The following is a 69073-nucleotide window of genomic DNA, read 5'->3' as shown; positions in this document are numbered from 1 at the left end:
TATGTGTGATAGTTTTTATAGATGATATTCTAGTTTATTCTAGATCAGAAGAGGACCATGCCAATCACTTATGACAGGCATTGCAGACTCTTCGTGATTGTAAGCTTTATGCAAAGTTCTCTAAATGTGAGTTTTGATTAAAGTCGATGGCATTTTTGGGTCATATTGTATCTAGTGAAGGGATAAAGGTTGATGCTCAAAAGATAGAAGCTGTGAAGAACTGGCCAAGGCCCACAACGCCTACGGAGATTCGTAGTTTTCTCGGGTCGGCCGGTTATTATAGAAGGTTTGTTGAAGGCTTTTCTTTCATTTCAGCACCCTTAACTAAGCTAACCCATAAAGCATCCAAATTCCAATGGAATGATACTTGTGAGAAGAGTTTTCAAGATTTAAAGAACAAATTGATTTCTACACCTGTGTTGGTACTTCCAGAAGGCACCGAAGGGTATACAGTATATTGTGATTGTCACGCCCCAAATCCTATTAAGGCGGACTGGCACCCGTTGCCGGTAAGGCTCGGGAGAACCAACCTGTAGCGATACATTACCTACAAACATTATAAGTTACTTTCATACTAAACATGCCCTCAAAAGATAAATAGGACTAGCAAGCCAAAAGATATTATATGACTAGGCCGTTGGAGCCACAATGTCTACGGTACGATACATGACCATACTATACTTTACGTAGTCTACAAAGCCTCTAGACAAGAAACGTTATCTTATAAGGGTCGGGACAGGCCCCGCCTCATGATAAGATACTATACAATGCAAAAAGATATGATAAGACTCAAAGCCCCGAAGCAACCTGGAGCTCAGTGACTGCGGTTGATATCCTGTACTCTTACTAGGGAGGTTTATTAGCTTCTGTACCTGCAGCATGGAATGCAGGTCCCCCAAGAGGGACGTCAGTACGAAATAATGTATTGAATATGTAAGGCAACATGTACTATATATGAGATAAAAACTCAAATGAAACCATGTACTGCTGTAGGGTAAAAGACCACCTTTATGAATATTGTGGAGTAATGTATCTTATAACAATTATGTTACTTTACTCTTATTACTTGAATAATCTGTGCACAACATGTAATACAAATGACCAGCTGATCAGTGGTAATTCTATATCAGGATCGACCCATGCTAGGCTTTCCTTTCACCCCTGGGATACCCCCTGTAATACTGGGATTGACCCATGCTAGGTGATTTTTCACCCCTGGGATACCACCCAACAGAAGCAACTGTATACATATATCTTCTTATTACTTTTGAGATGAATCTTTGGTGGTCGTAACATTTGAGCTATAAGACTATAAGCATGACAAATGACAAGTATGTGTCCATGTAACATCATATCATAATGAAAAGAGTGGGTTGTACAATTAGTGAAACATGTAGGACATAAACAACGTATGAACTTTATTTAGCTAAAAAAAGAAGACTCACATGTCATGGTACCCAATGTATGTATGCAGCAGTGGCAATGCTCGAATCTGGACACACAAGTACATGTTAAAGAGTGGAGTGGTTATGTCAAAGTTTGTAAAGATCTCTATGTGCCAATGAAGACTTTGGATTCCATGCCAAATAATAAGAGATCGAATAGCCTTACATACCTCGACATATCAACTTGTTTTTACGTCGAAATGACTTCTTTTCTTCCAACTATTTATCTACAATATCATGTTTTAAAGCTAGTATTAGCAGCTAATCAATGCATCTGGACAGCCCAATCTCACAAGACACAACACTTTGGCAACAAACGTATAACCATCAACTCAATGGTGTTATTCCGACTTTCTCAATTCTAACTGTATTCAACCAGCATAGATTATCATATACATGATGTATACAGCCTATATTAGTTCTATAACATGCTGGCAACAGTCCATAACTACAACACATAACCATTTTACAAAACGCTCAACTAAGAAGCACAACATCTCGTCGTCTCCCTACATTTCGTCGTTAACAATTCATACTTGTCCCAACTTTGAACCAGATGCTCCCAACATATATATACATCAAATAAACCTTAACATAGTCACAAAATATCTCAAAACGTAGGGGAAACGTGAAACAACATCCCCCTCAACAAAACAGTCCAATACCAGTTTGGAAGCACATAAGATCATATAAGGATACTTGTTTCCAAAGAACTAGCAAAACAGTCCAGCAACCTTGGCAACCATATACACACTATAACATGTTAATAACCTCAACTTTACATCATATTAAAGTGAAAAATCAGGGTAAAAATCGTTCCAAAGCCAAGAAAACCAAACAACAACTTTCAGGACACAAGCTGTCCAGAAATTCCTGCACAGTGAACCAGCCAACTTATCTTGTTTTCCATGGAAAATTCCTATCAAGTATATGGTTATTTTTACATACCTTAACTCCCAAGGTGTAGGTCTAATTCAAGAACTCAAAAAGTAGCCTTTGGTTGCCTTCCAAGGTGAAGAAATACCAAGAGAAACTTAGAGAGAAATTCTGAAATTTTTTGGTCTTTTCTTTGGTTAACCTAGAGCTCGGTTTTGGTCCCTTTTTAAGGAGACTTTAGACCGACTTTCTCCTAATATTTGTAGCTGATTAACTCAAGTTGGTCAATGACTAATTTTCCCCTTTCACTTGGGCCTTTTGGATCTCTAAATCAATGGGCTTTAGTGGCCCATTTCCTTACTCTTTCTTGCACTTTGTTTGGGCTCAATTTTGTTAGTAGTGAATGAATGTAGTTGGGCCTATTATATAAAAATCTTGGGCTGAACATCTTGGCCCAATATAATGTTAAACCATTGTCTTTAATAGCCTCCCTAACTTGGGCTTCGTTTGTCACAAGACTTGGAAAGTTTCGGCGTTAAGCCTTGCCTTCGTTCCCCTTTCTTTTTACTAACGTCTAGACTTCAAGTGAGTTCACTTATGAATGAATTCTTCTCCCTGATGTATATATAATTTTTAAGCTAAGCACACAGGTGACTCACCTGCTAGCTCCCTAAGTTCCATAAGCATGTCAATGTTTTTTTTTTTTTTTTCCGTTTAAGGCCACAGTCTCTAAATAGACTTCCATATAGTGCCCCAATCTAACACTTGAACACTTGAAAAATTTTGGTAGTAATTAAATCAAGTCGTATGTCATTTTATGTGAACATTACTAGTACATGTAAAATGTGGGGTGTTACAGTGATGCTTCCAGAATTGGTTTAGGATGTGTATTGATGTAGCAGGATAAGGCAATAGCATATGCTTCTAGACAATTACGGCTACATGAGAAAAATTATCCTACACACAATCTTGAGCTGGCAGCAGTTATTTTTGCTTTAAAGATTTGGCGCCACTACTTATATGGGGTTCATGTTGATATATATACTGACCATAAGAGCTTGCAATATATTTTTAATTAGAAGGATCTAAATTTAAGGCAACGGAGATGGCTTGAACTATTAAAGGACTACGATGTTGATATCTTGTACCATCCAGGAAAAGCAAATGTGGTAGCTGATGCGTTAAGTTGTAAGGCTATGATGGTGCCTATAGAAAGGCAAGGGATGATTAAAGATCTTCACTAGTTAGCTAGTTTGGGAGTTCGCCTTCTTGAAACTCCGGATAAAGAGCTTATCGTACATAATGTTGCGGAATCTTCATTAGTAGCTGAAGTGAAAGAGAAGCAATATGCAGATCCTATTTTATTACAGCTTAAGAAGAACGTTCAGAGTGGTGTGACCAAGGTATTTGAGCTTACGCGAGAAGAAGTACTTCAGTGCCAAAATCGATTGTGTGTGTCGGATGTAGACGGGCTGAGAAAGAAGATTATGATAGAGGCACATTGTTTAAGATATTCCATTCATCCAGGATCAACCAAAATGTATCAAGATTTGAAAGATATGTATTGGTGGAATGACATGAAGAAGAGCATTGCAGAATTTGTAACTGAATGTCCAAATTGTCAAAGAGTTAAAGTTGAGCACCAAAAACCCAGAGGTTACATGCAATGCATTGATCTTCCAAGATGGAAGTGGGACATGATCAACATGGATTCCGTTATTGGTTTGCCTCATACATCCTGGAAGTTTGATTCTATATGGGTGATTGTTGATAGTCTTACCAAATCTGCACTTTTCCTACCAGTTAGGACCACTTTTCCTCCCGACCAGAGTCGTCGATCGATCACTCTAAGCCTAACTGATTCTTACTACCTCATATGTTCAACTAATACCTTAATTGATTAATTTAGGACTAGAGGTGAGTTCTCATAATGTCAACTACAATAGATTACGATGCCTATTTGATAATTTACAACAGATGGGTAATCTGTCGCAACAGATGACTTAATTTGTTTGATAGTTTATAATGGATGGGTAATCTGTCACAATAGATGACTTAATCTATTTGATAGTTTACAACAGATTCGTGATCTGTCACAACAAATGACGTAATCTATTTGATAGTTTACAACAGATGTGTAATATGTTGCAACCGATTACATAATCTGTTTGATTTGATCCAACAGAAAATACATCTGTTGCAACAGGTTAAACATTTGCTTATATATAATTCAATTGAGTTCATATGCTAGAATAATACCTTAATCGAATGTAAGATCTCATAGGGTTAACCACAACTTCAATTGAGTCTTTTGTTAATTGCATGATGGATGGTACTGCGTTCCCCCCAACCAGAGTCATCGATCGATCACTCTGAGCCGAACCGATTCTTACTACCTCATATGTTCAACTAATACCTTAATTGATTAATTTAGGACTAAGGGTGAGTTCTCATAATGTCAACTACGATAGATGATAGCGCTTATTTGATAATTTATAACAGATGGGTAATCTGTCGCAATAGATGACTTAATCTGTTTGATAGTTTACAATAGATGGGTAATCTGTCGCAATAGATAACATAATCTGTTTGATAGTTTACAACAGATTAATGATCTGTTGTAAAAAATAATGTAATTTGTTTGATAGCTTACAACAGATGTGTAATATGTTTGCAACCGATAACATAATCTGTTTGATTTGATCCAACAAAAAATACATCTGTTGCAATAGATTGAACATCTGTTTATATATAATTTAATTGAGTTCATATATTAGACTAAGACCTTAATCGAATGCGAGTTCTCATAGGGTCAACCACTACTTCAATTGAGTCTTTCTCAATTACATGATGAGACGGTACTGCGTTCCTCTCGACCAGAGTCGTCAATCCATCACTCTGAGCCAAATAGATTCTTACTACCTTATATGTTCAACTAATACCTTAATTGATTAATCTAGGACTAGGGGTGAGTTTTCATAATGTCAACTACAATAGATGACAGCGCCTATTTGATAATTTACAATAGATGGGTAATCTGTCGTAACAGATGACTTAATCTATTTGATAGTTTACAACAGATGGGTAATCTATCACAACAGATGACTTAATCCATTTGATAGTTTACAACAGATTAATGATCTGTTGTAAAAAATAACGTAATTTGTTTGATAGCTTACAACAGATGTGTAATATGTTTGCAACCGATAACATAATCTGTTTGATTTGATCCAACAAAAAATACATCTGTTGCAATAGATTGAACATCTGTTTATATATAATTTAATTGAGTTCATATATTAGACTAAGACCTTAATCGAATGTGAGTTCTCATAGGTCAACCACAACTTCAATTGAGTCTTTTGTCAATTGCATGATGAGACAGTACTGGGTTCCTCCCGACCAGAGTCGTCGATCGATCACTCTGATCCGAACTAATTCTTACTACCTCATATTTTCAACTAATACCTTAATTGATTAATCTAGGATGGGTGAGTTCTCATAATGTCAACTATGATACATGACAGCACCTATTTGATAATTTACAATAGATGAGTAATCTGTTGCAACAGATGACTTAATTTGTTTGATAGTTTATAACAAATGGGTAATCTTTCAGAATAGATGACTTAATTCATTTGATAGTTTACAATAGATTCGTGATCTATCACAACAAATGATGTAATTTGTTTGATAGTTTACAACAGATGCGTAATATGTTGCAACCGATAACATAATTTATTTGATTTGATCCAACAGAAAATACATCTATTTTAACAGGTTGAACATTTGCCTATATATGATTCAATTGAGTTCATATGTTAGACTAATACCTTAATCGAATGTAAGTTCTCATAGGGTCAACCACAACTTCAATTGAGTCTTTTGTCAATTGCATGATGAGACGGTACTGCGTTTCTTCCGACTAGAGTCGTCGATCGATCACTCTGAGCCAAACCAATTCTTACTACCTCATATGTTCAACTAATACCTTAATTGATTAATCTAGGACAAGGGGTGAGTTCTCATAATGTCAACTATAATAAATGACAGCGCCTATTTGATAATTTACAACAGATGGATAATCTATCGCAGTAGATGACTTAATCTGTTTGATAGTTTACAATAGATGGGTAATCTTTCACAACAGATGACTTAATCCGTTTGATAATTTACAACAGATTCATGATCTATCGCAACAAATGACGTAATCTATTTGATAGTTTACAATAGATGCGTAATATGTTGCAACAGATAATATAATCTGTTTGATTTGATCCAACAGAAAATACATCTATTGCAATAGGTTGAACATTTGCTTATATATAATTCAATTGAGTTCATATGTTAGAATAATATGTTAATTGAATGTGAGTTCTCATAGGGTCAACCACAAATTTAATTGAGTTTTTTGTCAATTGCATGATGAGATGGTACTGCGTTTCTCCTGACCAGAGTCGCCGATCGATCACTCTAAGACGAATCGATTCTTACTACCTCATATGTTCAACTAATACCTTAATTCATTAATCTAAGACTAGGGTACTAATACATTGATTGAATAATCTGGGACTAGGGATGAGTTCTCATAGGATAAACTATCGATTAATATAGGACTAGGGGTGAGTTCTCATAGGGTCAGCCATAACAGATGGTAGCACCTATTTGATAACTTACAACATATGGGTAATTTGTTATGACATATGACTATCCATTTGATAATTTAAATAGATGGGTAATCTGTCGCAATAGATGACTTAACCTGTTTGATAATTTACATCAGATTCATAATCTGTTGTTGCCTAATCTGACTGATAATTTACAACAAATGAGAAATCTGACGCAACATGTTGAACATTTTTTTTTACAATTTCAACTAAGTTCATATGTTAGACAAATTGTACCTAAATTGATTAATCTAGGACCAGGGGTGAGTTTTCATAGGGTCACCTCCTAGAGTACTCGGTTAACTACAACTTCAAATATTTTTATACAATTTCGATCGAATTACCCTTTTGGCAATTGCATGATGAGAAGGTTAAAAATTATGCATATATTTTATGATTTTAAAAATAATTAAGATCAATTCAGACCAAATTAACATTTTCAAAACTACTTGTCATTCTTTTTCAAAATACAAATCAACCCATATAAAACGTTTCATCATTTCAAATCTTGAGGTCTCCCTCTTTTTCTCTCATTCTCACTCACTCAACAATACAGTACAAACAACAACTACTCAACAAATTTGCTTAACCCTCGATAATAGATCATTTTTCTTCTCTTTTTCAACTACATAGGTGTTATTTTCGACTTTATTCTTGCTTGTATCAGTCGTTTTATTTGTCTTCATAGGCAACAGAGTTCGAGAAGAGCTCTACATTTGTTTTTTTTTTCTAAAAAATAAGAGATTTTAAGTTAATGATGAAAAATAAAACTTTTAGTTGTATTATCTTCGAGAATGGGTTTACAATTTTGAGTTTTGATGGTAAAATCATAGGAAGAACTCGATAAATCTATAGTTTCCACCGCAGTGTTCCATTGACTGTCGTGTCCTGGTATTTTTAGATGATGTTTGTGGTGTTGGTGGTGGTGGTGGTGGTCATCGTTGTCGTCATCATAGTGGTGGCACTGCTGGTGGCATTGGTTGGTGGTGTTTGTGGTGGCTGTCGATATTCGTGGTGTTTGTTTATTTGTTGGCATTGGTTGGTGGTGTTTGTGGTGGTGGTTGTTGGTGTGTTGGTATTCGTGGTGTTTGTAGTGTATTTTTTAAAATATATGCATACATCAATTGTAATATAATTTTTATTTTTCTTTGTCTGTAGGTAAAACATGTCTCCCAAAAGAAAAAAGCAAAAGTAGATCAACGTCTGACCACTCAAAAAAAAGGCTACAGTACAGAGGGATTCGGAGGAGCTTTCTGAACAATCTCAGTCAGAAAAAAGTGAAACTGAGGAGAGATTTGAAAACAACATTGAGGGAGGTAGACAAGGGTCCGTAGATAGTGATGAAGAAAATGAAAGTGAGAAAGAGGAGGAATTGAAGAGTAAGAAAGAAAAAGAGGATAATCATCAACACGATGATAATGGATCACCGATGGGGCGTGAGTTAATACCGATATCCCAGCATGATCCTGTCAAAACTTTTAGTATTGATAGGTTTCAAGTTGTGATGTCGATAAATGAACCAGAAGGAAAACAACTAACTGGTCAAATTGTACTTAAATGTCAGATGGGGAAATTTTGGAACATTTTATGAAAATTATGAAGACCAAAAACATAGGCAGACTTTTTAAGAAGGGCTACTTTGGATGCTTTCTCGAGCTGCCTGAGGACCCCTCTGCCCGTATCCGTTTCCTTATGACGATGGCATATGGTCTTCTCAATTGTAGGATCAAGTACGCGGGGGATGATAAAAATCCAGAGGAGGGGGGCAAAAAGAAGATGGATAAAATCTGGATCAACAACTGTGGCATGCCTGTTTATTTTGGCTTGCAGGAGTTTGCCATAGTGACGGGCTTGAGATGTCATCGTCCAGAAGGACCACCACCTCACAAAAGATCCAAGGCAAGAAAATGCAAGGAAAAATAGATGGGTTGTTTGACACTGCTCGACGTGGCTACAAAGCATCAGATTTGTTGACAGATCTCAAGGATAAAACCATACCAGAGAAGTACAGGGAGAAATTGTGCTTAGGTTGGTTTGCCCATTCGGTTATATTGGCAAGAGACGTCAACAAAGTCATAGAAGATGATTTGTTAGCGTGTGCTGAGGATTTTTGATAAATTCAACAATTATCCCTGGGGATATGACAGCTTATGCTTGACTATCCAATATTTACTGACAAAGCTATTCTCAAGGACGACCACATTATACGACTTTCTTTGGGCTTTCATGGTAAAATTAATCACTAATTTTACTTATCCATTAATTTATATTGAATATAGTTATTATGATTTTTTTGCTTGCTTCCTGTTTATATTTTTTAGGTTTGGGCATTTGAAGCCATTCCTCCCCTCCGAAAGCAGTTAATGGATTACCCAGATAAGGTTTCTTATCCAAGGATGTTTAGGTGGTTGGCTGCAAAGAGCAACACCAATATTAAGGAGGCTGATCTCTTTAACCCTCCGGATGATGCAGTACGTCTTCTTTAAGTAAAATAATTTTACTCAAAGATAAGAAAGATATTGAACAGATGTTATATCTGGTGCAACAGATGTTATATCTGATGCACTAGATGGGACATCTGTTGCGACAGGATATATTTTGCATCAGATTACCTATCTGTTGCTTTGGTTCTCTCAACCCAACTCCTAAATGATTAACCATCTACTGCAACTTATGCAATAGATGTTTAATCTGATAACATATTGTTTATCTGTTGCGACGTATAGATCATCTGTTGCATAACAGATCACCCATCTTGTGCAACTGTTGTAATAGATGATTGATATTTTACATCAGATTATTCATGTGTTGCTCTATTTCTCTGAACCAGACTCAAACAGATTTTAACCATATACTGCAAACTATGCAACAGATGGGTCTTTTTTTAAAAACGTAGCCCAACTGTGAAAATTTTTATATTATATGATTTAAATGCATCTGTCTTTTTTTTTCTTTTTTATAGGTTGTGCATCCATGGATCGTGCCTACTAAGGAGGAGTCGGTGATGACTTCTTATATTACTCTAGGTCATGTTGATACTATAGCAGACTGATCGGTGGAGTTAATAAAGAAGGAATTGGCTGGAGCAACAATCATAAGAAGAGCAGTTAGGCAAGGTCAGCCTAATGTTGAGGCTCTTCATGACCAACCTTTTACTAAGGCAGATCCGGGTGCTTCTTCTGGTGGAGTTGTTGGTGTTGGTGGCAGGCATGCTGATGCTACTACCACTCATGATGATGAGCATTTTGATGCTCAAAAAAGAATAAATATGTCTGAAAACACCCCTTTTCGCCCTTACACAGGTCCCTCTCACCCCTTTCTACCCTCATGTTCTCATTGCGAATGCGATGAGTGCAAGGAAAAACAGGATAAAATTTTTGAAAAGTAGAGGCTATCTCTAAAGCTATCGAGGAATTTAAATCCAAGAGGTGTGTTATACCATCCAAGAAGGTGAGGGAGCCACACACTTCTACAGTGTTGGTTAGGAGAAAGAATATAACACCCTAATTTTTTAAACCGGAATGCTACACGGTGCTTATAACCCTGAAGGACCACAAGCTAACCCATGACTGATATCTGTACCTGTATACTACATAATATAACATGAAAATGCGAAAACATGTATTGAATGGCCATAAGGTTCAAATCTAAATAAACATCCGATAAAAGTTATGTCTGAAATAACTGTTTGACATGTTATAGTCTAGAAAGCCTCTAAACTGTCTGAATAAGGAGTTGATGGGACATGTCCCCAACTAACTCCAACTACTGAAATAAATTAAAAACTGAAATAGTAATGACATCATCATGTCCTCAAAAGATGAGGACTCACTTCTAACTCTGACTGTTGATACTGGAATCTACTACTGATCTGGAGCTCATACCTCTGAACTTATGGTGTAAAATAAGAGAAAGCACCATAGCGCAAATGCGTCAGTACGTCTAAATATATTGAGTATAAAAGTGAGGTAGGCTAAATGCAAAGGGTTATATGCATGAACAATGCTGACTAATATGAACGTGAGAATACATACATGCATAAGTAACTATAACTGAACTCATGGAGATATTGACTACTGAGTCTGAATACTGACGTCATGACTTTACTGATACTAAGATACTGAATAGATAAATGGCTATTTCTGACAGTTCAAATTATGATGAACTGGTCTGATTGACTGTGTCTAACAGTCCTGAAACTGAACACTGATATCGTAAGCTATGACGACTGATATAAATGATATAACTGTAATGATCGGCCTAACCGATGTAATTGATACTGAGTGACTGTATTTGACAGTCTAAATCTTTTAATAATGGTTAAGAGTGACTAAGCTTGAGATCAGGCCTAAATAACGGGTGATCTCTGGAATTGATAATGAGAATACTCAACTTAATCTGAGATTGATATCAAGCCTATCTGATGGGTGACCTCTATAAGTACTGATACTGAATAACTTAATGAGAGACCAAGCCTATATGACGGGTGGTCTTTAAATCTGTGGAACTATCTGAGTTCCTTACTGAGATCGATGACTGTATCTGACAGTCCTGATTTCTGATTTCTAATCTGAAGACTGATACTGAAACTATAACTGTCAGAGGTAATCACCTAACCCACATACCCCAATACTGAACTGGTGGGGTCTAATATTTTCCCTAATTGGAAGGGTATCAATACCGTGCCACGAGTAAAGACACTACTAACTAAACCGAGGATGCCATACCTAATATGATGGGTGACACCTGGTAGGAGCCAAGCCTGATATGACGGGTAACTCTGGGGAGGTAGTCAATCCTAATATGATGGGTGACACTTGGTGGAAGCCAAGCCTAATATGACGGGTGACACCTGGTGGGAGCCAAGCCTAATATGACGGGTGACTCCGGGTCCTGCGCTGGCTACGCAGTTCTGGAGTACAGGGATTGCTGCTAACGACTCCGCCTCTATAATAGGGAAGTCGCCATCCCAATACTCGCTCGGTGCTAGTTCTAACTCCCAACTAAAAGACTCTAAATTGATTAACTGAGTTGAACTGATTGACTAAACTGAACTGATTAGCTGAACTGAACGGGGCTGAGTTAACTGAACTGATACTAGGGGTATTATTTAGCGAAGTTAAACTAAGTTTACTGAGTTCCATTGACTGAAGAAACTTATTGAGTTAAGAGGACTGACTGAGAGTACTGAGATTACTAAGATCGCTAGGAATACTGTTGTTACTGAGATCACTGAGATTACTGAACTACTAAGACTACTGAGATTTCTGAGGTTTCCTGAGTCACATGACTGACTGAATTCTATAGATCATGGCTTGACTGAGAGTATCATGATAACGTGACATGGCTCTAGACACGCAGCTATATTTTTTGGGTACAAGCACCCCCAGGACTCGATGGAAGGAAACTGACACACATGACTGACTTGATCATACGAATAACATTCACAATTCATAATACCATAAGTAGGGGATTTCATGCTACACATGATTTCATATTCTTGATCATGAAAGATAATGCATATACCATGTACATAATTGCATGGTTCTAATTTCATGAGCATTCCATAGCATAACAACAATACATAATAATTTGCATGGAATTCATGTTGAGTCATAAGGGATAGTGCATGGACTTGTCATTTGGGTTTTAGTTAGCTATATTGCATGATTTCTAGTCTCTTATGTATTTTATCAAACACCTTGCATTCACACCTTATGGCATAGGTTTATTCGTGACTTCAACCACCCAAATCGCTCAAAGTTCATATATTTCAACTAGCATGCCATCCTAATTTCATACTATCACGCCTCAAATCCTGTTGGGGCGGACAGGCACCCGTAACTGTAAAGGCCTGAGAGAACCAATTCATAACCTTGTACTTCCTATGCATGTAACTGTAAAAACCAAATATTCTGACAACATGATATTATGTATCGATGAAAATAACTACACATGCACGCCCAAACTGATATGTACAACACTTGGCCGATGGGGCCACCATGTCTAAAATCAGGACACTACCATAACTTTACATTAGTCTACAAAGCCTCTAAAAGATACATAGACTTAGTTAGGGTCGGGACAAACCCCCGCCCTACTCTTGACTTACTGTACAATACAAAAATATATGGAACAGACTCGAAAAGCCCTGAATCAACTTAGAGCTCACCAATAGCCCCTGAAAAGCCTGCGCTCCTACTAGTGAGTTGTATGAGCTAAAGTACCTGTGCCTGCAACATGAAATGCAGGTCCCCCATGAGGGACGTCAGTATGAAAATATGTACTGAATATATAAGACAGAAGGTAATAATACACTTGATACAAAAGCTCAATAGAAATCTGATACAAGTGTATAAGTAGTACTAGTAGACCACCTTTATAAATACTTGTGAAACAATGTACATTACATTCTTTTCTTTGTTTTACCTTCTTACTTCATAATCTTTGTAAGCCATATAATGCAAATGACCAGCTGATCAGTGGTAAATAGATAAATTAGGATTGGCCCATGCTAGGCTTACGCCCCTGAGCTGCCACCTATATATAAAGATTGGGATCGGCCCATGCTAGGCGTATGCCCCTGAGCTGCCACCCACAAATAAAGGTATCGAGATCGGCCCATGCTAGGCAAATGCCCCTGAGCTGCCACTCGTCATTTTACAAATTTGCATTACTTAGTTTATTTAGCCTTTTGAGATTGTTACTTTGGTGGTCATCACATTATGTTACCTTGAACCAGTAATACGCTAATAAAAGACATGTAAATAGACACTTAATGCAACAACAATGAGGTAGGGAGCTGTTGGCATACAAATAAAGTGTTTAGGAGCTGAAATAACACATGGGTCTTATTTGAACAAACGGAGAACTCCTAAAATTTTCTAGTGAAGATTGACGTGCAGATTTAATAATAAGCATGCATTGAGGTATTCTAATACATTAGAGAGTGGGAACAAGGTCATTGGATACATGGAGTGTAATGTGCTGCTATTATGTATCACTTTGTTATAGGATAACCTCGAAAACTTGCTTGATGGAACAATTGTACGATTTCATGCCAAAGAGTGTGAAATAGAGTATGCCTTACATACCGGGTTATATAGCTCCGAAACTAACCCGACTTGACTTCTCGCCTTTTATATTGCTTATCTACAATAAAATATATGGTAAACTAGTATCAGCAACCAACCAACACTTTTAGGCTACTTAACTTCATCAAAACGGTAACCGGGCAGTAAACACGTAATCTGTCAATCAAGGACGTTATTTTAACCCTTTTCTCCTCCAATTTCACCCACATACCATACATGTCCTTATAAGATCATCGGAACTACCTCAGCTTCATTACACCCTCCAAACAACACACAAAACACATTGGGCAGTAAACAAGGGCAATAATTAGTTTGGTGGTGTACCACCACACCTTTCTTCTATATTTCATTACAAACTAATCACACCCTTCTCCAATATCAACATGGCAGCCCATAACATGAACATACAAAATAGTCCACAAAATAGTCCCAAATCACTCTTATTATAGCAACCCATTATTGAACTCATCATCTCTTGAGTTCTCAATAACAACACATCCATAACTCTCTTTCAAATTCATATACAAGGAGAACCAAAATGGAGCAGTCACCTTACCTCAATTCTGCAACTTATTCCTTTAATTGAACTCTTCAAGAACTTGAACTTTCCTTTACACTTTAAACCAAAGAAGAAAAGAGAAGTTCTTTAGTATCAAAGAAAAGTGAGTGGATTGCTTATTCTATATTCTGTCATATATTTATAATTAAGCACTTCTAACATATTCTCCTAATTTTCAATGAGATAATTAAACAAAAACTAAAGTGTTTTCACTTACCTTTTGCTGCAAAAGTTAGGGTTTCTCCAAGAACCCTAGAAAGGAAAATAGGGCTGCTCCTAGCTTCTTAAAACAAAGTAGAGAGAGTTTGTGAAATGTAACCCTTCTTTATGACCTAATAATAGTCTCTAGAGCTCTCATGAATACCAGACGCACGCATGACCTATTGGTGTAAAACCGCGTTGAACAACAAAATTACGGTCAAAATGTGATTGATAAAAAAATCTCTGGCTTACAACCAGAATTATTCGGTTCATAGAAATATTATATTTCACCGGTAATTCTGTAAGTTAAATTTTATTGATCAAGTTTGATTCATAGTCCAAAAGACACCAAATCCATTGCATTTTGTACATACAAATCCAACAAGTTAAAATTGTTTTAAAATTATTTTGAAATAATGTGGGGATTATAGGAAAATTATTTATTTCAAAATAATTTTTTGTGTATTTGGAAAAAATAAAAAAGGAAAACAAAAGGAATAAAATAAGGGGTCATATTTCTTTTCTATTATATAGAAGAGGTGGTTTCGACCACTTCTTGCAATCACCAAAAAACCCTATTATTTTCACTTAATTACATACCATGTCCCAATATATAATAATTCCATTGTTTTATCATAATGATTTAAATATTTAATATATTTTATTAATTAACTATAACTACACATTAGAAGTAAATTTTATTTATTTATTTAATAGTTTCTAAAGACAGTGTCTAACATGACTCAAGTATAATATATATATATATATATATATATATATATATATATACACGTTGTTATGTTTTGTATTGCTAATATTATCAAAATAATATTTTGTTAACAGTTGTATAGTGGTATTATTTTTCTTTATTCCCAAGATAAAGTGGATTGAGAATGAGGTCTCAATAACTTTTTAATTTATTTAGTTTGGAGGGGGTGGGGTGGGGGGTTGTAATTTGGAACATTGCCAACTAGCATGCTCAATTCGATAAGGCCCCAACTAGAGGTGTCAAACGGGCTGGGTCGGGCCAACTCGGAACCAACCCTTCCATTTTAATCGGGTTGTGGGCCGGTTAAGGGCCGGGTTTAACGTTAATCGGGCCGGGCCGGGCCAAACAGTAAAAAAATTAAAACCCACCCTAACTCGATCCACTTAACCCAACCCGGTCAAACCCACTAAAATCTGGTCAAACCCAGTTAAAAGCCGGTCAAACCAGTTTAAAAAATAAATAAAAAATCCAATATACACTATATACACTCCAATATACACTATATACACTCCAATATACAATATATATTTTTAAAAAAATATATAAACAATTACACATTTATATATACCATTCAATATATGATTATATATGACTATACGTACTACTTTAAATAAAACATATGCTATAATAGTATAATATATATATACACTACAATATATATATATATATATATACTAATTTATAAAACATATACACATGTATACGTTAAATATATACTACTTTAGAAGATATATACACATATATATGCACCATTCAATATATATGTACTACTTTAAATAAAATATATACTACAATATACATATATATATATATATATACAACAATATGTATATATATATAGTTACATACTAATTTATAAAACATATACACTTGTATACTTTAAATATATACGTCTATAGAAGATATATACACATATATACGCACCATTCAATATATATGTACTACTTTAAAAAAGTATATACTACAATATATATACTAATTTATAAAACATAAAGTAATGTATACGTTAAATATACACGTCTATAGAAGATCTATTCACATATATACACTCTATTCTATGTATATGTAATACTTCAAATCAAATATACTATAATATATATACATTACAATATATATTTGTATAGTTATATACTAATTTATGAAACATATACACATGTATACGTTAAATGTACACGTCTATAGAAGATCCATTCACATATATACACTCTAGTCTATGTATAATTGTATATGTAATACTTTAAATGAGATATACTACAATATATATACATTACAATATATAGTTATATACTAATTTATAAAATATATACACATATATACGTTAAATATACACGTCTATAGAAGATCTATTCACATATATACACTCTATTCTATGTATATGTAATACTTTAAATGAGATATACTACAATATATATACATTACAATATATATTTGTATAGTTATATACTAATTTATAAAATATATACACATGTATATGTTAAATATACACGTCTATAGAAGATCCATTCACATATATACACTCTATTCTATGTATATGTAATACTTTAAATGAAATATACTATAATGTATATACATTACAATATATATTTGTATGGTTATATACTAATTTATAAAACATATACACATGTATACGTTAAATATACACGTCTATAGAAGATCTATTCACATATATACACTCTATTCTATGTATACGCACCATTCATTGTATATATACTACTACTTATAAAATATACTACATTATATATACATTACAATATATATAGATATATACTAATTTATAAAACATATAAACATGTATACATTAAATATACACTTCTATAGAAGATATATACACGTGTATACGCACCATTTAATGTATATATACTACTACTTATAAAATATACTACATTATATATACATTACAATATATATAGATATACTTATATACTAATTTATAAAACATATACACATGTATACGTTAAATATACACGTCTATAGAAGATCTATTCACATATATACACTCTATTCTATGTATACGCACCATTCAATGTATATATGCTACTACTTATAAAATATACTACATTATATATACATTACAATATATATAGATATACTTATATACTAATTTATAAAACATATACACATGTATACATTAAATATACACTTCTATAAAAGATATATACACGTGTATACGCACCATTCAATGTATATATACTACTACTTATAAAATATACTACATTATATATACATTACAATATATATAGATATACTTATATACTAATTTATAAAACATATACACATGTATACGTTAAATATACACTTCTACAAAAGATATATGCACAAATATACAAAACATATGCTACTTAATATAATAAACTAATAATATTTGGTAGTAAATTAATAATATATTAGAAGTAAGTTTTTAATTTAAAGTAAAAAACTAGAAATTCAATTTAAAATTTTAAATCGTTAAATAAAAAAAAATAAAAAACAAGGACTAAGGAGTGAATGAATTTGGAAAATTTTATTGATTGCAAAATGATCCAAAATTTATAATTTACATGAATGAAAAATCTATAAATTATGCATCATTTTTTCCAACTCATTCATGTTAATATTAATGGGAACTTGCATAGGATAGTCGAAGTCAACGGGGGCAAAACCATGCATTGGACTTGATTCTGCTGAGTTCTCCTGTGAAGTCATAATTTCTTCAAGTTTCAGCTCGTCTCTCGGCTCCGGTTCCATTCCTTGGTTTCTTCTTTCCGCTCTAATCCAATCTCTGAGGCAAACTAGAACATTCATTGCATTGCTTCCCAATGAGTGTCGGTTGTCTCCAAGCTGATGTCGTCCCTGACTAAAGGCGCTCTCTGATGCAACGGTTGACATTGGAACATTCAAGATATCTCTAGCTAATCTTGAAAGCATAAGATATTGTGTTTCATTACTCCTCCACCAATCCAACGTGTTGATCCGTCGTCTGCGATCATCTGGTGCCGTCCGAATATAATATTTCAGCTCTTCCCGATAAGTTGATGTGTAAGTTCTCTCATCAACACTGTTCCAACAATTTAAATCATAAAACGAATCAGAAAAACCACTATGTGCCGGCCTTTTAGATGATGATGGCTCCTCGGGAGGATGAGGAGCGACAGTTGGAGTGATACTTGTAGGTACGACTAAATCAAATAAATCAGCATAGTGATTATATAATTTTTCTATGTAATCCTTTGCATCAGCCGTAGCCGTCCACAAATCAGGTTGTACTTGTTCAGAATCATATAAAAAAGCAAGAATACGTTTTTGCATCACGAAATTACTATCCATCCAATGACAAGTAATGGTGAAATAATCATTTTTATTTACAGCACGATCAAGATCAGAAGTTAGGGACAATCTACATTAAATATTTTTTAACAATATTGATAAATAAAAACAATATTGTGAATGAAGTCTAAAAATATCAGACCGACAAATAGTTCTAGGAATACCATTAAACATAGGATTATAAATTGCTTGTATATAACGAATAAAGGCATCAAAAGAAGGAAAACTAAAAGGCAAACAACCCACAGCTGCCATTTTAGCTATTTCTTCCCTGTCCCTCAATTTATTATAATTCTTCGCTACGTGACCGGTTGCTGGGTCCATTCTAGTTTGCGTTGACCCACCAACATCCCCACCACCTTTTGCAATATTTAACTCTCTTTTGTGATCTTCAGCTATATGTCTCATTAACGTACCCGTACCCCCTTGCTTGCCTCCACTTCTATGCTTATATATTTGTTGACAAATATTGCATTGCACCTCAATATCTAATATACGTTCAAAAAATTGTCATGCAATATTAGTTCTTTTACGAGGTTTTGGGGCACTGGAAGGACAGAAAGGAAGATTAACTGATTCAGATCTAACGTTAGCATCTCCTACTGCGGGTGTCTCAGCAATATTTTCATTATCTTCATCTAAATTAACCGCATCTACTTCATTTTTTTCTTCTATACCGTAATTTTCCTGAGCTTCTACATAATCCATATCGTAAGCACCTACACCTATTTCTTCCTCAAAAGGTGTACCAAGCGGTACCGGAGGCGAAGGCACACGGGTATATCTACTACTTGAAATACCTCTACCGCTAGTAATTCGCTTTTTACTACCACTACTGCTTTCGGGACAAAAAATTTTAACACCTTTAGTAGCGAGGTTTCTTAATTTATCCATAATATAAATTAAATTAAACTAAAAATATTCAAAATATACAGATATAATAAAATTAAATATTAAACAATTAATACAATAAATAAAAATTAAACGTAAGAGATGGAACGACAATAGCAAATTTTGGAAGTATCTGAAGATTGCGACTTTAGAAACTTCCGCTCGTACTTTGTAAATGAAAAATTAAAAAATTAAAGTGAACACTTTAAGAAATTAAATATATTGAATATTTGAGAATTGAGAATTGAGATTTGAGAGAGAATGAGATTTGAGAGAGTGAAAAATTGTGTGAAAAATGATTTGAAGTTGTAGGGTATTTATCGATTTTTTTTTTGGGATTAAAAAATATTTTTTAAAGTTTTTTTTATTTTTTAATAAATGGGCTCAAACTAGCCGTTTGGACCCAAAAACGGCTATATAGCCGTTGGGCCAACGGCTAGTTTGGCCCAAAATTCAAAATATCTTCTTTTTTTTTTTTAATTTTTTCGGGCCGGGCCGAGCCGGTTAACCGATGAGCCTGGACTGGACTTGGTCCGGGCCGGATTAACCGAGCCCATTTCAACAAAATAAATAACCATAAACCCTAGGGCTTACCGGGCCGGAATAGGTGGTCGGGCCGGCCCACTTGACACCCCTAGCCCCAACCAAGGATGGATGAAAATATTATCAAACTCGATGGAGCTACATTGATAGTAATTTCCGAACATTGTACGCACTATTCTCTTATACATACTATCAGTAAGACACGTTCATCAATGAGTAACACCTAAATCAGGGAAAATGAATGCCCCAAGCGCAAGCTGCGAACTCAAGAGGTGAACAACACTGCATAGTTCAGTCGGATTGTTAGGGTTCAAACTAGTCTCCACCAACATGGGTGGCAAAATTTTAACACGTTCTCACCTAAACCCTTATAAACATAAGTTATTTTTCATATCCCCGCCATTAGTCAATACCTTCTTATTCTTCTTCTCCTTTTTCCAATTAATCATACTATAAATAAGAATAACCAAGCAAACAAATTTCAGCTGTGCAATAGGCTTGCAAAACCCCAAAACTAACAAGGAAAAAATTCAGCTGAAGCTTAAAAATATGAACTTGTTCAAAATTATTTACCAGTCTATAGTTAAATATTTTATACCTATACATTTTCTAGTTACAATATGCACAAATTTGAAGCTTTGATAAAAATCTTTAATATATAAATCCAATTTTAGGGAAATTGAATGTATATAATTGAGAAGAACTGCAAAAGAAAACGAAAGAGTAAAGAAGAACTAAGAGATTCAGCATTTTTACCCGGCTTTATCGGAGTAAAAAAACTGGACCGGTTCAACGGCGGAGTAGGGTTCAGCCGGCTACGTTTAACGGTGAAGATAAACCTTCCCGTTCAATGGGGTTTTACGAATTGTTCAAATTTTTTTCAGGACTTCTTTTTTTAAAAAAAATAATATTTGAAAATCAACTTGGCCTTGAAAATCAAATTATATTTGCAAATTTGAAATACTCAAAATCCTAATTTTACTTTTTTTCATTTTCACTAGGGTAGAGTACCTGTCTTGCCCGTGAATTTTAACAGATCATCATCAAGATAATACTCTTAATATAATACAAAATAAATTCTAAATTTGGATATTTAGAAATTCTAACTAATCAAACTGAAGCTAACACACTAAAAATATTCATAATCTAGAACGAAATAACACTATTATATATGGAGTAAAAATGAAAAGATACTTATATATGCTTTAAATTGGCAAATGAAACTGAAGAAATACTATATTTGAAAAAACTAGGTAGGTGTATGATTTATGAAAATTTCTAGCAATAAACCATTCTTTGCTTTACGCCAAAACAACTACAGACATAATGCGCTCAAACTCCTTTCAAATTTAAATCTACCAATAATTAAGTCAAAGTATAACTACTTACTAACTTTCTATCCTAATCCGTAGTTTAACCTTCTATCCTAATTCATGAGCTTCATACCCTCCTATCTAATGCACCTATACAGAGAAAATCGTAAAATTCTTAAAACAAATATACTACAGGCATGCAACGATGTTAGAACTAAGTTGCATATTAAAGTTACGGCAACAAAAAACAAGATTCATAAATCAAAAGAAATTTAACCTTCTACCGTAATTTGTGGCCTCCAAACCATTCTATCAATTGCACCTATATAAACAAAACACAAATTTCTGAAAATCAATATACCATGAGCATGCAATAATATTAAAATTAAAATGCACATAAAATCTACGATATTACAAAATACATGATTAATAAATCAAAAAAAATTAACCTTATACCCTAGCATAGAGTAGAGTCCATTCCGAAATAACATTTTTTGTGGTGTTTTAAATTAATCATTCACGTTTTACATTCTTCAAAGTTATATTCCACAACTTTTAATGAGAAAAACAAAAAGACTTAAGAAGGAGATAATGAAAAAGAAAACAAATTATTTTTTTCACAAATATTTGCAGATGTTGAAACTACCAATTTTCTTTAATTCTTAGAATTTATATGATTGTTTTTTTTTTCTTTCTATAATTACATTGCACAGCTTGAGATAGAGCATAAATATAGATTATTTTTTTTATTTTTCACCTGATGTTCGATATTTCGATTGAAGTTTCTACTAATTCGAATCATACATTGCAAGACCCCAATAGGATTTTCTCCATACTCAGGGCTCGACCTCGAGACATTTGTTTAAGGGTGGAGCAGTCTCATCACTGCATCACAATCCATGTTCATCATAAACATGGATTTAAGTTGACTGTAAATAGGAAGATGATGCCTACACTAATAATCACCGTTTAGTAGATAAAAAAATGAAGGCAAAGTATGAAAGATAAAAAAAAAAAATGTATTTGTCATCCTGAGAATACACGTGTAGCAAACACAATTATACCTGTTCACAACTTCTATGATGGGCCCTACACGGCCAAAAAGAATAACTATAGCTTTTGGCTGATCCAAGTAATAAACACAATATGAGCTGTTTTTTTTTTTTTTTGACCAAAATTGCAAAAGCACAATCACATAAAGTAAACTTGTAGAATTTTTTTTAAATATCAGTATTAGCAATTGCCAGAATTGCCCTTAATTATGAAAGAATGACAATAAGCACACATGTTGACCAACAATTGTGCTTCTTCACTAATGGGAAAAGCCTCAAATATGTCACTGAACTATTAGAAATGACTCATTTATGTCATCTGTTAAAAGTTGGGCTCATTTATGTCATCACAGTTACAAAACCAGCTCATCCATGCCATTACTTTTTAACAACCGGTTTTTAAAAATAGTTTTGCCACGTGACAACTTATTAGAGGGCCACGTTATTTTTTTTTTTTAAATTATTATTTTTTAATTTTGTTTTGATCCATTAAGAAGAATCCACACAACTTTTTGATCAATTGAAAATTAGTTTGATCTATGTTTTAAAAATTTGATTAATTTTTCATGAATATATTCTTAAAACATTCTCGTTCGATTCATTTTTTTTGTCATTTTGGCATATTAAGATTGTTTTCATATTTTACCTTTAATATTAATTATTTTTTCCTGTTTTTGCAATGATAAATGATGATGCATAAAGTGTTACGTACAAATATTGAATGTTGATTAGGGGCGGCTCAACCCTTTAGGAGAAAAGGCGGCCGCCTAAGACCCCAAAATTTGAGGGGCCTATTTTTGTTTAGTAATAATAAATTATAAATTTTAAGAAATATATTAAATACTATTTATAGAAAAAATAAAATTTTTATATAAAAAAATAAAACGCAAGGTCTCCGTTTGATTTTTGCCTTAGGTCATAAATTTGCTTGAGCCGCCCCTGATGCTGATGATGCCATTCTATGCTTAATAAAAAAATAAAAAAATAAAAAGTTACTTACATTCGGCTAACAAAATATTTCATGTATGTTAAGACACACTATATGCTTATTTCATGTAACACTTTATGCATCATCATTTATCATTGCAAAAACAGGAAGACGACAACATGCCGACATATATAGTATACGTAGAGTTGGCAAAATGAGAAGCTAACTATTAATAATATAATAATAATAATATTTGATATTTATATATCCCTTCAATTTCAACTGAAAAATGACAAAAGTTTTAGTTAACGTGAATCTTTCAAAATAAATAAATAAATAAAGTGATAAAAAGCGTGGAGTGTATACTCTCTCTGTTCCCTTTTAGTTACTCGTCCGTCAATTAAAATAGTTATTTTATTATAATATATTTATTAAATGATGTTTACAATTGTATTTGAAATTAATTTGAAGAAAAAATAATTAATATTAAAGGTAAAATATGAAAACAATCTTAATATGCCAAAAATGACAAAAAAATGAATCGAACGAGAATATTTTAAGAATATATTCATGAAAAATTAATCAAATTTTAAAAGCATAGATCAAACTAATTTTCAATGGATCAAAAAGTTGAGTGGATTCTTTTTAATGGATAAAAAAAAAATTTAATTTTTTTTCTTAAAAATTTTTAAAAAATAAAATTTAAAAAATAAAATAAAAAATGACATGACCCTCTAATAAGCTGTCACGTGGCAAGACTATTTTTAAAAATCAACTGTTAAAAAGTAATGGCATGGATGAGTCGGTTTTGTAACGGCGATGGCATAAATGAGCCCAAATTTTAACGGATGACATAAATGAGCCATTTCTGATAGTTCAGTGACATTTTTGAGCCTTTTCCCTTTCTAAATTATAATATATATATATATATATATACACACACATGTATTATTATCAGAGGCGGATCTAGATTTCGAAAACTGCACAAAATTATTTAACAACTGTATAAAGTTATTGAGACAATTAATATAATTATCAAATAATTATCTTAATTATTTAAGTAATTTTATTTTTTTAACTTAATAAGATTGTGAAACTCACTTGTCTCTCTTTTTGGTTACAGACTTGGGAGGGATCGTGAACTCATTTTTCTCGTGCAAAACCCGGTCCAAACAGAAGCCCAAAACAAAGAAAGAAAATCAATTAAGTAAAAGAAGGCGGGAGGCAAAAAGTTGTCGGATCGATGGTTCCACTGTCTTGTCCCCTTCATTTTCCGATGCTGCTCGGAACCCATCTCCGTGCGTTTCAGGCCATGGCGGCATCCGGGCGGTGCTTATCTTCTGCAGGTGTAGTATTGTGTATCCATTCCCCTTTGCTCCCCTTCGTTTGTGTTTTGTCCGATTTTACTTATCCATCTTCGTGTGTTTTCTTTTTCCAGATCTGGCTTCTTCCTTTGACCAGCTCATGCTCGTATCGCTATTTCCGTTCACCCCCATGGATATGACCCTTGATACCATGAATGACAAAAGAAAAAATACTCAACTTTGTTATCTCAGGTTGTATCTGACCAAACCGAGCTGTCCGCTTTTGCCCATGACAGGTTGTATCTCAGGTTTCAGTTTTTGGTTTCTTGACACTTTTCTGTGTACGTTTCAAGTTCTTTTAGTGTACTGTTTTCAATTTCAAAGTAATTTGAATAATTTTCTTTCTTTGCATTTTTCCCTTACGCCTTTCAATCTGTGTAGCTTTTCTTGGAGAGAAATGATAGCCTCTTTCTATCTTTTTCTGTGTCTTGCTGGAAACCTGCTTGTTAATGGTCTTTTGATTGTTCTTTCAACCAGCTTGTTAATGGGTCTTTTGATTGTTCTTTCGAGGTTTTGGTTTCAGTTTTTGGTTTCTTGACACTTTTCTGTGTACATTTCTTGCAGATGTCTATGACAAAAAATGAGGAAAAAACCACTAAGACATTGTTTGAAGCGGCAAAGAACAACAACGTGAAGCCTTTCTGACAGCTTTGAATAATCGCTGAAATATCGATTTGAGTTATAACTGGGAAGGCATGTGCAGGACACCATTTATGGTGGCATGTATGTATGGCAGTATTGATGTGATCAGATTACTCCTTGACACGAACAAGATCTTTGTGGACTTTAGAAGTTCAAATGGAAAGCCGTCGCTGGAATTTGCTAAGAAAAGCAATATTCCAGATGATCTTAGCAACAGAATTTTGTTAGCCGGGCGTCATTGGATTATATATAATTTTAAAATCACTCCTTGCCCTTATCGTTTATGCTTGGAAAGGCGTTTGTCTTGTCCATACATACACAAAAATGAGGCAGCAAGAAGGAATCCTGCCTCTGTCCATTACTTCCCAACATTATGTAAGAATTTCACCAAGGGACATTGTAGGGAAGCTTTAACTGCAGGTTTGCACACGGACGGACAGAAATAAGTTATCACCCTAATGTTTTGAGAACGCAGAGGTGCTTTCATGGAGAAAGATGTAATCGGTTTGATACTTGCCGTCATGCCCATTATGGGGAAGAAGAGTTACTGAGATACCGAGCAGCTGCAGTTCCTGCAGAATCACCTCAGCCTCAGCAGAATGCTTGGTTTCCCATGCAACGACCAGCGCAGCCACAAGACAGCACAGATGTTCCTGCTAGAGTTCCTTCACAACAAGAAACTCAGCTGCAAGACAACGATACAGTTCCCATTGGAGTTCCCATGCAACTATCCCAGCCACCAGAAAACGCTGGAGTTCCTCCACTACAAGAGGCTCATCTGCAAGACAACGATGCAGTTCCCGCTGGAATGTCCCAAGAGAGCTTTGGAATTCCCGTTCAACCTCTGCCGGAAATTGTACCCGTGGCCCTACCGTCATTTAGCCCGGAAGATCTGGCTTCTTCTTTTGACCAGCTCATGCTCGTCTCACTATTTCCCTTCACCCCCATGGATCTTACCTTTGATACCATGAATGACAAAAGAAAAAAGACTCAACTTTGTTATCTCAGGTTGTATCTGAACAAACCAAGCTGTCCGCTTTTGCTCATGACGTCTTTCCATCTCCACCATCTGAAAGGTACTTTACCCCTCCCAATCCCACCACTCTGCACTTTCCAGATTTATTTTACATATCTCGTGATTTTTTCTGATGCAATAATTACCTTGTATTCCCTGTTGTGTGTTCTTGCTCATATCTTTGTGTCTCAGTCATCATCGTCTTAATGCAATTGTTTTTGAGCTGAATCTCAAGTATGCTACTTGTGACGACTTATCGAGATCAACTAGCGTTTTGGCCAGCTTAGGTAGTTCTGAAATTGCTTGAATTGTTGCTTGTCTGATCCCTCAAGAACTAGGTTAGCTACTTAGTCTGCCACTATGCTGTGCTGCTTTCCCTGTATGTGTGTATGAGTTTATTATCTGGACTCTGCATTGTTCCATGAAACATATATGTTGATCATGTGCCGTGGTATCCTCCAAACATCCCGTAGCACATTTTTCATTACAAGTGCATCTGTTTCTATTATGCAATCCTCGACACATTCTGCACACAAAAAGCTATAGCCTCTCTAATAGCAGTTATCTCTGCCTCTGTGTTTGTAGTATCCGGAATTACCTCAACTTGTGCAAAAGTTAAACCCCTTTTGTAGTTCCTAAAACAATCTTCATATGAGCAGCTCCCCAGATTCCCCCTACTAGATCCGGATATATAAGATGTGTTCAATGTCTTCACCAAATGCGATGTCTTAAAAGTATCTGTGTTGGTGCTTGATATACAATACGTAATAAATAAAAAGAGGGCGTAAGAAGCTTACCTAGTATTTCCACCTATGATTGTCCATTTATTGTAAAAAGTAATTGTCTCTGAGTTGGGGTCATCAATCGCAATTAGCAAGCACTCAAGCGAAGATACATCAATGTCTATACTGTTTTCACCAAATTGTAATATAATAGGCACTTGTGGTCAAGACACCAAGATATGAAAAACACACATTCAACTCATCAATACAAGAATAATGATACCCATATTGCACCATTGTGCGTTGGGTCCAAAAAATCACATCAAAACCCCATGTGGGTTCCACATACGTAAATTGCGTTTCTGAAATCAACCCAATATTCTTACATGCTTAAAGAATCATTACCCTATAAAATGGGTGAAATTCAAGCTAAATTGGGGCTAAAATCAAGCGCTCAAGGTTCTGGGATTTTGAGCAAGAAATCAAGAAATTTCACCAAGGATGAATTCTTACCTTAAATCGGAGAATAATCACGAAAATAAATGTTAATCAAGCTCCAATTTTAGGCTATCTCGCTATTTAGGGATTGAGCTCTTAAGAGAATGGGTGAAGAACTCCCAAAATCATGGAAAAAGGTTCTTTTTATACCCAACGCAGGTCCTCGGGTACCCGCTATCGTGGCCCGGGATGTGCGATCACACCCTTTGGTGGTTTGCACAACTTGTCGCGATCGCGACACCTCTATGCGGTCGCACCACTTTGTCTGCCAAGGGTACCGTGATCGCGGCCCTTGGCTGGCGATTGCAGCTGCATCAATTGACATCTTCCAAGTCTCCGTCAAGTCCTTGAGATTCATTTGGAATTCCGTATACACAAACATACTATGTAAGCACACCAAATTCGATTCTCCGGACGCGATGGCGAAGTGGGAATTTTCATCTGAGGTCGTTTCGATCAAATGTGAGTCCCACACCCAAATTTTTAGTTTCTCAACTTTCCGACTCATAGGTAGGAATGAGCTCGGGAGCCTCGGGGCTCGAACCAAAAGTCTATCTAGTCTAAAATTGGCATTCCGCAACTGGTGGCGCAGTCAGAATTTGCATATGAGATTGTTTTACGGTAGTTGTCACCTGGTGGACATTTGGAACCAGCGAAGACTTCAAAATAGGGAATTGACTCTAAAAACTAAACAAACTGTCCGGTAACCGGACTCTCAGTCCCAGCAAGTCATAAATGACTTGGGAAGTTCTAGGAAAGCTCTAACGGCTAAAATAAGCAGAAATATGGAAAATGAGTTAGACGAAGGTATTTGCTTAGCTGCAGTAATTAAGGGTAATTTCCATATATAGTCGCTCATTTTTTGCAATTGCCGACAAATATCACTTTTGGTTCTTTTAGGACAAGAATATCACCCAACTATTCCTATTTTCCTCAAAAAATACTTAACACTTTAAAAACTTTCTTCTCTCCTACTTGGCATGCCATGTTGTTAAAATCTTATTTTCTTAATAATAAACCTGTTTTATTCTTCAAATTCATTTATTCAAACCTATGTCTTATAAACTACAAGGAAAACCTAAATTACGTAATTTTTATTTTTTAAGAAAAAATTTGCGTAAGAATTTACCGGTAACCTAATTCTCTACAAGTTTTTCAACCAAACTAATTTGATGAAAAACGTACAAATTTTTCTATCAAACAAAATTTGGAGGAGAAAATCTAAGTTTTTTTTTTTTTTTTCAAACAAAAATCGATCGAAAAATCTTAAATTTATATAGAATCTTTGAAAAAGACTTTCTTTCATAAGAAAGAAAATTATCCCCCGTTTCCACACAAGAACAAAGTTAATTATCAACTAAAAATTTTAATTCTCATGGAGATCATCTGTACTAAATAAATAGATTTTTCCCACATAAATTTCATAAAGGAATCAAATAAATCTGCAAAGTTAATATAGGCAAAAAACTTTTGAAAATAAAAATTTATTAGGTAGCTTCTCATTCGTACTAAATAAATAGATTTTTCCCAAATAAATTTGAAAATGTGTATGCACGAAACTAGGTAGCTTCTCATTTCAAGTGATAAGTTCTGATTTTTCTGCTTGAATGGTTCCTGCGGGATACATCACTGCATATTCATGTTTTGAAATTCACATGTTTTAGTTTTGTATGAATCACGTTCTTTCTTGAATAATGTGTGTGCACAAAACTAGGTAGCTCATTTCAAGTGGTAAGTTCTGATTTTTCTATTTGAATAGTTCCTTTATTTTTTGTTTCATGTCTAAATAATTTTTCTTTCCTTCAAAAATAGTACATTTAGTACGTATATAAAAATTCAAAAGCCATCATTTTTATTCTATTACATTTTAAGAATCTTTAATATATGAAATAAATAACAAAAAAAAATATTAAATTAGTACCAATTCTTGTAAATACCTTTAAGTTTTAAAAATATTATTAAGTGGTGAAATAAATAAATTAGAAAAACTTTGAAAATTACCAAATAAAATAATTCAAACCTTTACGCATCAACTACTTTATTGATGATTAATGTGCATAGCATTACCAGACGAATTATTTCCCTTTAGGTTGTGTGATTATCTAATATTTTTATCATGTGATGTAATAATTTTTTTGGTATTGAATAAAGAATAAATATAATTTATTTTCTTCTTTTAAGAAAGACAAAATAAATATAAAATTTATATTTTTGAAGTATCAAGTATATTTTGAGGAAAATAGGGATGAGTGATATTTTTGTCCTAAAAGAAACAAAAAGTGTGATTTTTGTAGGTAATTTTCAAAATATGAGTGACTATTCATCCAGTGATTAGTGTCCAAAGACTTGCAACAAGGGTATTGTAGACTTTCTATTAAAAAATAAATAACTAAATAATAACTAAATGGATAAATAAATATATAAATAAAAGAAAAGAAAATAAAAGAGGACAGTTCAACTCTCAGCAAGTGTTTGCAACAATTCGGCGTATTGTTTCAAGGTAATTTGAATAATTTTATGTTCCTTTCAATCTGGGTAGCTTTTCTTGGAGAGAAATGATAGCCTCTTGCTATCTTTTCCTGTGTCTTGGTGGAAACCAGCTTGTTAATGGGTCCTTTGATTGTTCTTTTTGAACTGTGCACTGTGTCAAAGATGACTAAGTTGAGTGCATTTGGTTTCTTGACACTTTTCTGTGTACGTTTCTTGCAGATGTCTATGACAAAAAATGAGGAAAAAAACACGAAAACATTGTTGGAAGCGGCAAAGAACTACAACGTGAAACCTTTTCTGTCTGCTTTAAATAGTTGCTGGAATATCGATCTGAGTTATGAACGGGAAGGCGTGCGCAGCACACCATTTATGGTGGTTTGTATGTATGGCAGTATTAATGTGATCATATTACTCCTTGACACGAACAAGGTCTTCGTGGACTTTAGAAGTTCAAATGGAAAGACGTCGCTTGTATTTGCTAGGGAAAACAATATTCCAGATGATCTTATCAACAGAATTTTGTTAACCGGGCGTCATTGGATTATATATAATTTTAAAATCACTGCCTGTCCTTATCATTTACGCTTAGAAAGCCGTTTGTCTTGTCCATACGTACACAAAAATGAGGCAGCAAGAAGGAATCCTGCCTCTGTCCATTACTCCCCAACATTATGTAAGAATTTCACCATGGGATATTGTAGGGAAGCTTTGAACTGCAGGCTTGCACACGGACGGACAGAAATAAATTATCACCCTAATGTTTTCAGAACGCAGAGGTGCTTTCGTGGAGAAAGATGTAATCAGATTGATACTTGCCGTCATGCCCATTATGGGGAAGAAGAGTTACTGAGATACCGAGCAGCTGCAGTTCCTGCAAAATCACCTCAGCCTCAGGAGAATGCTTGGTTTCCCATGCAACGACCAGCGCAGACACAAGACAACACAGCTTTTCTGGCTAGAGGTCCTCCACAACAAGAACCTCAGCTGCAAGGCAACGATACAGTTCCCACTGGAGTTCCCATGCAACTACCCCAGCCACCAGAAAACGCTGGAGTTCCGCCTCTACAAGAGGCTCAGCTGCAAGACCACGATGCAGTTCCGCTGGAATACCCCAAGGGAGCTTTGGAATTCCCGTTCAACCTCTACCGGAAATTGTACCCGTGGCCCTTCCGTCATTTTGCCCGGATGATCTGGAAACAGTGCTCCAGCAGTGGAACAAGTGCCATGAGCAGCTCTATGAGGAATGGTGGCAATCAGTTGATGATCACCGGCGTCATCCATAAGCCTTTCTTCACACTTGTGTTTCTTTTAAGCACATTTTTGTCTTTTTCTTTGCCTTTCTTCACACTTCTTTCTTTTAAGCACATTTTTGTCTTTTTCTTTTTTTATGTTTTCTCGTTTTAATGTTTTGTTGCACAGATCTAGTTTTCTTGGCAATACGGATTTTGATACCTGCTAAATAATCACAACCACTTTTCCTGGTATGCTTTCGGATGACTGTGTTGTCACTTTTCTGCTTGCTGATGAATTTCATCCCAAAAATTGAACTGAGCTATGTGGATTCAGTTGAAAATGTGTATGCACTAAACTAGGTAGCTCGTTTCAAGTGATAAGTTCTGATTTTTCTATTTGAATGGTTCCTGCGGGATACATAGAATAAATTTTGGTACACTGCATATTCATGTTTTGCAATTCACATGTTTTAGTTTTTATTTGTAGCTCTAATGTGAATTTGGAAAGGGATAACTGTCTTGACACTTTTCTGCTTGATGATAAATTTCATAGCGAAAATCGAATTGATTTGAAAATGTGTATGCACTAAACTAGACAGCTCATTTCAAGTGATATTAAGTTCTGGTTTTTCTACTTGAATGGTTCCTGTGGGATACATCACTACATATTCATGTTTTGAAATTCACATGTTTTAGTTTTTGTTTGCAGCGAATTTGGAAAGGACGTCTTGACACTTTTTCTGCTTGCTGATGAATTTCATCCCGAAAAGTGAATTAATTTGAAAATGTGTATGCACGAAACTAGGTAGCTCATTTCAAGTGATAAATTGTGATTTTTCTCTTTGAATGGTTCCCGCGGGATACATAGAATATAATTTTGGTACAATGCATATTCATTTTTTGCAGTTCACATGTTTTAATTTTTTTTTGCAGCTCTGATGCGAATTTGGAAAGGGATGACTGTCTTGACACTTTTTCTGCTTGCTGATGAATTGAACTGATCTATGTGGATTGAGTTGAAAATGTGTATGCACGAAACTAGGTAGCTACTCATTTCAAGTGGTAAGTTCTGATTTTTCTACTTGAATGGTTCCTGCGGGATACATCACTTCAAATTCATGTTTTGTAATTCACATGTTTTAATTTTTGTTTGCTGCCCTGATGGGAATTTGGAAAGGGATGACTGTCGACACTTTTTCTGCTTGCTGATGAATTTCATCCCGAAAATTGAATTAATTTGAAAATGTGTATGAACGAACTAGGTAGCTTCTCATTTCAAGTGATAAGTTTTGATTTTTCTACTTGAATGGTTCCTGCGGGATGCGGGATACGACATCTCTGCATATTCATGTTTTGAAATTCACATGTTTTAGTTTTGTATGAATCACGTTCTTTCTTGAATAATGTGTTTGCACTAAACTAGGTAGCTACTCATTTCAAGTGTTAAGTTCTGATTTGTCTATTTGAATGGTTCCTGTGGGATACATAGAATATAATATTGGTACACTGCATATTCATGTTTGAAATTCACATGTTCTATTTTTTGTTTGCAGCTCTGATGGGAATTTGGAAGGGAGTTTGGAAAGGGACGACTGTCTTGACACTTTTTCTGCTTGCTGATGAATCATCCCGAAAATTGAATTTCATTATTTGGAAAATGGGTATTAGCTTCTCATTTCAAGTGATAAGTTCTGATTTTTCTACTTGAATGGTTCTTGCGGGATACATCACTACATATTCATGTTTTGAAATTCACATGTTTTATTTTTTGTTTCATCACTAAATAATTTTTCTTTACGTATATGAAAATTTGAAATCCATCGTTTTTATTTCTATTACATTTTAAGAATCTTTAATATATGAAATAAATAACAAAGAAACTATTAAATTAGTACCAATTCATGCAGATACCTTAAGTATTAAAAATATTACTTAATTGGTGAAATGAATAAATTAGAACAATTTTGAAAAGTACCAAATAAAATAATTCAAACCTTTACACATCAACTACTTTATTGATGAGTAATGTGCATAGTATTACCAGACGAGTAATGTGCATCGATATTATTGATGAGTGACTATCCATCCAGTGATTAGTGTCCAAAGACTTGCAACAAGGGTATTGTAGACTTTCTATTCAAAAATAAGTAACTAAATAATAAATAAATGAATAAGTAAATATATAAATAAAAGAAAAGAAGACAGTTAGACGTAAGAAAATATAGTTACGGATCTTGGCCATCCACCTCTTTTTATTCCTTTTTTTTTTTTTTCCAATTCTTGTTTCTCAGTCGATCACTTCATTACGCTTTACAGTTTCTTGACACTTTTTTCATTTCTCGCAGATGTCTACAACAAAAAATAATGAACAGAACATTAGGATATTGTTGGAAGCGGCAAAGAGCAACCATGTGAAACCTTTCCCGATCGCTTTGAAACGTGACATTAATATCGATGAGAGTTACGATTGGGAAGGCGTGCACAGGACACCATTCATGGTGGTTTGTATGTATGGTGGCGAAAATGTGATCAGATTACTGCTTGACACAAATAAGGTCTTTGTGGTTTTTAAAAGTTCAGATGGTAAGACTCCGCTGGAATTTGCAAGGGAAAGCAGAATTCCAGATGATCTTATCAAGTTGTGTGGGCGTCATTGGAAGATATACAATTTTAAGATCAAGTCTTGTCCAAATCGATCATGCTTAAAAGGCCGTTCGTCATGTCCATACCTTCATATAAATGAGCCAGCAAGAAGGGATCCTGCTTTTGTCCATTACTCCCCAAGTTTGTGTAAGAACTTCACCAAAGGTCACTGCAGGGAAGCTTTGAAGTGCACGCTCGCACACGGGTGGATGGAAAGGAACTATCACCCTGATGTTTTCAGAATGCAGAGGTGCTTTCGTGGAGAAAGATGCAACAGAATTGATACTTGTCCGCATGCCCACTATGTGGAAGAAAAGCTACCGAGATACCGACCAGCTGCAGTTCTTACAAAACCACCTCAGACCCAACAGAGCCCTTGGCTTCCCATACAATGACCAACGGAGCCACAAGACAACACGGCAGTTCCTCCACAACAACAAACTCAGCTGCAAGACAACGAATAACCTCAGCCACTAGACAACGCTGCAGTTCCTCCACCACAAGAAGCTCAGCTGCAAGACATCGATGCAGTTCCCACAGTGCAACCTCAGCCGCTAGAAAATGCTGGAGTTTCCGCGCAACAATTTCAATCGCGGGAGAATGTTGCTGTTCCCATATAACAACCTCAGCTGCCAGAAAATGCTGGAGTTTCCGCGCAACAACTTCAGTCGCTGGAGAATGTTGCTGTTCCCATACAACAGCCTCTGGGCCAAGAGAGCGTTGAAATTCCCATACAGTGAGTGACCTCTGCCAGAAATTGCACCTGTGGCCCTTCCGTCATTTAGCCCGGACGATCTGGAAACAGTGCTACAACACTGGGAAAGTTGCCATCAGGAGCTCTATGAGGAATTGTGGCAATCATGTTGATCGTCACCGCCGTCATCTATAAGCCTTTCTTCACTCTTCTCTTTCTTTTAAGCACATTTTTGTCTTTTTCTTCTTCTTTATGTTTTCTCGTTTTAATGTTATCTTGCTGGTCTAGGTTGCTTGGCTATGCTGATTTTGGTACGTGCTAAATAATCTCAGCCACTTTTCCTGGTATGCTTTTTGAGCTATCTGAACTGACCATGCAATTTTCACAAAACATACTACTGATGAGAGCTATTAAAATGGTATGGTGTATAGAATTGGCATTACATTACTCATAAATATCGATTTTTTTGTTATTTGGTGATCTAACAGGTCCATTTTAAGTCCAGTGTTTTTTATGCAAGGACTGTGGATTGGATTCAGTTAAAAATGTATATACACTAAACTAGGTAGCTCATTTCAAGTGATCAAGTTTTGATTTTTCTATTTGAGCTAGGTAGCTCATTTCCAGTGATCAAGTTTTGATTTTTCTATTTGAATGGTTCCTTGAGGGATGCATCAGCATCTAATTTTGGTCTAGTGCATATTCATGGTTTTCAATCGCATGCTTTAATTTTTGCTTGCATCTCCGATGGGAATTTGAAAAGATTGGGGCAAAGTGAAAAGTAGGCAGGCAGTGCTGAATGTTTACTTTCTTTTTGCTTGTGTTTCAATAATCAACTCGGATTTTTTTTTTCTTTTTTTCTCTTTTTTTGTTGTACAGGCAATGGATCGAGACAACAAATTTATCTAACAAATTATGCAATCAAGCCAGCGAACTTTAAACTCTTGATAAAACTCTTAATATAGCGCTTTTACATGTAATTTAAACATTCCAACTCTTCCACTTTACTTTAAACATTTCATTGTGTTCTTTGTTCAAAATTTTAACATTGCTTCTTTCCTTTGCATTGGTAGATTATTTGGGAAAGATCTGAATTTGTAGTTACCTTATTTTGTGTGTGCAAGTTCATCATGTAATTGTGTAGTTCGCTGAAATGTCATAAAGTCCTATTTTTTGATTTTTGATTTTTAAGATGTCATAAACATGCCAAGTCCTATCTTAGCATGTTTATATGTATACATTATGTAAAACTTGGTCATGCCTGATTTTGATTTTTGGGAATGTATGATGCAATGCATCTTGCAGCAGATTTCGATTTCTGTGCATCTTCTATTTGCACTTGTTTCTGTTAATCATTCAACATAATTAGATACATCTGTTGAACGGGCATGTCACGTCAATATTATTAACGGGATGATTCAAGATAGGTAGAAAAGTTATTTCCGATAAATCCTCGGCCGAAGGAAAAACATATCAAAACAAATTGAAAAGAAACAATGAAAGTGAAAAAATCATGGAAAAATACTACAAAAATTATGACAAATCGCTTTGATTAACCAATACCCAATCTTGAAAGCTATTATCCAAGGGATCAACTCTGTGAATGATCACATGCAAATTAAAAGTCTAAGAATAGAGAAATTCAAAATACATTGATCACACCTATGAAGAAACGATATGATAAAACGTGCCCATCAAAGACAAATTAAGCCAAAAAAAAAAGGCACGAAAATTGTGAAGGAATGTTGAAAAGGAAAAGTTTTATACTTGCATTATGTAGTATTAATTTATTAAGGAAAATATTTATATATGTAAAATTTATTTTAAAGTCCTAGATTTTAGAATTTCTTGCGATAAGGAAAGGTTTTTAAAAAACGAGAAACTTTAATAATATAAAAAATATTAAAATTTAAGAAAAAATGTAAATAAACATTTTGTCTATTGCAGAAGGCAAAAAATTTCGAAATCACTTTACAAAGGTTGTTTAGACTTTTAGTATACATACATACATACATACTACTCTACCAGCCAGCTAGGTAGATTAAAAAAAAGAAAAAAAAAATTCAATGGATGTATAGACTATGTAATTAAGAAAGATGGTGAATAAGGCTATCCCTGGAGACCCAATTGAGATATTTGACGATTCTGGAAGCTGTTGGGGTGAGATATCGGTTTGGTGAAATTAGAGTGTCAGTATAATAAATAGAAGTAGGTCCTAGGCGTAGTGGCTGATAACCAAGAGTAGTAGTGTCCTCGAATGCTTTCTGGTCTTTTTTGTAAACCATAATGTCTTGTTTTTTTTGATAATATTCTTTGCGTCGTAGCTGCAGGAGCAAAACATCACCATTTTCAAACAAGTATAATGGAAAGAAATCCGCATGAACATGTAGCTGGATTGGAGTATCAACAAAATCGTGTAGAGGTATAGAGAGCATCATCATCCAAGATTGTTGGACCCCATAGTCTTTCATTGTCCACAAATCCAACGAACGTCCAAAGTAATGGATGCAGAAACAAAGTTGGCCATCTAGAACAGCAATGTTAATGAAATAATCACGAGGAGGTGAAGCCTTTTGATAGTTAGGTTGTGGTATTTCTTTGTATTGGTAGTCTGATAAATTTAGGGACAAAATCAGGAGATGATCTTGTTTGTTGGGAGTATAGGCCATCCAATGGAATCTACTATTCATAAAGTGGCAGTTAAAATACATGTGTTTCCAAATATAAGGGTAAGGGAATGGTTGAGTAAGCAGCCTCCAAGAGTCCTTTTTCAAAGAGTAGACTTCAACCCGCGGCATGGAATAGCCTAACAAACGGGTGATCACTCTTACAACTACATAATCATCACTGGCGCTGTCATGACCTAATCCGTAAATGGGTTCTCCATATGGTTGTTGCAGCTTGCTTAAAAGATCAAGTGGTACTGAAGAATTCGCAAGTCGTCTTAACTCATTGATAGTAGGGTTCCAAAGATGTACATTATCAAACGGATGAAGACAAGTACCTAATGTCACGCATACCAAACCATTCACGGGCGGGCAAAGAAGTACCATACTGGATATCTTAGAACAGGAACTAATTTTCCTTTCGATAGGCAGCCTCCACGCAGCGATTTTGTTATTATAAACGGAAGATAACGAGCAAGATAACATGACATCAACACCAACCTTAGCAGCCACTCTTTTAGACTCCAAATCCCTACTGCTACAGCTGATTTTGAGGTGTTTGTCCTGGAATTGGACATCACTTGTTAAACAATTAAACCACTTGGAAACACACCTGAAACGAACAAGAGACTTAGCAGGAACCCTCGACAGAATTTCTACCAAGATATCTTGAGGAAGACACATTATTATTGTATTATTGTTGAAATAGTAATTAGCTAGTAATTTGTTAAACAATCAAATAATCCTCTATTATAATTTAGAACCTCAATTAGGAATTGCAGTTTGAGTAGAACTAGGCCAAGGGCTGGTTGTTTCCATGTCCGTATTGAACTAGATAGCAAAATCTCCGATTGGACTGCCCCAATAATTGTATGACATATTAAACCCTATAACTTATTAATAATGTTCAAGTTATACCTAATATGCAATAATTGATGTGCATCTTTTGTCCAAGTTTTTCTAACTATAATTCTTAATTTCCCTTTAAAACATACATTCAAGAAAATTGTTTGGATGTAACGGATAAACAATGTATATAGATGTATATAAAACTCTGATACATAGTTATACATTATATCATTTTTCAAAGAGTAGTCTTGAACCCACATGGAATACTCTGACGATCGACCAGTTGGTGATCACTCTTACAACTACATACATAATCATTATTGGCGGGAGTTCGTGATATGGTTCCTCACTTGAATGATAAAGTGATGAAGAATTTCAAAGTTAACTCATTGATAGTAGGGTTCCAAAGATGTATATATATAATATCTAACAGATGAAGAACAATACCTAACGTGAAGCATACCAAACCATTGACAGCCAGAGATATATATGGAACTAATTTTCCTTTAGCTAGGCAGCTTCCAGGCCATTGCGTTGTTATAAACACAAGAAAACAAACTTAGCAGCCACTCTTTTGGACTCCAAATCCCTACTACTACAACTGATTTTGAGGTGTTTGTTTGTTCTGGAATTGGACATCACTTGTTAAACAATTAAATCACTTGGAGACACACCTTAAACGAACAAGAGCCTGACAGAATTTCTATTAAAATATCTCGAGGAAGATACATTATATTGTTCAATCAATTAGCAAGTAATTTGGTAAAGAATTAATCCTACATTATATATATATATGGACCCATGCTTAACACCTAATTATCAATTAACCGCGGAACTTGGAGAAATCAAAGATATATATGTGCAACGTTGTTTTATTTGCGAATGCCCATAAATAAAGTATGCAAAACAGACCTCAATTAGTTACCCCAAGGTGTCCGTCCCCTCCCAAACTAATTTTGGCAATGACCCTTGCGGCCAAAAATATTTACCCGAATTATCGATGCTCTTTTATTTGCAAATTTAGGTACCTTAATATTCATGTACCCGATTATCACTCCTCTTTTATTTGCAACATCTATATATAATAGTATAAAGGAGGGACGCCCTCCATTCTTATTTATCTATTATCTCCTTTTTTTTCTTTTTTCTTTTTTTGAAGTTTTTATTCTTTTAAATTAATATGTTATGTATTAAAAAATTCAAAAGTTACCTCACAAAAGATACCTTTTAAATTCTCTTAAACATATTTTAATGTATTTATTGAATTTTAATGAATGTTACTATTCATGTGAGTTACTATCTTTTCACCTCCCACACTTATTCTATTCTCACAAATTCACATTGAAACTTTATTTATAGGTAATAGATGAAAGTCAAATTATGTTTTCAATCTCTAAACATTAGTATTCCTTTTTTTTTTGTGTGTGTGTTTTATCATGTGTCTAATTTTGTGTTACTAATTTCTACTTCTATTGTATGAAATTTTCAAGAAGTTTGTTAATGCAATAAATATTGATAATATGGACACAAGATCATTCATTTCTTCAATCAGAAATAAGGTATTCAACTTTATTTTAAATTTTGTAATTTAAGCTTTAGATATTCATCTTAGAATTCTGATGAAATTCATATTTTCATGAGGAGATCGATGAAGTTTTTAGTTTTTTATTTTAAATTTTACATTTTAAGCTCTAACTATTCGTCTTAGAATTCTGATGAAGTTCATATTTTTATGAGGAGATCGATAAAGTTTTTAGTGTTATTCACAGTGTTTATTTCTCTCTATCATGTTGGGAATGTTCTGAGTAAGAAGTATACTAATTAAAAGGTAGTTACTACTCACCAGTTGCCGCAATACTTTCTGTATCAATTAGACGATACAATCTAAAAAAAAAAGGAGATATTTAGCCGTTACCATTTGATACACGAACGTTGATTTGGTTTGATCTAATTTGGACAAATATGACCGCGGCAATATACACCTTTTGTATTGGAGAAATTTGATTTTTAGTCCATTACAAATACTACTTTTGATATTCAAATTGTTAGTACACATAGATATTCATTTTCTCTTTAATGGCAGAGTGTTAGTGCATATATTTTCTGTTTTGTAACTTATGATAACATTTGGAGATTATAAAGAGAAATTTTAATGAGTATTGTGACTATTTATACAAAAATTAAAAGAAGTATTCAGTCATTTTCTTAAGTAGGATATCATATAGTAAAATTTGCGTTTTTTAAAAGTTTGAACATGCAATTGATAAAAAAATTATTTTTCAGCATATAAAATTTGAATATATATATATATATATTCTAAAAGTGGGAAGCACCTAAGTTGAACATTGAAATACAAAAATACCCTACAAATCTAAGAGATCATTTTACCTTTAGCTAAAAGTAAAATTACCTATAATTAAACGTTGTCTTAGAATTATTTAATGTCAATTTACTACTTATTATTATTTAATGTCAATTTACTACTTATTAGTTGAAATACAAAATACCCTGAAAATCTAAACGATCATTTTACCTTTAGCTAAAAGTAAAATTACACGTTTTCTTAGAATTATTAAGTAAAATTACCTATCATTAAACGTTTTCTTAGAATTATCTAATGTCAATTTACTACTTAATGAGAAGACCTTATTATCTTCTGCTACTATCTTAACCTTAGAAAATATAAGTTTCCTTACCACTATTATGTTCATTAATCAAAAATTTGTTTGCTGGACAAATGCATAGATTAGTTTATTTGCCGGATTTTTCATTTCTATACTAAACAATAGATATATATTTTAATAACTAATATAATGAGTAGTAAATGTAAAATGTAAAAGATGAAATGGAGTGCTCATATCTCTATATAGTTAATTCTATTTATTATATTTCTATTAATTTGGAATCTTTTTCATCTTTCACTGCCTATAAACAATGTATTACTGCTATCAATTATTTTCTTTAAAAGGTTTATTCAATATTTGTTTTTTCGCCTTCCAACAGTAATTATTTATTTGTTAAGTCACGGATGAACAACAAACTCAATTTTCTATTTTTCATATAAAAAACAATTGTAAACTGAAAAAGGTTTGTTTACGGAAAAACAATGTTCTTTTCTTTTACATAGCTTTGTCATAACATCCATCTACAAGTGTTATAAATCAGGTCCAGTAATTTACCTATTTTTCAGTTACTTTTTTGCATGCTTCGATAATATATATTGTAATTCTTTATTTCAACTTATTAAATCTAATGTGTCTAATAGGGTAGTCACTATAAAGCTCTAATATTTCAATGTACTAACTGTCGGTCGAATCTGATTAACTTTTTGAAATATCAAAATTTAAAAGGCAGACAAAATATTAAGGACGGAATTAGCTGGAGAAAGTGTTTTTAAGCGTCTTTTGAGTATTGATTATATTGTGTTGTGTTTAATATCATACAATATTTTAGATGTATACGATTAAAATGGCGTTGAAGAAATTCAGAGCAAAATAAAAATAAAGTAGAATTACTAAAATAGCTAATGATCATTTCATCATCCACTTAAAGACCTAATTAGCATAGCTTATTATATTAATTATTAATAATGTAAACAAAAATGGACATATAAATTCTCTATTTTTTCCGTTTTGAAATTTAATGTATGAAAAAAGTTGTATCTACTTTCTTGAGATATCATGATGGGATTTATGAGAAGCATTATTTATACGTTGTACTTGGCAAAGTTATATGTTTAAAATAATGATACAAGAGAAGTTGTAAATAAGTTTCAAGAATTAGCTTTCTCTAATGTCAAAACCAATTGGCTTTAGTCTGCCCAAAAAAAAATTTTTTTTTGGGGTCCCATCCGATGTCTGATATCCGCATTGGAGTCCGACTAATTTGGATTCGTGCCACGTAGGACCCCATTTGGAGGAAAGCGTTCCCTACCAAGAATTTTTTTATATCCAGGACTCAAACCCAAAACCTCTAGTTAGCCTTTGTTTGGATGGTGGTTTGTCATGGTTTCATAATATATGGTATAGTATAGTATGGTATGGTACGGTACAGTATGGTACAATACAATGTTTGGATGTCGGTATCGTTCACTACGGGTTAATAACAGTTTTTTTGTTTGGTTTGATGATATGATACTGTATCGTAGCAAGTAAATTTACTAAAATGCCCTTACTTATTATAAATTTTAAATTTATCAAATTTTATATATATATATATATATATAAGATCAATAGTCAATCCTATGTGGCATGCCTAAGAATCAATGAATCTTATTTATCTTTTTTGTGGGTTTTTTGAGCCTTTTTTTTTTTAAAATTTCTCCTCCTTTAGAAATTTATAAAATACTATCAATCAATGATATTAAATTATAAGCTAATAACTATACAATTATATCTAGAATTACATCAAATTAAATTCAATAAATATTACAAAATGTTTCTAACCCCTTTGCATTCTTCCTTGTACATATACACACACTAGGACTTCCTTTTGCTCATACACTTTGATTTGTGAGTTTCGGACTCCTAAAAGTTACTCCCAAACATGAAAAAGAAAAAGGCACATGAATTTCAATATACTAAAATTTTTCTGCATACATTCAAAGCATGGTAATTCAATTGTAATAAGAAACTCTCAAAAAGAAAAATTTCTATGATTTCCTCCTCTCCTAATTTTCATTATCCTTTCTTTTTATTCTTAATATTATAATCTTAATCTTATTTTGGATTGAGTCAATTGCTTATTTTGTTATTTTTGTAATTTTTTGATTTTTTAATTTTTTATGTTATTCCACATATATGATGTGATAATTAATTTCACGATATATCTCAATTCATGAGACTACTTTGTCTAAGAATTTGAGTTTTACAATGGATATCTATAGATATTGTTGGTGCTTTTTTTTTTTTTTTTTTTTTTTAAAATAAACACGTTCATTGGTAGATCTAAACCATGTACGGATCATTGTTTCTGTCTTTTTTTTTTCACATCTAGAACTTTCAGGAAATATTGATCAATTTCTTACTTTGAAATGACATGTACTTATTAAATTAGATGTTGATAAATTTATCATTTCTTCATGTGTTGTTGTTATGCAGGAAGCAAGTTTTTATTGAGGAATAATATGACGAGCTATGTAGGTAAAGTTTTATTGTTGTTTTTTCTTAATATTGATATTTACATTTTATTTCTAAGGAAAATGATTTCACACGTCAAAATAGATGTTAATTTACTTATGATAATTATCAATGCTTTATTTCATTGTTGTTATGTAGAAAGTGGATTTTATTGAGGAGTAACATGATGGATCTACGAAGGTAATATTTGTTGGCTTAATTTGTATTCCTTAAGATTAGAATTTACATTTATTTTTCAAGAAAGTAATCACGTCAAAATATACTTTTTTAATAATTTAATTTTTTTTTTAAGGAAAAATAATCACATACATCCAAATACATTTTTTTGATTACTTTATATATCTACATAAAGAAGTGACATATATAAGGTGATATGACACCTCTCTATAACATATATTCTTATTTATCTTTTTTTCTTCTTCTTATATGATTTCTCTCTCTCATTTTTCTTAATTATTTTTCCTTAAAAAATCATCTATATAACTCAAATTTTTTCATCTTAATAACATCTACTCTTAATTAATATTAGTAATATTCATAATTTTCAAAGCTTTCACATTTATAACTTTATTTATTTAATAAATAATTTTGTGACATCTTAAACTCACATAAATTATTTTCTTCACCCATTATTATTTGACATTTAAGAATAAAAACAACTTACATGAGAAAGTCAAAAAAAAAAAAGTAAAAAGATAAATACTATACAAAATAGAATATGATTAAGTAGAGGAAAGGATTGACCAATTAATTATCAGTGATCAACTATTATGAAAAAATTGATTGTACGTAAGATGAAGAATGATTAATTGAAAAAATTAATTGCAACATTATGTACTTAACCGTTTCACAAACTCATTAAAGAAATAAATAAATGTAATAAAGGCGAATAATAAAGAAAGAGATTTTTAAAAGGATATTAGAATAGTAAATGAGGAAAAAGTTCAAAATTATGAGAAAATAAATGATAATATGTTATGACTTTGAATACAATGAAAATAAATTGTCTTTTGAAGTTCACAATGCAAACAATATATGAGTGCTTAGTATCGTAACTATTTCATTAGCTAAGATTTAATGAAACTATTTAGGGCAATTTTAATTGACACATTATTGCAATTTTTAGTTATTCACGTACAATTCAATCCAAACAATTTTTCTACATAATGAAAGCAAACGATAACCCCTTATCTAACACTTCGATAATATATATATCATTTTTTTTTAAAAATCAAAATAAAAAAATTAGCTAAACTTGAGTATCATCATCATCTTTTGTTAGAAGATAAACAAATTTCTATCATTCATTTAGTAATCATCTAAGAACCGAGTTGAAAGAATATAAATTCGTTAGATTTGTGCATAAATACAAAGTCTAAAGCTTAACTTATTATTACATCTTCAAAAATATATCTCAATCGAGATTAATTATAACTGTTTTTCAAACGTCAAATTAACATCACATCAAGAACATATTCTATGTGAAGGAAATATATTTTCAAACTCTTAAATATTGTGGAGATAAAGTGAAACTGACTCTTCACTTACACATACTCTCTTTCTTTTATCTTTTTTTTTTTAAATATATGTCAATAAAAAATAATGTTCATTTAATATTAATATGTAATGATTTAATAAATACTATACAAAAAATAGTTAGCATATGAATGCACCTCTAAATTTTCATTTATTTTATTTCTGAATAAATTTAAAATTATTAATATGATAAAAATTGCTCTAGTTATTAATAAAAGGAAACGTGGCTGGGGCTTGCTGGCCGGATAGTATAACGAGAGTTGAAAGGAAAAGAAAAAGTAAGAGAATGGTAAATTTAGAAGGATAGAGGAAAAAGAAGTGTACAAAAGTAGCATTCCATCAACAGTTAAACTGTTTGTCTCCAGCTGTGATGACAGACATGATGCACCTCAATAGATGATTAACGTAAACAAAGAACTTTAATTTGCTTCCTAGAACGCGGCGCATCAGCTATCAATCATACTGGGATAAATACCATCAGGTTCTACTAAAATTTTCAGAAATTGATCTCATTTGGAGTTCGAAATGCAACTGGCCGGCAAGAGAAAACTGTAACAGTCCCATATTAAACTGCCTCCTACTTGTCACTCTTGTTGCACTTCTAGTTCGTAAAGTGTGTCTTGCACCACTGATCACAAGCGGGTCATGATGTAGCCTTTTTGAGACAGTAAATCAACGGTTCCAATAGCAGGAAGACATGAAAACGAAAAGTTCGGAGCTCCAAGGCGTACGTTACTGAATAAATCTTAAGCTGGACTGAAGTAACGAAGCCGGGAATGCACTATGCACGATTACCAGCAGTGTTGTAAAAGGGTAAAATCCGATTAGATAATATTATATAATTGTATAACTGGAAGAAAAAATAATTAAACCATGGGATACCACCAAATTCGTGGTTCAAAAAAAAAATTGAGGGTTTTCATGGTACCCTTAACCATGAATTTAAACCATACGTACCATACCACATATTTTGAGAAACCATCAAAACAAACATGGTACTGTTGCTAATCATATCATATATACCATGAGAAACCACAATCCAAACAGACTGTTAAGGAAGGAGTAACACCATCGATGCACCAATTCCTTTGATAGTAAAATTTAAATATGATGGGAAGTGATTTTTTTAAAAAAGCCAAATCTGTTGACTTCATATACAAACTATTTATTCATAAATTATACTTCATTAATAATGCTAACTTTTTTATGTATTTAAATTACTAATATAGAGTTCAATCAAATAATGTTAAAATATGTATGCTTACATTTTTTAGATGTATAATAAATAGATACTTTTGCTCCTCATCATGCAACATCAAATCTTTATTGAAAATGATATCCTTCACTCACTTTTAAACATTAAAATACATTCTTTATTTGGTGTTTCTTCTCATATTTTTAAACACTTAATTTAACTGTTGCATTTCTTTATCCATTACACATATTTTTATTATTTAATCATTTTAACAGATCTATAAAAAATTACATAAAATACACGTGTTCAGAAATTACTCTCTCTCTGCATATAAAGGGAGGATATCAAATTTTGGTAATCCCCCAAAATTTTTTATCCATTCATTTTTTTTTTTGTCTTTTCCTTATTTTTTGGGCTCCCAATTCTTTTTTTTTTTTTAAAAAAATAATATGAATATTGATGATTGGTGTATTTTGAGTCTTTGATATTGACTCCTTTCATTTCAATTAAAGTTTTACATTTTGTAGTTTTAAATTAAAGATATATTCTTTCTATTTTATATTAGTTGTCCACTTTCTTCTTCCCATGTCCTTCCATAAATAAGGAGAGTAGTTTTATGGTTTTATTATTTTTTTTTTTGAAAAAATTATAAACTGGCATACACTTCAAAAAGAATTTCAATTGTAAAGGTAAAATAAAAAATTTAATTAATTCTCTTTTGTTTTGCAAATTGACAAATAATTTAGACGATTATTTTTGATAGTGTAAACTAATCTAAGATGAATCTTTTGAGGACATATCAAAAAAGATGTAAAGACAGTAAAATTGAGATGAAGGAGTAGCAAATTTTTATGAATTCTTTTAGCTCTTTGCTTTTTTTGATTTATATTAACTCCATCCAATTTTTAAAATCTTGTGGTTTAAACTTACCATGTAAAATGTTAAAATTTTTAAACAATTAAACCCTACTACTACAACTGGTTTTGAGGTGTTTGTCCTGGAATTGGACGTCACTTGTTAAACAATCAAACTACTTGGAAACACACCTGAAATGAACAAGAGACGTAGCAGGAACCCTTGACAGAATTTCTACTAAGATATCTTGAGGAAGATACATTATTATTGTATTATTGCTGAAATAGTAATTAGCTAGTAATTTGTTAAACAATCAAATAATCCTTCATTATAATTTAGAACCTCAATTAGGAATTGCAGTTTGAGTAGAACTAGGCCAAGGGCTGGTTGTTTCCATGTCCATATTGAACTAGCAAAATTCTCCGATTGGACTGCCCCAATAATTGTATGACATATTAAACCCTACACTTATATTAGAACGAGATGCGCCCATGCTTAACAACTAATTACACAATTAACAAGATGATTACCATATTATGGGTTAAATATTAAACTTTACTCATATCTCAAAGTTTTTGCACGGATTGTCCGTATAAATTAGACGTGGTCTCTAATTTTTGGTTTTCTCCCTCAACTATTAGGGTCAAGTTTAGAGTTGACCCTAAGATTGATTGGTCACACTCTATAATATTTTTCAAAATAAATAGTCCAAGTTTAAAAACTTTCTAAAAAGTGGTCATTTGGATATACTATTTTCGTTTTATAGCCTTTTCTAATTTGGGTCATTTTTTCCTACGTAGCCCATATACAATACTGATACAGTATTCAACTTGGACAATTCGATCCTTTTAAAAATATTTTAATTTTATTTTGCTATAAATTTTTTAACTGATCAAATATTTTACTTTTTTTATTTTTTAGAAATAATAATTAAATTATACAAAAATGATATAATTGTTAAATAGACTATGTATCGATATAAGATATATGTATAGAAATTGTATAGTTCTATCGAATATGTATATGTATAAAATATATATATAAAAAATATATAGAAAGTGTATGATAATTATAAAATTGTTGTATAAAACATGTAGAAAAAAATATACAGTTATTGTATAAATTGTGTATCAAAACTATAAAACTTTCATATAGAATATTTATATGTATAAGATTATATATAGAAACTATATAGAAGGTGTGTATAAATGATATAGAATAAGCCGGTAAATTAAAAAGGCTAGAAAGTGAAATTTTGAGTTCCATGATCATTTTCATTGAAATAGTTAATTTGAAGTGTCGTTTCTGTCATTTTCCCTAATAAACTTTTTTTTTTTTTTTTAAAAATAACTTTCCCTTTAGAAAATTCTAATTTTTCCCATAAAGTATACATTCATGATATTTTAAGATAGTGAGTCTGTTCAAGTTATACGTAATATACTTTAATTGATGCAGCTGCATTTATTGTCCAAGTTTTTCTAACTATAATTCTTACTTTTTCCTTTAAAACATACGTTCAAGAAAATTGTTTGGATGTAATGTATAAACAAGGATGCATCTTAGCTACGTAGTCGGGACACTGTTTCTTATAATGACCAGGTTTCTTACAATGATAGCACTTGGGCTTAGCCACACCACCATTAACACCTTAAAATTTACGGGATTTTTTTTTTCTTTTTGCCTTTCGGCTTAGAAGTTGAAGACGAAGGTTTGTCAACCATCAATGTCGCAGGAGGAGCTTGTTGCTTAATGATAGATTCTGCCGCTTGCAACTTATTCAACAGTTTCGCAACAGATAAGTCCATCTTATTCATGTTATAATTCAATCGAGACTGCTGAAAACTGTCTGGCAAAGTCTGTAGGACCATCTCAATCAGAGACTCCTTATCAATAACCGTACCAAGAATTTCCAGCTCGTTTAATATACTCATCATTTTAAGAACATGTTACCTTACCGAAGTTCCTTAAACCATTTTCGTGGTCAAAAGAGCTTTCATGGTCGTCTACTTTGCAACACGATTTTGCTCTCAACTTCTCTTTGAGAGATTCAAGCATATCGTAGGCAGTAGTCATGGACTGATGTTGATGCTGCAATACATTTTTCATAGAGGCAAGAATGTAGCATCTTTCCATCTCGTCAGCCTTAACCCACTTATCGTAGGCTTTGATCTCATCATCAGTGGGTTCATCCAACTTAACAGGACATTCATCAACCAACACAAATTTAAATTCCTCAGTAGTAAGAACAATATCCAAATTATGTTTTCAGTCCACATAGTTAGGGCATTCTAATTTATTTTGATTCAGGATAGAAGTTAAGGGATTGAATGAAGACATGGTTAATCTGTTATATAATCAAATTAAAATAGATCATTAGACATGTTGTAGAATAATAAAATTCTTCAAAAAACACATTACACATATAACCATGCACATAAACAGTAAGAATCGTTAGAAAAAATTAACCATTTAAGCAAATATACATGTAATGTCAGATATTTTATCTCTTAAATGAAACAGAACAAACATAGCTGGAGAGTCAACTGCTAATTTAAGTTAGATAAATATCACATTTCATAAATCTCCGTACCATTGAGCCAACATGTAACTTAGTTGGAAAGTTAATATAAGTAAAAAAAACAACAGACTATAAAACAATATTACAATATACAAGTTTATCCGATGGGGAAGATGACTGATGTTAACATGTAAACTCATATTGTGCTATTATTAACCACTGAAAATTATAAGGAATGATCCCTATCATCACTGGTTTGCAAAAAATATTTTTTTTCAAAATTTTTAATTTTTTCGAAAACATAAAAACGTCCAAACACTCTTCAAAATGACCTCGAATGACCAAAAAATGACTTAGATCACAATTTATTGTGCGTATTGTTCAGTGGATCATTTCCGATAAACTTACCAAATTTCAGGTCATTCAGAATTTGTCAAAAACAGAAAACTCCAAAACCGACCAAATAGGTAATTATTGGCCAAACTATTGCGAGGGTTAGCAGGGCTGCCTGCACTGCTTGACCTTAGTACTATTGTTCAGATAGTGAGTAACGAATATAGTTGGTCGTAGTCAAGACTCATCATTGTTTTGTCCTTAATCTACAAAACTAATTATCACAAAACAATGCAAAATTTGTTTTATGCTTTCTTGATGATAAACTTAGATTCTGTTGAAATCAATAACATCATCAAAAGCATAAAAAACAACCAACAATACAAGATATCGAAAACATGAAAAGCAGTCTGCAACAAAATAATTTATACAATTATTATTCTAAATATGTACAACAAATCATGTAATTTCTTTTACATTATCTAACATATGTAAGAAGACTACTGATACCAATTTTTAGAACATGCACAACAGAAGCAATAATTCTATAGGATCAATAACTTATGTAATATCTACATAACATAATCAAAATGAGAATCAGAAAACTTTGAAGCTTTCACAAAACTAGTTCAACGCTATGCTTTCCAAGACTGCGATCTTCTACAACTTCCTGATTAACCTTATTAATTAGCCTTGTGTGGGCAAGTACTTTTGAATTCGAGAAGAATAATCAAATTCAGAAAAATCAGCCTCCACTTATTCCCACTTTCAATTGAATGAGGAAAAGAAGGAGGCAAACGTTTTGACCCTTTATTGAAACCTTAAAGCCAAAAAACGTTTTCAGCCTTTAATACACCTTAATGCCAAAAAGTTTTTAGCTTAAAATTTATTATAATGCCAAAATTAATTCTTAATTCTTTTATTCCTTATTTACAAAAAACCGGTAAATAGTACCTCTTCTATAAATTCTTTTCTTTTCAAATTTGATTAGTTAATCAGGCATAATAGAAACCGCAAATTTATTACTGAGGTTTCCAATTATGATATTAATTCGGCGATGAAAGAATTATCATATCATAATAATACAAACTATTCCACTAAAAATTTATAATTGCACTCCTCGATTTAATTTTCAAATCTATCAGTACATCTTATTTAACTTCCCATGTTAGAATTACTGACACCAATCAATTAAATTACATTTTTTGAAAAATTTAACTCATTGATTAATTTAATCCTTTATTTATAATGCTTAACTTATTTCACATGATGGATACAAAATCCACCTGCAGGGTTTTCACGTGCAAACTTATAAGGAACCATAAAGGGGTGTCTTCTATCTCAAGTCCGAGACATGGTTCTATCAACTAATTAATATTTCACTAAGTGATTCGTCATCATCAACTTATCAGGAATATGTTGACTCACAAAAGAGTCTCACCTTTTAATAGATTAAAACTACAAAATAAATCACATAGATCATAATAATTATATCAAGATTAAGAGTATAAGTACATGTAATGGTTTAGAGAAATCGTTTATTAATATTCAGAACATAAATGAATATCTCTAATTGGCCAGTTCAATACATACGAAATATACTAGCATAAGAAGTTGGAATATTACCACTCCCATAATTAAGATCAAATTATATTTAATCTTGTGCTACAATCATCAAGATGTTTGTCCTACCTCATCTTTGATTTTGAACATTAACTTATTACTTATAAGAACCGACAATTTAATCTTCCATGCATGAGTTAAAATACTCCATACACAAAATTATCTACTATATAAGTAAAGGATACACATGTTAATGCAATGACCTATTCAAATAAATATTTTATTAATATAATAAATAGACTTTACATGGAATGAAAATATAATACTATAACAAAAATTGTATGGTTAATAGTATATCCTAACATTTGAACAATTTTATAGTTCTGCATGAATGACGTTCTTCTTTATATTTTTCTATAGTTCTGTATGAATCACGTTCTTCTTTCTTTGCATTTTTCAGTAGTTCTGTATGAATCACGTTCTTCTTTCTTTACATTTTTCTATAATTCTGTATGAATCACGTTCTTCTTTCTTTGTATTTTTTTGTAGTTTTGTATGAATCACGTTCTTCTTTCTTTACATTTTTTCTGTAGTTCTATATGAATCAAGTTTAAATGATAGATCAAGTTGGGATGCATTTGTGTGCGTTGTATAGTGTATACTAGTTCTATTGAACTTTTAGAAAAAAAAATATTTTAGTTGTATTGGAGCTACTAGAGAAAATTGAAGAATAGGTGTCTTTTAAGTCTTGAATGAATGATTGGTGACATTGACTAACAGATAGAGTCAAACATTATTAGGAAACTTGATCAAGTTAATTGTGGACTTGATTAATATTTTTAAAACTTTCTAATCTTGTCAAAAATACATATCAACCCAACTCACACCCTCTTCAATCCAAATCAACCACTCTCTCCTCTCTCTTGACAACTTCTCTCAACTCTCTCTTAACCAACAGTTCTGCAAAATTTCTCCTTCAACCCCCGACGATAAATAGTTGGGCTTTGAGTTCCCCTCTTCAATTCAATCAACCTGTCTCTCATCTCTCTCTCGACAGCTTTTCTCAACTCTCTCCCAACCAACTATTCTGCAAATTTCTTATATCAGTCCTCGATGACTTTAACATCCGACTATAAATAGTTGGGATTCCAGTTCCTTTTCAACTTCAATCGATGTGACAGCCTTGCTCTCCGATCACAGCAGCTTCGAATTCTTCATCGGTTCTTTTCTTCTTTCACAGGTAAAAATTTATGGCCTTTTTATTTTTGAAGAAAATGAGGAACATGAGCCAACTTCTCTTATAGTATTGGTTAATAATTTCAATAATTGTTGCACTAATTTGAAATGCGGTCTGAATAAAACCCTAAATTTTGATATTTCTTCTCTTCTCTTCTCTTTTCGAAGTAAATTATGATATTTTGTTGTTTGTTGCATTTTTTTGAAGTTTGATTTTTATTTTTTGTGTTTATAAAAATAAAAAGAAAATTTGGTTTGATTTGTTCTGTTTTTGTTGTTGGTAAAAATGGTGAAATTGTTGTTTTTTGTTTAATAAAATTGTGCTACTGTTTTCTTTGACAGATTACCCATCTGGTGCAACATATTAACCATCTGATGTAACAGATTCATCATATGATGCAGTAGATCAACCATCTGATGCACCAGAGGAACTATCAGATTACAATTCTGATGCAATAGATTAATAATCTGATGCAACAGCTTTACCATATGTTGCAACAGATTAAACTTCGAATAAAAAATTTGATGCAACTAATTAACCATCTGGTGCAATGGAAGAACCATCAGATTAATGATTCGATGCAACAGATGAACCTCCTGTTGGATAAAATCCTACCAACCTTTCTACAGAAAAAGTCCAAGACTTGATTTTTCCAACTGATCATTCATCTGCTGCGATAAACGACCCTATGTTGGAAGAAATCTAAATAATATTTATCGTTGATAACTGTTCCAACAGATTACTCATGTGTTGCAACAGATGTGTGACCTGTTGCACATACCATTCATCTTTCTCAACAGATGAGTGATATATTTTGTATTATCGCAACAGATTACTCAACCGTTGCTACAGATTATTTAACTATTCCAACAGATCACATATATGTTGTAACAGATGATGTCACAATAGTTGTGTGATCTGTTGAACAGATCATTCATCTGTCTTAAAAGATGAGTGGTATGTTTTGTATTGTTGCAACAAATTACTCATTCGCTGCAATAGTTTGGTTATATATTGCAACAGATGTACTATCTGCTGCAACAGATCGGTGATCTGTTGCAACTATTATTTTACTATTTTACTTGTTTGATTTACTGTTATCCCTTTTTAATGATGCATTAATCAACAATAATATATTATTTTATGTTCCTATTAATTTTAGATAATATGATTTCCAAAAGAACAGAAACTGAATCAAGTCCAAGTAAAGGAACAAGTGAAGCAGCTAGGCTACATCCACCACTCTATGAGCTTGCTTTACAAGTGTTATCTCAACCGGGAGCAGAATATGATGAACACGGGGAGGAGGAATATTTCAAAAGAGATGATGTAGATGCTAATAGCCCTTCCACTGAAGAGCTGGTTAAAGCCTTCAGCATTGATCGTTATCTTGTGAGAATGCAGTCCGATGGTGCCGCAAATTTAACGGGTGATTTCGTGGTTAAGTCAACCATGGAAAAATCTTTTGACGCCTTCAAAAAATACTTCGAGAATAAAAATTGGATGCTTATTTTAGGGACAACTGCTTTGGGAAATATCTTGATTTGCTGGAGGACAACAATGCTCATTTCCAAATGAAAATGGTATATAAACTTCTCAAGCGTAGGTTTATGTATGAAAACAAAGATAAGATGGATGAGGTGTGGATAAATTACTGTGGCATGCCTGTTTGTTTTGGTTGGAAGGAGTTTTTCATAGTTACTGGACTAAAATGTTATCCTCATTCTAAAGTTATACCTATTCTAACCCCAAAAAAAGCACCCTGCACACCCAAAAATGGCAAAGGTAAGTTGTATGATCGTGATGATCTGGTGTCCATTGTTGGTGCAAGCTTCAAAAATAAAAATTTGATAGAAGCATTGAAAGGTAAAGGACTTTCAAAGAAGCACAAATAGTCATTGTGCTTGGTTTGGTTTATACATAATATTCTTTGGGCGAGAGACATTAACAACAACATAAACCTCGGTTTAATAAAGATCTCCGAGGATCTTGAGGCGTATAACAGCTATTCATGGGGGTATGAAAACTTCAAAATGACTGTCAAATATTTGTTGACTCCGTTAGCGCCAAAGACAGTCAACTTATATAGCTTCCCATGAGCTTTCATGGTAAATGTTTCTTTCTTCTATTATGATATCATTCATTTTTTTCTCTCAATAATGGATTTGATTTATTGGTATTATTTTATAGGCTTGGACGTTTGAAGCAATTCCTTATTTGAGACAACAAGTGAACTACCAAGAAGGAGTTTCCTGTCCAAGAATCTTGAGATGGTTGTCGGCAAAAACTCATAAAAATGTAAAATTTCTTGATCTCTTCAACCCCCCGAAGGATGCAGTAAGTATAATTATAATTAATTTTTTCTTTTAATTAATGTTTTTTTTAAATGATCTAATCATCATTTTAATATATGTAATGATTTATATTAGAATATGCATCCGTCGCTATTTTCGATCAATCGAGCGTTGAATATGCCATTTTTTCTTACTTTATGGTCTGTGCAAACTTTATCGGACCGTAAGGTCATCAAAAGAATAAAAATGGAATTGTTTGGAGCAACAACCATTACAAGAAAAATAATTTTGGAGGGTGGACTTCTTGTTGTTGATGGAGCTGTTGGTGGTGGTAGTGGTGCTGCTGTTGGTGCTAATAATGCTCCTCTTATAGTATTTAAAGCAAACCATTATGAGTATGATCATACTGGTTATACATATTTTGCCTCTCCCAGCGAATGTTCTGCATGCAAATATCAAGACTACAGGGCGAAACATGATGTAGTGATTAATGTTATTAATGCATTAACTGCTTCTGTAAAAGAATTAACATCTAAGAGGGGTCTCATTCCATCAAAGAGGATTTTACTTCCATCCACTCCATTAGAGATTAGGGCTAAGAGGAGGAGAGTGATTTCTAGGGCATTATCAGGTATCCAAAAAAGCAAAATTGAAACTTCTCTGTCTGCGTGTTGCACTGAGCAACGTACAATATCCAAAGAAGAGCAGCACGAGCTGAAAAAGGTGTATATATTATATGTCTTCCAAATGACAAAACAAACAGACACATATCTGTTTCAACAGATGACACATCTGCTGAAAATTATCAAACAAATATATACATCTGTTGCAACTGTTGACTAACCTGTTGCACCAAATACTTTATCTGGTGCAACATATGTCTCTTCTATTTTAGCAAATCAAACAACTCTTCGTACAATTTTTATTTGTACCAATAGATGACCTATCTGCTGCAACAGATGATTCACATGTTGCAACGGATGGTTCATCCGGTGGAAATTATCACACAGGGTCTTCTTCATATAGAAATTTATCCCAACAGTTGATTCATTGTTGCAATAGAAATATAATATATTTGGGATAATTTAAAATGGGAGGAAGACCTATTTGATTTGCTAGAAGAGATGAGTTATCCTTTTCCATTTTGTTGTATCTCGGTGATTAGCATTGACCGATTCTGGCTTTTCAGGTGGATGTAGAAGAAGCTACTCCTGAACAACATTGACAATATGCTACTCTTTTTATGGAAATACAGAGAACAGAAAGCGCAGAAACCGTACGCAAGCAACAATGAAGATCCACGATGAGCAAAGCCGAATTCCATAGCACAGGATGAAGAAAAACTTGTCCATACTGAGTATATCTTTATAGATTGAGCCTGTCAAAGCAATCCTTGACAGTATACTTAAATTATTGTTGATGTATTTGTTGAGATCTGTACCCATAATAATTTTTTTTCATTTTATTTATTCATTGACTTATTTCAGCTAATTTATGAAGGCTTCAATTTATTTTATTTTGTCTACGAATTTTATTTATTCCTTAGATTTGAACTTATTAATTAAAAAGGAATACTAGATTCAAATATTGCAACAGATAATGTATCTGTTGCAACAGACGACACATCTATTGAAAAATTCGAACAAATTTAGAGATATGTTGCAACAGGTAGGTGATCTGTTGGAATTTATCAAACAGGTCTTCCCACTATTGCAACAGATGGACTTTAGATAAAAACATCAAGATAATGCAACGGATGACACATATATTAGAAAAAAAGAACAGATTTAGACATATGTTGCAACAGATAGACTTTATCTATTGCAATAGATGACACATCTATTGGAATAATCGAACAGATTTATACATATGTTGCAACAGGTAGGTTATCTATTGGAATTTATCAAACATGTCTTCCCATTGTTGCAACAGATGGACTTTAGATAAAAACATCGAGATAATGCAACAGATGACCAACCTATTACAACAGATAAACTATATGTCAGAACAGGTAGGATAACTGTTACAGCGGATGGAGAATTTGTTGCATTATAAAAATTCAACTTTTGTTGGACATAAAAATTGCCACTACGTTTAAAAAGGTTAAAGTGAATTGAAATAAAAAAGGTACAACTCATCGACAGTGTTCAGTTCAAACACCTAAAATAAAATGGGCATCAAGTAGACATGTTCATTTTAAAGACGTAAAATAAAATAGGCATCAAATGTGTTAGTGTCGGTCCTGGCACATTTCGCTGACTTGCCGTCACTTGGCCCCCAACGGTCATTTTTTCCCCCCATTGTCTTATATATTTATCTTTCTCCTAAAATTTAACCCTAAATACCCAAATCTTCTTCTTCATCGTCATCTTCTTTTATCTATCCAAATTCTTCAAATTATTACTTTCATTTTTTCCAACTGACCCTGACAATGTCGAGCGCATCTTTCACTATTTTTTGTGATAAAGATTTTTGATATTGTAAGTACGGTCATGAAGATTTGTTAAAGAATTCTTGGAATCAACAAAATTTGGATTGTAGGTTTTTTACTTGTAAGATTTCAAAGGTAATATTTTTTTAAAATCGAGCAAGAAGATACTACATTGTTGCCGTTATTGCTACTGGTTTGGAGTTGTTGGGCACATAGATATTGAAGCCTAATTGCTGAAATTTTTATGGTGGTGTGTGTATTTGCTACTGGTTTGTTGTCGACGAGCACATGGATATTCAAGCGTAACTTTTGGAAAATATCAAAAAGATCTAGGCATATGTTGTAAAATTTAGGTCATCTGTGAAAATTATCAAACAGGTCTTCCCTCTATTACAACAGATTAGACTTAGATTATTAGATTATTCATAGAAATTATCAAACAGGTCTTCCCACTGTTGCAATAGATTAGACTTAGATTATTAGATTATTCAAATAGGTCTTTCCACTGTTGCAACAGATTGACAATCTAATCTATTGCATTATAAAAAACTCAACTTTCATCAGAAAAAAATTATTGCCACTACATGTACATGTAATAAAGTGAAGGTGACTTGAAATTAAAAATTTCTATTTCACATGCTCTTCTATAAACACAGGCTTCAAGTGTCCATTTAGTACCCCATAAGCCCAGACCTCTTGCAGGTTTGCCACAACGTTGTTGCACAGAAAAGTAGTTGGCTTGGCCATTTCTGTGCCGGTCAGCAAATATTCGATTTGTGCAAGAGCGTGCGAGCCGTTCACTTTAGCGACATCATCTTTTGGAAGGATCATTCCCCTGTTTCGACCATCAAAATCCCATGATTTCTTCATCAACACTTTCTTTCGAAAATGATTCATCAGTTTACTCCCTCTCAATAAGATGGGCAACAACACCATCAGTGGCTCCGCGAGGAGAAAAAGATCAAAATCGTTGACGAGAGGTACATTGGAGTCATAAACATTGATCTTTCCCTCCTCAAGTAGTATCTCAACAGCCCGATAATGCATGTCGTTCACTCTAATGACTGCAAGAATCTTTTTTGCCTAGGTCCAGCTCTTGCTATGTGGATTTGGCCTGTCCCCTCTAACATAACTTAATGTTTCTTCTCAATCCAAGACCAACGTAGAAACTAGGAAAACAAGTCCTACGCTAAGGGCTGACGCCTCTCCATTGAGTTGATCACACCTATCCTTGAGCTTCTTGCAGAAGTCGAGGTCCATTATCCTATTGGCAGCATCATAAGCTTCTCGGTACGTTAATTGCCTTTTCCTCATGAGGTAGAGAATTATGTCAACATGTTGTGAGATAAGAAGCCAATTTTTAAATAAGTTATTAATTGTAAAGATGCAACAGATGGTTCATCTGTTGCATAGGATTTTTTGAATCAATAATCCAACGCAACTTATGCAACAGTGGATAATAAGTTGCAAAAGAACCACAACCAGTTGCACCAGTATACCCAGCTGTTGCAACAGATGTGAAATCTGCTGCGTAGCTTCTTCTTCATGGGGTAAATTAGAAGGGCTAGGTTAGGAAAAGTAAACTTACCTTATCCTCATACGGCATACGCATATCAGTCATAGTCTGGAAGTCTTGGGGGGAAAAGGGAGGCCTGGGGTAATATGGTGCGCCTGGCTTGGCATTTTTGGCCTGTCGCAGGTCGCTCTTCTCTTCGGTGCCAAGTTCTGCGTACATGTCCACCATCTTGACTGGCCCCTGAACTTCAACAGCTTTTAGAGAGGGAGGAATTGCAATTTTTTTTATTTTCGAGCGGAGAGTACGTCTCTAAGTGCTCTTTTCTTTCTCCAAACCAATGCTGTAGGAGTGTGTGGCTCCCTCACCTTCTTGGATGGTATGACACACCTCTTGGATTTGAATTCTTCGATAACTTTAGAGATAGCCTCTACTTTTTCAAAGAGTTTATCCTATCTGTCCTTGCACTCATCGCATTCGCAATGAGAGCACGAGGGTGAAGAGGGGTAAGAGGGACCTGTGTAAGGGCGAGAAAGGGTGTTTTCAAACATATTTATTCTTTGGTAGGAACATCAGCATGCATTCCACCAACACCAACAACTCCACCAGAAGAAGCACCCGGATCTGCCTTAGTAAAACATTGGTCATGAAGAGTCTCAACATTAGGCTGACCTTGCCTAACCACTCTTTTTATAACTGTTGCTTCAGCCAATTCCTTCTTTATTAACTCCACCGTTGGGTCTGCAATAGTATCAACATGACCAAGAGTAATATAAGAAGTCATCACTGACTTCTCCTCAGTAGGCACGATCCATGGATGCACAACCTATAAAAAAGAAAAAAAAGATAGATGTATTTAAATCATATAACATAATAATTTTCACAGTTGGACTACATTTTAAAAAAAATACCCATTTGTTGCATAGTTTGCAGTATATGGTTAAAATCCATTTGAGTCTAGTTCAGAGAAACAGAGATACACATGGATAGTCTGATGCAAAATATCAATCATTTATTGCAACAGCTGCACAAGACGGGTAATCTGTTATGCAATAGATGATCTGTACGTCGCAACAGATGAACGATATGTTATCAGATTAAACATCTATTGCATAATTTGCAGTAGATGGTTAATCTTTTAGGAGTCGGGTTCAGAGAACCAAAGCCACAGATAGGTAATCTGATGCAAGAAATACCCTGTCGCAACAGATATCCCATCTGGTGCATCAGATATAACATCTCATGCACCAGATATAACATTTGTTCAATATCTTTCTTATCTTTGAGTAGAATTATTTTACTTGAAGAAGACGTACTACATCATCCGGAGGGTTAAAGAGATCAGCCTCCTAATTATTGGTGTTGCTCTTTGCAGCCAACCACCTAAACATCCTTAGATGAGAAACCTCATCCGGGTAATCCATTAACTACTTTCGAAGGGGAGGAATGGCTTCAAATGCCCAAGCCTAAAAAGTGTAAACAGGAAGCAAACAAAAAAATCATAATAACTATATTCAATATAAATTAATGGATGAGTAAAATTAGTGATTAAGTTTACCATGAAAGCCCAAGGAAAGCTGTATAATGTGGTCCTCTTTCTCTTTCTGACTCTCCAATTCCTCCTCTTTCTCACTTTTATTTTCTTCATCACCATCTACGGACCCTTGTCCACCTCCCTCAACGTTGTTTTCACATCTCTCCCCAGCTTCACTTTTCCCTGACTGAGATTGTTCAGGAAGCTCCTCCGAATCCCTCTGTACTGTAGCCTTTTTTTCTAGTGGTCAGACGTTGATCCACTTTCACTTTCTTTTCTTTTGGGAGACATGTTTTACCTACAGACAAAGAAAAATAAAATTACATTACAGTTGATGTATGCATAGATTTTAAAAAATACATTACAAACACCACGATACCGACACACCAATAGCCACCACCACAAACACCACCAACCAATGCTAACAAACAAACAAACACCACGAATACTGACACCACCACAAACACAACCAACCAATGCCACCACGACGACCACAAACACCACCACCACCACCACCACCACCATCAAACTATACCACGACAGTCAATGAAACACTATGATGGAAACTAGGGATTTCTCGAGTTCTTCCTACGATTTTACCATCAAAACTCAAAATTGTAAACCCATTCTCGAAGATAATACAAGTAAAAGTTTTATTTTTCATCATTAACTTAAAAACCCTTATTTTTTAGAAAAAAAACAAATATAGAGCTCTTCTCAAACTCTGTTGCCTATGAAGACAAAGAAAACGACTGATACAAGCAAGAATGATGTAAAAAATAACACCTATGTGGTTGGAAATGAGAAGAAAAGCAATTTGTTGTGGAGGGTTGAGCAAATTTGTTGAGTAATTGTTATCTGTACTGTATTATTGAGTGAGAATGAGAGAGAAAGAGCCAGACCTTGAGATTTAAAATGATGAAACATTTTGTATGGGTTGATTTGTATTTTGGAAAAGAATGAAGAGTAGTTTAAAAATGTTAATTTGGTCTGAAATGATCTTAATTATTTTTAAAATCATAAAATATATGCGTAATTTTTAAAATCATATAAAAACAATTGAAGTTATAGTTGACCGAGTACTCTAGGAAGTGACCCTGTGAAAACTCACCCCTAGTCCTAGATTAATCAATTTAGGAGTCTAACATATGAACTCAATTGAAATTGTATAAAACGAATGTTCAATATGTTGCGTCATATTTCTCATCTGTTGTAAATTATCAATTAGATTAGATAACAACAGATTACGAATCTGATGTAAATTATCAAACAGATTAAGTCATCTATTGCGACAGATTACCCATCTGTTGTAAATTATCAAATGGAGTTTCATATGTCACAACAGATTACCCATATATTGTAAATTATCAAATAGGCGCTGCCATCTGTTGTGGCTGACCCTATGAGAACTCACCCCCTAGTCCTAGATTAATCGATAGTTTACCCTATAAGAACTCACCCCTAGTCACAGATTATTCAATCAAGGTATTAGTACCCTAGTCCTAGATTAATCAATTAAGGTATTAGTATAACATATGATGTAGTAAGAATCGGTTCGGCATAGAGTGATCGATCGCCGACTCTGGTCGGGAGGAACGCAGTACTGTTTCATCATGCAATTGACAAAAGACTCAATTGAAGTTGTAGTTGACCCTATGGGAACTCACATTCAATTAATGTATTATTCTAACATATGAAAACAATTGAATTATATATAAACAAATGCTCAACCTGTTGCAACAGATGTCTTTTCTGTTGGATTAAATCAAACAGATTATGTAATCTGTTGCAAAATATTAGATATCTGTTGTAAACTATCAAACAAATTAAGTCATCTGTTGCAACAGATTACATATCTATTGTAAATTATCAAATGGATTGAGTCATACATTGCAATAGATTACCCATATGTTGAAAATTATCAAATAGGCCTTGTCATCTATTGTAGTTGACATTATGAGAACTCACCCCTAGTTCTAGATTAATCAATTAAGGTATTAGTTGGACATATGAGGTAGTAAGAATCGGTTCAGCTCAGAGTGATCAATCGACGACTCTTGTCGGGAGGAACACAGTCCCATCTCATCATGCATTTGCCAAAAAACTTAATAGAAGTTGTAGTTGACCCTATGAGAACTCACCCCTAGTCCCAGATTATTCAATTAAGGTATTAGTTGAACATAAGAAGTAGTAAGAATCGGTTCGTCTCAGAGTGATCGATCGATGACTCTTGTCGGGAGGAATGCAGTACTGTTTCATCATGCAATTGCCAAAAAACTCAATTGAAGTTGTAGTTGACCCTTTGTGCTCATTCATCCATCCCTAATTCCACCTATATCAATGTAGGCACTATTATTAATCTTAACATTAAGTTAATGAGAACACATTTCAACTCAGAGTGATCGATCGACAACTCGGGTCAGGATGAACGCAATACTAACACCATGCAAATGCAACAACTCAATTGGATTTGTAATTGACCCTGTAAGCTCATTCATTCATCCCTCGTTCCACCTAGATCGATGTACGTACTATTATTAATCTTAACATTAAGTTAATGAGGAGCTCATTCTTTCATCCCTAGTTCATCCTAAATCAATTGTAATGAAAGCCATTGTAACAAACAACTGAGTTGTTGGAGAATTTCAAATAGATAACAATATCTGTTATAACAGATGACATTTCTTATTTAATTAACAAATAGACATTTGCATTTGTTATGATGGATGACTGAGGTGTTGGAAATTTTCAAACAGATATTGATATATGTTATAACAGATGACGTTTTTGATTTAGTTATCAAATGACATTTCCATCTGTTGTCACAGATGACAGAGCTGTTGGAATTTCTCAAACAGATATCTAAATCTGTTGCAACAGACGACATATCAGTTTGAAAATCTTTTTATTTTCTTTTAATTTTAAAGCAAGCTACTGTCCGAGTAGATAAAGTAGTAGTACTACTAAAGGTGGTAAAAAATGTTTCTTGGATAACTCAAAAATCTCATTGAGTAGTCTTGTCATGTCTTTTCAATGTCACCCATTTTCTTCCTCGTACCCATCAAATTATTAGTGAATATTAATTAATGAATATTGAAACCCCTAATACTTCTTCCTTTTCATATTGACTTGGCACTCCCATCAAGAAAATATTAATTAGGGGTTTATTTTATTACCAAATTAGCCTTATTAATTATGCTTTATAAATATAAATTTGAATAAATACATTTTGTTTAGTCATTTAATATTAAGGGTAGTACATCTAGAAATTAGAATTATCCCATCTCTCCCCTCCTCTCCTTCAGCCCTAAATCTCTCATCTTTTTTCTTTCTAATCTCTTTAGGGTTATCACAAATTTTTTTCTCTCTTCTTTCTCAAAAATTTTCGTTCGGATCTAAACTGATTGATATCCATATCTTATATTCCTCGACTGAAATTGTTGTTTTGACCCCCTTTTGACATTATATGATATGATTCACTATTGCTCTTTCATTCTCGTCTTCTTCTTGCAACTTTATTTACATCTTTTTGTTTATTTAATTACCATTTTCCCATATCATATTTATTTAAAAAATTTGAAGGAACTTTTAGTTGTTGAATAAACATACTGAGAATTTTTATTATAAGATGTGAAAAAAAGTCATCTGTAGGGAGAAGTTTAAAAGCCTTGTTGGAAGTATCATTTTTTTTATGTATTTTGTTTGTTTCTTTGTTGTTGATGTTGTTATTGATGTTGTTGGTGAGGCTGGCATTGTTGGAACTTGTGGTGTAGTATGGTTTAGACGGTGGGTGCTTCTTAGCTTAAAAATAGTGGATTCCAAACAATCAACACAAGGAGTAAGGGAGAAAAAAATAAAAAGTTTAAAGTGAATAAGAAGAGAAGAGTTGGTTACCAAAATTTAAAAAATATGTGTTGAGTGGGAATTGAACTCAAGACCAAAAGAAATAAATAGCCTTAAGCACCCATAAACAACAACTAGGCTAACCAAACAACTCTTAATATGGGTGCTCACTGATTAGATTATATACGTTTTTTTATTTATTTCCACATATATATATATAAAGTTCGATACGAGTTCAGTTTATGCTCGCGCACCTGGAGGACTCCATGTAGGTCCGTCCCTTGTTGTTGATGGTGTTGGAACATAGGATGTACGCTTCTTTGTAGTTGATGATGTTGTTGGAATAAATGTTGTTGTTTTCTTTGTTGTTGATGTTGCAACAGAAGGAGCAACTGATGGAACAAATCAAACCACCAACAAGGCTGCTATGTATTCTAACAGACTCCATATCTGTTGCATCAGACTCCATATCTGACGCAACAGACTCCACATCTGACGCAAACTATCCAGGATTTATGTATTGTGTGTGGTGTTACTTAAATAAAACTGGTGACTTTATTAAAATGTAAATTAAAAAAAATAGATCTAAATACAACATTTTATCTTTTTGTTGTATTTTCGAAAGAAATAGATTAGTAATCTGTTGTAAAATATATTCCACCTGTCAGATAACTTACAACATATGGACAATCTGTTGCAACAGATGTATATATCAGTTTGCTTTTCCATCAGCTGTGGCGTCTGTTGCAACTTGCTAATCATCTGTTTATTCAATTTCATCGAAAGCAATAGATTTTTCTAAACACTTCTTGGCCAAACTCAATTTTTGCTCATGGACTGCTTCATTTTTTTCTTTGCGTCCTTCAAGATGACCTCCAAATTTAATTTTTGCCCTCAATCCAATAACAAAAATTTAGTTTGGTTGAAGGATGCAATGAAAAAAAGAGAAGCAATCCAAGAGCAAAAATTGAATTTGGCCAAGAAGTGTTTAGAAAAATCGATTGCTCTCGATGAAATTGAATAAACAGATGACTAACAAGTTGCAACAGATGCCACAGCTAAAGGAAAAGAAAACTGATATATCCATCTGTTGCAACAGATTGTCCATATGTTGTAAGTTATCTGACAGGTGGAATATATTTTGCAAGAGATTACCAATCTTTATCTTTCGAAAATACAACAAAAATATAAAATGTTGTATTTAGATCAATTTTTTTTTTCTAATTTACTTATTAATAAAGTCACCAGTATTATTTAAGTAACACACACAACACATAAATCCCGGATAGTTTCAGCAATATTGCATTAAATCCCAGATAGTTTGCTAATTACATTTTATCCCAAAATTTTGAATTGTGATACATATGTTAAGCAATGATACTTATAGCATATGTATCACTAGTAAATATGAATCCAGGATTTTATGTAATTTTTTAAAACATTAAGCGATATTGTGTAATATGGTGTCTTAAATATGGGATTTGTGTAATTTTTCCTTTTAAGGGATATGAACAGTCGTGGCTTTTTGTTTGACTAAGTCCAGTCCCTTCCAATTCTCAATCATTTTATAAATAGGTCCCTTCGGCCTCCTCACTTACTCTCACTCACTCTCGTTCATTCTACTATACTTACAATACTAATATTTCAGATCCAGATTCGTACAAGAAGGTTCATATCGAGTCCTTGCAGGAATTTCAAAGGCAGTTTGATGAACTCCAGAGGGATTTGGCCGACTTCTGAGAAAGGCTGAGGAGGGCCCTGCTGCTGCCGGATGAAAATTATCAGGTTAACAATAACAATAACAATAATAATAATAATAATAATAATAATAATAATAATAATAATAATAATAATTAGGTTATGTTTTTTTTTCTTTTAGCGTATATATTTCCCTTTTTTATATCCGATCTACCTATAAGGGATTCAAAAAAATCAATGTATATGTTTGGTTTGGTTTGATTTGTTTTGGTCGATTTTAAATTTTTAATTCTTATTGAATATTTAATTATCATTCTATTTATTTCCTATTCAAAACATGTTGGCGGTTGGAGTTAGGGATGCGGTCATGATGAGAAATTCTCCTAAAAATGGTTCGTTAATAAATAATAAGAAACTAAATGATATTATAATCGTAAAAAAAGATTATCTAATTTTAAAAAAGTCACAACATTGGATTAATTTAATTAAGATATATATATATGATGATATGATTTTTAAGAAAAAAGTTAATGAATAGTCGTGACTGTGACTTTTGTCTAAACACATTCAACAGACAAACAAAAACAAAAAACACTTCTGATGCATCAAATTCCTCATCTGTTACGACTAATGAATCAGTTAGAAGAAATAAAAAAACTCTTTAAATAGATGGTCGATTTATAGCAACAGATGGTATATATGTTGAAACAGATGGGCTATCTGATGCAACAGATATACAATCTGTTGCCATAACTCAATTAATAAAAATGGTTATTAAAGAAACGGAAAGATTAAGTCACCACCAGCTTGATTTAATTAAGTCATTTCTTTTCACAGAAAAGAATAAGGAAATAAATGATAAACACAATTTAAACCGTAAAAAATTCACCAGAAATATTCTTGTTTTTAAATCTTCTTTATTAATTTATATAATTAAAAAGTCAGAAAATTTGACTGTCATGAAGATAATTTTTTTTTAAAAGATATATATATCATATGTTGCAACAGATATATTATCTGATGCAACAGTTGAACTATTTGTTGCAACGGATGATATATCTATTGTAATGGATGATTTATCTGATGCAACAGATATATAATCTGTTGTACAACTCAGTGTAAAAAATAAACGGTTGCTGGAAAGAACTAATTATTTCAATAATTATAAAGCTAAGCTTCAAGCTGAAAAGTCATGACCTATCATAATATTGATTAATTTAATTAAGTCATAACTTTTTACAGTAATCAAGAATGTCATTAATAAATGGAGGTGAACAGTTGTGCTTGTAAATCTACTTTATTAATTTATATAATTAAAAAGTCAGAAAATTTGAATGTCATGAAGATAATATATTTTTTTAAAAAATATATATATTATATGTTGCAACAGATATATTATCTGATGCAACAGTTGAACTATTTGTTGCAACGGATGATATATCTATTGTAATAGATGATTTATCTGATGCAACAGATATATAATCTGTTGTGCAACTCAGTGTAAAAAATAAACAGTTGTTGGAAAGAACTAATTATTTTAATAATTATAAAGCAAAGCTTCAAGCTGAAAAGTCATGACCTATCATAATATTGATTAATTTAATTAAGTCATAACTTTTACACTAATCAAGAATGTCATTAATAAATGGAGGTGAACAGTTGTGCCTTTAAATCTTCTTTATTAATCTATATAATTAAAAAGTCAGAAAATTTGGATGTCATGAACATAATATATATTTTTTAAAAATATATATATTATATGTTGCAACAGATATATTATCGGATGCAACAGGTTATCTATTTGTTGCAAATCATGATATATCTGTTGTAACAGATGATTTATCTGATGCAATAAATATATTATCTGTTGTTCAAAATAGTGTAAAAAAAAACGGTTCCTAGAAAGAACTAATTATTAATTATAATAAAGTTGAAAAACATGACTTATCATAATATTCATTAATTTAATTAAGTCATAACTTTTTACAGTAATCAAGAATGTCATTAATAAATGGAGGTGAACAGTTGCGATTTTTCGCCTAACTCATTCAAGTTCAATCCTCTATAAATAGGTCCCTCCTTACTCATTCGTTCGTTCTACTAAAAACTATTTATTCCTCGCTCTTGTTACACCTTTAACTACTTTCTTTTCAAGGACTTGATAGCTTTTTCCTGACTCTGGTAAGTTTTTTTCTTGATTTTTTTGTAAATATATGTTGTATTACATTACATTAAATTCGAATTTTTTTTTCCTTTACTTTTGTGTTTACGTGTGTGTTTTGTCAACTTATGCGTTTTTTAAATATGGATGATCCTGTGTGAGATGTCGCTATTTTACGAGACACCATGAGGGAACTGCAGAAGGAGGTTCATGACCTGCATTGAGAGTTAGCCGCCGTCAGAGTAAGGATGCTGCGGGAGATTCGCAGGCTGCGGAGGGCGCTGCTGCTTCCCTTTGAAGATTGGTCGGATGGCCATACAAATAATAATGATGTTAATAATGATGATAATAATAATTAAGCATTTTTTTTCTGTTATCTATGTTTTTTTTTTGTTTATTTTATAAAAAATTATGTTTGATGCACTTGACTTTTTATTTCTTATTTAATTTTCGTGCTGTTTATTTCTATTTCTTAATGAATGACATGTCTACAATTAAGGAATAATTTGATTCTAGTATCAATAGCAAGGACATATGAGTTATCTGTTAGATTTTGTGTGTGACAGGAGCTGTATTTTGTTGTTCGAAACATATTAGTAATCTGATGAAACAGATTATTTATCTGTTGAAACAGATTACTAATCTGGTGCAACAGAATACTCATCTATTCGATTCATAATCATATTACGGGCACCTAGAACCCTTAAACATGAATCTTACATGAGTCTACTGTTACAACAGAATATTTATCTGGTGCCGCAGATAATG

General features: G+C 33.1%; 1 protein-coding gene across 9 annotated transcripts; it reads left to right on the top strand.

Annotated features, from left to right (window-relative positions):
* The first annotated feature begins 24808 nt into the window (after positions 1-24808).
* Positions 24809-36015, top strand: LOC107861595. 9 transcript variants are annotated; one of them, XM_047410225.1, is made up of 10 exons: positions 24810-24987; positions 25080-25241; positions 25570-26723; positions 30592-31853; positions 32314-32409; positions 32538-32666; positions 33158-33265; positions 33950-35285; positions 35430-35488; positions 35821-36015. In XM_047410225.1, the coding sequence occupies exon 4, from the start codon at positions 30592-30594 to the stop codon at positions 31774-31776; it is 1185 nt and encodes a 394-aa protein (XP_047266181.1). In that variant the 5' UTR covers positions 24810-24987; positions 25080-25241; positions 25570-26723; the 3' UTR covers positions 31777-31853; positions 32314-32409; positions 32538-32666; positions 33158-33265; positions 33950-35285; positions 35430-35488; positions 35821-36015. The 9 variants fall into 9 exon arrangements, with proteins under 9 accessions (XP_016562363.2, XP_047266181.1, XP_047266182.1 ...); XM_047410226.1 differs by having other exon boundaries at positions 35430-35506; XM_016706871.2 differs by lacking the exon at positions 35430-35488.
* Positions 36016-69073: the final 33058 nt, after the last annotated feature.

The sequence above is a fragment of the Capsicum annuum genome, chromosome 3 (genome assembly GCF_002878395.1).
Source record: "Capsicum annuum cultivar UCD-10X-F1 chromosome 3, UCD10Xv1.1, whole genome shotgun sequence".
In the NCBI taxonomy this organism is placed as follows: domain Eukaryota; kingdom Viridiplantae; phylum Streptophyta; class Magnoliopsida; order Solanales; family Solanaceae; genus Capsicum; species Capsicum annuum.
This window is presented reverse-complemented; position numbering and strand designations above follow the sequence as displayed.

Excerpts from the sequence above, each read along its gene's own strand:
- LOC107861595 (XM_016706877.2), top strand. The coding sequence starts at position 30,592 with ATGTCTATGACAAAAAATGAGGAAAAAAACACGAAAACATTGTTGGAA.